The 72089-nt window shown below is 35.4% G+C and overlaps 1 protein-coding gene, 1 long non-coding RNA gene and 1 pseudogene across 4 annotated transcripts; 1 reads left to right on the plus strand and 2 right to left on the minus strand.

Annotated features, from left to right (window-relative positions):
• Positions 1 to 12082: 12082 nt before the first annotated feature.
• LOC113705854 (uncharacterized) lies at positions 12083 to 14087 on the minus strand (annotated as a pseudogene).
• Positions 14088 to 34540: 20453 nt separating this feature from the next.
• Positions 34541 to 52088, minus strand: LOC140013821 (uncharacterized). Its single transcript, XR_011820636.1, has 2 exons — positions 50997 to 52088; positions 34541 to 39898 (listed from the first exon to the last, which is right to left on the minus strand). It is a non-coding gene; the product is annotated as an uncharacterized lncRNA (long non-coding RNA).
• Positions 52089 to 61639: 9551 nt separating this feature from the next.
• LOC113706928 (exocyst complex component EXO70A1) lies at positions 61640 to 66781 on the plus strand. 3 transcript variants are annotated; one of them, XR_011820450.1, is made up of 3 exons: positions 61640 to 61908; positions 62004 to 64723; positions 66427 to 66781. XR_011820450.1 is itself a non-coding variant. In XM_027229002.2 (2 exons), exon 2 carries the CDS (start codon positions 62303 to 62305, stop codon positions 64334 to 64336), a length of 2034 nt encoding a protein of 677 aa, XP_027084803.1. In that variant the 5' UTR covers positions 61640 to 61908; positions 62004 to 62302; the 3' UTR covers positions 64337 to 64964. The 3 variants fall into 3 exon arrangements, 1 of the variants encoding a protein (XP_027084803.1); XR_011820449.1 differs by lacking the exon at positions 66427 to 66781 and adding an exon at positions 65081 to 65171; XM_027229002.2 differs by lacking the exon at positions 66427 to 66781 and having other exon boundaries at positions 62004 to 64964.
• Positions 66782 to 72089: the final 5308 nt, after the last annotated feature.

A 72089-nucleotide genomic window follows, 5' to 3' on the forward strand; every position in this document is an offset into this window, starting at 1 on the left:
TGAATTACGAATGTTATAGGCCCTAAATCTTTCCCGTAGTATCTATGGATCATAGATAGGTACGTCAGGTAGGAATTTCGATTGTAGATAGTTTACGATTGTAGATGTGAATTGTCTTATTTCGGATTCTTGTGCCCGAGTACTCCAAAGTTGAGGCGGCGTTAAGTACTTGAAAATTGCATTTTGGGAACATGAACAGGGTTTGTCTGGCTAGAGTGAGCACAAGAGGTCAATGGATATCTAGTTTGGATAGTAAGTGACGTGAGAGACCGGACGGGGTTATTCAACTGAAACTAGGACGATATCGCCTTTTCTTTTGATTTGTCCTTATATTATTATTACATGACGTTAGTTGGTGTATTTGTGCATATGATTATCTGTCTAATTTGATATGCCTTTGTGTATTTAATCATCTGTCTTCTTGATATATGGTGTGTTATGTGCGTATATGTTTATTTGTGTATTTGGTATGCTGGAATTTGTTACTTTAGTCAATTTACTGTGTTTAATCACTCAATTACCTTTTTGGGGGGAAAAGAAAAGAAAAGAGAGAGGGAAAACATATATATGGACGGGAGATGTAGTCGTGGACGTGGACGTAGCCGTGGGAATAAACGAGCTCAAGAGCCAAGAGAGGAAAGGGAAACAACAGCTGCACAAGAGCAAGGACCGAGGGTTGAAGCCGGGAATCAAATGATGACGGCAATTCAACAAATGACAAACATTTAGCAAGGTTGGTGGACCAACAAGGTCAAATACCTGTGAATCAACCTCCGAACCCTGAAATAGAAGAAGATCGGGCTCTTGAGAGGTTTCAGAAGTTTGCTCCTCCGAAATTCCTTGGAGGGTCTGATCCGGATGTAACCGAACAGTGGCTGGAGGCCATGATCAACATCTTTGCAGCTTTGAACTATACCGAACAAAGGCAAGTGAACTTTGCGGTATTTCAATTTGAAGGACCGGTCCTAACATGGTGGAACGTGATTAAGGCAAAGTGGGAAAGAGAACAAACTGTATGGATATGGGCTAACTTCCTAAGGGAATTTAATGAAAAGTATCTCCCATCTTTAGTCCAAGAAAGAAGGGAGGATGAGTTTATTGGACTACGCCAGAGAACCCAAAGTGTGGCCGAATATGAAACGAAATTCACCAAACTATCCAAGTTTGCTTCCGAATTAGTGGCCACGGAACCGAGAAGGGTAAAACGATTTATACAGGGATTGAATCTAGAAATTCAAGAAGCACTAGCGGCGGTTCAAGTGAATACGTTTACGGAGGCCCTTAAGAAAGCCCAACGAATCGAGAATGCAAAAGCATAGATAAAATCCTCCCAAAATAGAAAAAGGGGTACACCTGGTAATGTGACTGAGGAACCAAGTGAATCGATAGTCCCTTCCAAAGTGCAGAAAGTGAACTTTTTGTCCCACCCACCATGGATAATAGGGGCGTTAAATGAAAGATCTACAAAAGGAAGTCAAGTAGGCCATGGGGAGATTTTTCAAAAAAGCCAACAAGTGGCTTCTTCCTTGACTTGTGGCTACTGTGGAAAGGCCAATCACACTGAGAGTGATTGTTGGAGGAAAGGGCGGAAATGTTTGATTTGCAGGAGTGGTGACCACCAGGTTAGCAACTGTCCGAGGAAACAGTCACGTGAAAGTAGTACCCAGCAACTGGAGGGCGCAAAATCAAAACAAGTGAATGAAAGAGGGAACCGAACAAAAGTACCGACAAGGGTATATGCTTTAAACAACCAACAAACTCCTGAGCCATCTGAAGGTAAAAATTTCGAGGACGAAATTTCTTAAGGGGGAGAGAGTGTGAGGACCCAAAAATTTTCACATTTTCTCAGTATTATTTTATTTTTTTGACTATATTTTATACTTTCCTTGAAAATATTAAATTTTCTATGTATTTTTACAAGTAAGTACAAATTTAAAATCATCTTCCTAATATGAGTTAGTGTACGTTAATTTGAAGTGTATTATTGACGTGGGACCCGCTAGTGCGGTAAATGTGATATATTTTTGACAACTTGTTGGAGTTTGGCTAAGTGATATTATTTTACAAGGTACTAAGAGATAATTAGAAACTGCCTATATGGATTAGCATTAGAGAGACAAAGATATAAGTTTAAGCAAGCAAGGTGCCAAGTGTCACAAACCCATTGGATGTTGGATTTGACCAAGACCTTCTTAACTTTCCTAAAATCAATTTTGACTCAATTTTCTCTCATTTTTCTTGTGTCTTGGCTGAACCTCTTGAGGAGGAAAACAAGAGAGAGCTCTTCAATTTCTAGCTTCCAAAATTGCTCAAATATTGAGTTTCAACCAACCAAATCACAAACCACACCATACAAGTGATCATTAGGGAAGGTTAAAGGTGTTGGTGGAGTTGTTTTGGAGGAAAAAAGATTAAACTCCTACCTTTCTTGTGGTTTTAAGGTATTTTGCCTAGAACATCCTCTTTACTTCAATTAATTGCTTATTAGTGATTTTTAGTTGCTTTAGATGTTGTTTTGTGGAAGATTAACACTTGAATGCATGAATTCCAGCTTCGATGATAACCTGCCCTGCTTCTGTCCAATTCTATTTCACCTTGTTCGAGGCTGAACTAGCCTTATCACAAAACATAAAAGTTGTAGAGAATGATGTTTTATAGTAGCCTACAGAATTTCAGCTCAATCGAAGTAACGTGCCCTATGAAAAGACCGAAGTACCCCTGCTGCCCTGTTTCTGTCCGAAAATGAAAATCAGCCTCTGTAAGTGGTTAGTTTGACCCGGAATATTACTGAATTGGTCGATGATGTCTTCTAAAGAATTATAGCCTTGTATCTTAGATTTCAAATGGCTTTGGAATTACATGAATTGGAGTTGTGTGTGCTGAGATATGAGTGAATAAAGCAGGACTGCTAATTGATTTCTGCAGTGAATTTTGAACTGGAAAATCTTGAGTTGTTTTGGTAAATTTGACCTAGTTAGGGTGAGAAATGGACTGAGTGGTTTCCAAAAACGTTGTAGGTCTTTGTCTTATCTTTTCAACGCCTCCAAGAACGCCTTAAACGGACTTTGGTAGCCTGCGATATGGCCAATTAAAGGTAGTACAGTTAATTAGCCGATTAGTTGGAACTTGGTTCTGGGAATTGGAAATTTGGCTAGGTTACACTGGAATTTGGACTAAGTGGTCTTCATCAAAATTGTAGCCCTCTGTCTTAGCTTCGAAACGGTATAAATTACATCCCAATCCGTTAAGCATAGCTTCGGATGTGTCCATTACGCAAAATCCGTCAAATCTGTCTTTTGTTAAACTTCATTTCCGCACATGTTGTTAGCTTGATTTTTGTACTTATATGACTTCGAGCCTATTGAATGGCTATTGAAATGAGATGATATTGTGTGTGACTTTGGGATTGATTGAGGAAAACAATGAAGTCATAAATGGCTGGAAAAATAGGTAAATACAAAGGGCGTGCTGCCCAAATTTTTGCTCGAGGGCTAAGTTTCTATTTGAATTTGTATATTTTTGTTTGGCAAATACTATGACCGTTTTCCATCTTAAAACATGATCCTTCTTCAATTGGAAACTCCAATTGTTTACTTACGCTTACCAAATAAAATGGAGTGGTTTAGGATTTTCTTGGGTATTTTGTCCTTCCTTTTTCTTGAATTTCATTAAGACATTTAGTCTATAATATCTACTTGAATATGAGATGATTTTGAACCATATAAACGATCCCGAAAATAGTATTTCTTAGCCTATCTAGTTGGATTCCGACTTGTCTTTGGTTCAAGTGTTTCCATTAGAAAATTTTATAACCCTTTTGAGTTGGGTTTTACGTTTCGACTATGAAACTCTAGTTATTTTTGTCCACGGGTCCAAATGTCCTCGTTTCACTTTAAAGTCTTTTATACGTTCTACTCATTAATTGTCGAGTTCTTTGATTTCACCTAATTGTTTGTGTTAGATGAGCTGTAATATTCTTTTTTATTTAATTTTAGGTTTTCTTGGTGACTAAAGATAATATCCGGAAGGATATTTTGCACGTTGTTTTGCATATATAGGTGAGTGTTCCTTGTTTGTTATATTTCCTTGACTTATTGGCTTGTTATTATTGATTGATAATGTGTTAAGTGCTTTCAATGATTGTTAAAACGAGTTTTCTAGGCGAGTGTGTACTTTATCGTACTCGACCTAAATAAATGTGAAATTTTCAATGATTAAATGCTAGTTGTGCATGAATGTAAGCCGTTTGGTTGAATTGGGCCATGCCCTTCGTTACCGATCGACTCGAGCAAGAAGCGGACTCGGTCGGGCGATATGGTGACCCTGGGTGTGAACGTTGGTATACTCGAGTATTACCTTGTCGGTTGGTGGAGCCTGGCCAACGTCCAGGAGGGGGTGAATGAAATGAAACGAACGAACGAACGAGGATTTTCCTTACAAAAATGCATTTTCAAACAATTGGAGGAATAAGAGGAAACGTCAGGAGAACGAATGAACGAACGAAAGCATGGCTCCCTGTGAGCCCGTATCATTTTAATGAATGTGTTATTATCGCTTTCCATTGTAAATGTTTCTTGAATTATTGATACTCTATGTTTAATGTATTGGATTGATTGTTTGGTTCTGTGTTCGGAACCTCACTGAGCTTTTAGCTCATCCATTTAGTTTTGTTTTCCTTAACTGGGAAGGCGAGCCAGGACGGGAGTTTTGGATAGACTAGCCTAGACTAGTTTTTTGGTTTTCTTTTGTAATGGTTCTCGCCCTAGTACTTGGCACGGGTTAGATGTATGAAGAATTGAGAACCTTTGTATATTCGATGTATGTACTCTAATGTACATAAGTTTTGCGTTAAGTTTTGGATTGTCGTTATATTTTTTTTCCTGTGATTTATTTCGATTTTAATTGAGGATTGAAGTGAACGACTGAGTCCCGGTGAGAGTTGGGCAGACGGTCCGCCGAACCCTCTGGTTCGTCTTAGGGGGTGGTGGGGCTGTCACAAATTTTATCAGAAGAAACCATTTTCAAATTCTATCCACAAACAGCTCATTTTTTAGCATCAAGATACAAGTCCTGTCCTGTCTCCTGGAGAGAAATGAAACAGGAATCGAATGGTGTGACTCACTCAAGTGGAACCAGAACGTGAAATTGGTATCAATGGAAAGTTGGGAATGTCTAGTTTCCAATGCCGCAAACGGCACTTGATTTCGACATCGGAGTAAAGAGTTATGGCTGATACAAAATGACTGCCTAGGCAATACGGGATTCATTTTCCAGTTTTGCTAACTTTGGAAATCAACTCATTTGACCAACCAAACCTCAATATTTTTCAATGAAATTTTATACACCATCTATACAACATATAAACATCATATACAAGCCATTAAACCCTTAAAATTCTGCAGAAAAGGGTACGATCAAAGCAGGGGCAAAATCGAAACTTTTTACTCCATGCACTCCTTGAAGTTTCTACTAGTTATACACCATTAATCTACCATTTTGAGCACTAAACCAACATTAAATCCATCATCAATCATCACATCAGCCATCAAGACAAGGGTGGGAGTTCATAGAGCCCACCCATTTCATTTTGCACCATAAACAAGCTAACCCACAAGCATGCAAGAGTTTATACGCGCAATTGAACCTCCATAAAACATGATTTCGGTAGTTGATCATTACCTACTAGTGTGGTGAACCAAGTCAGAATTTTTTGGCCTTCCTTAGCACAAGAAAAACCGTATATTTTAGCTCCTTTTTGCAGCTTGATGTGGTGTCCAAGAGTGGATCTAAGTGTGTATGAAATTTGGTAGGATTTGGATAAAGATTGGTGAGGTTTCTGTGAGAAGAAATTTTGAAACTTGGAGGTTGAGAGAGAGAGAGAGCTGGCCGGCTGTTTGGAGCTCAAGAGAGAGAGAGAGAGTGATCAGATTTTAGCTTCCAAGAGAAGCTTCATTTGTGTGGCCCATAATTGTGCAAAAGTCAACTCTCACTAGTGCGCGTATGCGCGCGATTCGGGCTCGATTCCTCTTGCGTTTGTTTCGCTAGTACACTAAATCTCTAATGCACTTGTGTTCATATAAATATTATTCACTCTTAATTGTCCCAAAATAAGGGTCTAAAGTTCCTAAATTTAAATCGCGCGTGTGAAAACGCGTATCTCCAATTTAAGCGCAATAACGCAAAACTTTCGAGAAATTCTTATAACGACAATACTAATAACTATCACTTGAGTATTTAAACATTAAAATACCTAATTTAGGTCCATTGTGCATGTCTCCAATATTCCAAACTTATTGTACTCTCAATCGGTCAAGATTTCCAAAGACGTGTTCACTATTTTCACTAAACGAGCTTCCGGAAATTAATTTTTGAAACAAGTCATTTTAAAAATATAATGAAACTATATTTCCATGTAATTTGGTCTCAAGAGCTTAGAAAATAATATTCGGAGTAAAAGACCAAATAAATAATTAAATAAGTTAGAAATAGGAGATTAAATAAGTAAATTTTGCGAGTCCTCACAACCTCCCCTCCTTAAAAGAATTTCGTTCTCGAAATTCATACCTTCTGTAATCTCAGACAACTCTGAACCATGTAGTGTGTTCATGTCATGCGTTCTTTCAGATGCCACTGGTCGGTTTCTCCTTCCATTGATTTGTCGAGGGACAGTTTCATTTCCTTGTTGAGCAGTAGTTTCTCGTGGATACCTCCTTGGACAGTCATGAACTTTATGGTTGGTACTCCCACATCCCATACACTTTCGCCCCTTTAGCCAATAGTTTTCTTCAGTGTGATTCGTCCTTCCACAATATCCACAAGTCGGACGAGGTGTTGTGACCTGACTTGCTTGCGAGGTTTTCTTTGATTGTGTCTGTCCTATTGAGGTCCCTCGCGACATAGTTCTTTTTGGTTCCTTTATCATGAGTGGTGCAGGAAGTAACAGTCCTACTCCATCCACTTCTTTTCTAACTTTGAGTGGTGGTCCATTTTCTCCCAGTGTACTGTCAGATGCATCTCTTTTCCTTGCTTGAAAAGCTCTCAGTTGAGATTTTGTACTTTCTACCCTTTGCGCTTTTTCGAGAGCGTCACTAAATGTTTCAACCTGTGCTACGGCAAGGGCATCTTGGATTTCCAAATCTAATCCTTGGATAAACCGCTTTATTCTCTTCCGTTCAGTAGCCACCAATTTTGGGGCATATGTAGATAATTTCGTAAAGCGTGTTTCATACTCAACTACACTTAAAGTTCCTTGACGAAGCTTTATAAAATCATCTTCTCTCTTTTCTTGGACAAGTGGAGGAAGAAATTTCTCATTAAATTCACGTACAAAGTTTATCCAAGTCCTTAGGGTTTGATCCCTTTCCCACTTGTTTCTTATAATATTCCACCAGACTCGGGCTGCTCCTTCAAGTTGAAATACAGCAAAGGTGACTTGTCTCTCCTCTGTGTAATCCAAAGCATCGAATATATTTCTTATATTCTCTAACAAATTCTCAGCCACCTCTGAATCAGGTCCTCCAGCAAACTTAGGCGGGGAAAATTTCTGAAACCGCTCTAAAGCTCAATCCTCCCCTATTTCTTGGTTTCCACGTTGGTTTCCTTGTCCAATATCTTGACCTTGTTGAGCTACTAAGAGCTCTAGGATATCCGTCATGCGAGTTAAAACTTGTCCCATTGGGTCATTTCCTCTCCCAACACTTAGCTCGACATTTTGGTCAATATCAGATCCATTATCTATTCTTTCATTTCGGGGTTGTCTAGGTTGACGTCCCTTTCGTTGTCCTCTAGTTTTTATGTTCACAGCTAATTTATACACATATGTATAAATCTCACACTAAGCTATAGTCGAACTACACACATATGCCAGTAACAACCTTTAAAGGAAAAGAAATCACATATACAAATATAGTGGATACTTAGCACGTAAGCACATAAGCAATACAAGTTGATTTCATGGGAGCATGTAATTCACGGATATCGAGTAGTCATGTAGATAGGAAATCATGTGAGCAAATTGTCAAATAATCAGGTAGTCATGTGAGTTGGTAAACGGTTCACGGTTAACGGTTAACGGTTAACGATTAACGGTTCACGGTTGACGGTTAACGGTTGAGTAGTGACGATTAATTGACAGACATTTGTCATATTAATAGGCCATCATTGGCCGTTATCCCATTTTTACCATGTGAGAGTCGAGGAGATTCACTCCAACGACGTATGCAACCTTAGCATACCAAGTCATGTTATTCGAGCATTTCCAAGCACGAGTTATTCATCTCAAAAGAGAACGAGTGCGATAAAATACACACTCGACTCCATTTTTCAAAATCGAGTAGGCTAAGCAAACAATCTAGCAAGGTAAGCATGTATCGAGTTCATATGGTCATTTGATATGGTTAATCATTTAACCAATTCATGTCGATATGCAACGCAAGAATACATTATTTAAATAGGCATGAGTATGGTAAATACTTAACACATAGTACTTAACACTTAATAATCATGAAATAAGCATGTCCTAGACTTATTCAATTACGTATTTCTATATGGAACACTCACCTAGTCAAAACAAGCGAATAGTTCTCAAACAAGCGTTTTAGGTGTCCGCTCCGAGTTCCTCTTGGAGATTCCCTCGAATGCCTGAGCAAACAATAATCAAGTACCACTCAATATCACTACGAATCTCTAATTATCGAGGAAGATTGTACGCTAGTGCAATCTAAGGAAATCTTATGAAAATGAACCTCAATTACTCGTAAATCGAGGTTCAAGAGGAGTTTCTTAAAGTACATGAGCAATCGAGTTTTCATTTTGAAAATCAAGTATAAAATGTTCAAGTAATATCGAGGGAATAAGGAGTATTTGAAAACTCCCATCCCTTGGAATTCAAAAAATTTTCAGGTTTTATACGATATTTTGAAAAATCGTATCTCACATTCTACATGTCAAAAATTGGAAACCTCTTTGAAAGTACGAAAAGTTCTTAGAAGACACTTTTTCACGAATGTAAGTGAAAGGCACTCAAATTTTGGCTCAAAGTTGGTAACTTGAATTACCAAGACAGATTTAAGTTGGTTTTTGGCCAACTTCGGAAATTCGGTAAAATTCACTTGTTTTGAAATAACCTTTGAAATTTGGAAATAAATTAGTGTTACAATCCAATAGTATAACAAAACAAGAGGAACGAGAAACGGAGTTTCGAACACCAAGATATAATAGCTCCAAGTTGCTGAAAAAGTTAAGACTGTTGGGCTATTTTCCAGGTTTGAAGACTAGATTCGAAGTATCATTTGGTCATCGAGTTGGCATTAGAAATACATCAAACTTGGTACACTAAATCTTCCATGTGTGAACAACATTTCTACCAAGTTTCATACAAAAACTCTTACGGTAAGGCAGTCATTAAAACAACCAAAGTTTATGGAGAGTTTCAAGGCTAAACTACCTTCTCACTTTTCTTTTGTTTACAAACTTTTTGTACCACGAAATCAGTTCCAAATCTCTCCATTATTGAAATCAAGAGTTCATAAACATCCACTGAGAAATTTAAAGACCATTGACATCCAAATTTTCGAAATAAAACTCTCCAAATCAGATTTGACCATTTGGCTATGAGAAAACGAAAAGTTTTCCAAATTCGATGAGCGAATTTTGTGACATCATTTGCATATCAAAATGGTCTTAGAATATTATCAAATTTTGCACAATTAAACCTCCATATGAGGATTACTCTTCTATCAAATTTTATTTGAAAATTCGTACGGGAAGGTAGTTAACTAAACCATCAAATTTCAAGAAATTTCCCAAGGTAAAACTGTCTTCTAGCTCTTCTTTCCTTTTTAAACATTTTGTCCAAAGCAACCAACCCAAATCTGGTTTATTTGTGAAACAAAGCCCAAGGAACATCTAATATAAAGTTTGGTAGATGTTGGACATTAAAGTTTCCAAAACAACAAGTCCCGAATCAAGCTAGGCTATTTAACTAGTCAAAAGAGGATTTTTACTCTCTGCATCAGTTTCGAAATATGGCCACAACTCACTCAATTCAACTTGGAATTGAGCATGGTCGGTGGCGTTGGAAAAAAAATTCATAAAGCTGAATTTTATCAGAAGAAATGATTTTCAAATTGTATCCACAAACAGCTCGTTTTTGAGCATCAAGATACAAGTCCTGTCCTGTCTCCTGGAGAGAAACGAAACAGGATAGTGATTTTCAATCGAATGGTGTGACTCATTCAAGTGGAACCAGAACGTGAAATTGGTACCAATGGAAAGCTTGGAATGTCTAGTTTCCAATGCCGCAAACAGTACTTGATTTCGACATCGGAGTAATGAGTTATGGCTGATACAAAATGACTGCCTGGGCAATACGGGATTCATTTTCCAGTTTTGCTAACTTTGGAAATCAACTCATTTGACCAACCAAACCTCAATATTTTTCAATGAAATTTTATACACCATCTATACAACATATAAACATCATATACAAGCCATTAAACCCTTAAAATTCTGCAGAAAAGGGTACGATCAAAGCAGGGGCAAAATCGAAACTTTTTACTCCATGCACTCCTTGAAGTTTCTACTAGTTATACACCATTAATCTACCATTTTGAGCACTAAACCAACATTAAATCCATCATCAATCATCACATCAGCCATCAAGACAAGGGTGGAAGTTCATAGAGCCCACCCATTTCATTTTGCACCATAAACAAGCTAACCCACAAGCATGCAAGAGTTTATACGCGCAATTGAACCTCCATAAAACATGATTTCGGTAGTTGATCATTACCTACTAGTGTGGTGAACCAAGTCAGAATTTTTTGGCCTTCCTTAGCACAAGAAAAACCGTATATTTTAGCTCCTTTTTGCAGCTCGATGTGGTGTCCAAGAGTGGATCTAAGTGTGTATGAAATTTGGTAGGATTTGGATAAAGATTGGTGAGGTTTCTGTGAGAAGAAATTTTGAAACTTGGAGGTTGAGAGAGAGAGAGAGAGCTGGCCGGCTGTTTGGAGCTCAAGAGAGAGAGAGGGAGTGATCAGATTTTAGCTTCCAAGAGAAGCTTCATTTGTGTGGCCCATAATTGTGCAAAAGTCAACTCTCACTAGTGCGCGTATGCGCGCGATTCGGGCTCGATTCCTCTTGCGTTTGTTTCGCTAGTGCACTAAATCTCTAATGCACTTGTATTCATATAAATATTATTCACTCTTAATTGTCCCAAAATAAGGGTCTAAAGTTCCTAAATTTAAATCGCGCGTGTGAAAACGCGTATCTCCAATTTAAGCGCGATAACGCGAAACTTCCGAGAAATTCTTATAGCGACAATACTAATAACTATCACTTGAGTATTTAAACATTAAAATACCTAATTTAGGTCCATTGTGCATGTCTCCAATATTTCAAACTTATTGTACTCTCAATCGGTCAAGATTTCCAAAGACGTGTTCACTATTTTCACTAAACGAGCTTCCGGAAATTAATTTTTGAAACAAGTCATTTTAAAAATATAATGAAACTATATTTCCATGTAATTTGATCTCAAGAGCTTAGAAAATAATATTCGGAGTAAAAGACCAAATAAATAATTAAATAAGTTAGAAATAGGAGATTAAATAAGTAAATTTTGTGAGTCGTCACAAAAACACATGTATTTGTACAGAAACAAATGGCGAGGCAGGGGCGTTTTTGGAAGTACACAATAGAATTCCTACGGGAAGCAAAGACAAAACCCATTTCACATCCAAATTCGGGGAAACCTGTGAAATTAGGGGTTTTCCAAGACTGAACCCATTTTGCATCCAAACAGCGGAAGAAATTAGGGGTTTTCCACCGATGCAAATTGCCCGCAATGGAGGGAAATTTTTGCACATGAAACTTGAGAAAGAACTTAAGAGTTGAACAGACTAAAAAATACATAACAATAAACTCAACCATAAGGTCATCAGCCCAAGTTTCTACCGGACTTGCATTTCTATGAGTATATCTGCCAAACAAACATCCAACATAAGATTGACATACATGATTGCATAAAAGCTTATTAATACCTTCAACCAGCTGGAAACCAACTCATTTTACTGGCTAATAAGCTTTTCAAATGATACTTGGACTCACAAAGATTAGAAAAAAGATCAAGAATCCATGAACTCATAGTATTATCACTTTTCTTCCAAGAAATTAATAGTACAACATAAACTAGTAAACAAAGGGGATAAATTTGTACCTAACTTTATTTGTGTATCCAGTGTACATCTGTCCAAAGGTTTTCACTATCATGAGTTCCTCTAGTTTTGCCTTTTGCCTGTAATAGAATATGCAGACTGCAGCCATAAACAATGCATGCACTCAAGGGTGCTCGCATTGCAGCAAAGTAAGTAACGAACGAAAGCATCGTGGACGCATAAATTGGATGGCGGACAAACCGATATTGCCCAAACAGCACAATAGCAGTCGGCACAACTACCTTCTCTGAATACTTTGCCAAATACAACGTGGAGTGGTGCTGCATAAACAATGTCAACATTATCAAAATCCAAATGCCCAAATTACTCCAGCCACCAGGAACAAGATGTAATTCTGGCCCCTCAAATGCTGCAAACCAATGGCCAACCATCACTCCAACACAGAACAAGAGTTTTTGCCACTTGGGCAGGGTAATATCCCACGCGGGGTCATGCTCTTTGGGATAATAATCACCATACAACCGCTTTCGGACACTCAAATTGAAGAAAAAGAAGTAGTGGTAAACAAAGAAAAACACAATAGACCATCCTTCGAGAAAACCATTGAAATGTGTTGGGGGTACTAAAGTGAGCCAAGTAAATGCTGCAGTAACAATTGAAAGCTGCTGAAAAGCATTGGCATTGCCGTGTAAATGCCGGTAAAAGCAGTAAAGACCGTAAATTGCAAGACTAATAGCTACCATCCAAGGCCAAAACAACCAACTCCAGCTAAAATACATCCAGAAGAAAGGGTTGAATAGCACATTGATCGTCCACTTTGAGGCTGCAACTGCAATGGAGAAAGCCAAAGACCATTTGCATACCTCGAATGGGGTTAAATTTAAAAGGGTCGATTTTAGTGACCCGAAAGAAACGTTTCTAAGGGCTATTATGACTGGGTTCGGAGAGCCTGGGCTTGTTTTTACATTAGAATAGGGAAAATCGCCAATTTTTTGGAAAACCCTAATTTCACAGGTTTTCCCCAATTTGGATACGAAATGGGTTCTGTGTTTGCTTCCCGTAGAAATTCTATTGTGTACTTCCAAAAAAGCCCCTGCCTCGTCGTTTGTTTCTATACAGATACATGTGTTTTGGGTGGCGACACCGTATAGATCCTCAATTGGCACAAGAATTTTAGTTAAGGGACTTAATTCGTACGATAAAATGTTGAGGGACCAAATCGACTTTAGTAAAATAGTTTGAGGACTAAATTGGTGATTTTCCCCGACCTTAAACATATCTTCAAGGTCCGGTTTAACAAGTGCTGAAACTTCCAAATTTCATAACTCTTGAACTAGTTGCAGTAACTTCATTTTCTAGTCATTCTTGCATCCCAGATTCTTGTGTCGTCACTTTGTTTCATATGCCAATAGTTTTTAGCTATAGATTTCATCCATAGAGTACGGCATAACGTCCAAAATTTCCAATTCATTTAGGTCATAAGTCCTCTAGAAAATTCTAGATTTTAGAAGTGTAAAAAAATTCTAGTTTTTGGAGTGTCACTCTTGCTAATCTTGAGCCGTAACTTTGCTAGTTGTTTGAATTGTTGATTACCAGTTTAATTCTAGTTATTTTCAGCCTCAAATACATCTTCAAAGTTCCAGTTTATTTCATGTCAATTTCCAGATTTCTAATCATTTTGTGAATTAGTTTGCCGAGTCACTTTCACTAGTTGTTTAAGTTGATAAATTCCAGCTTACTTCCAATGGATTCCAGCCGTGTTTCTTGTTCCAAAAGTCAAGCTTCTTCATCCAATTTTCTAGATTCGTGCCTTTTATTGGTGCCACTAATATCACTCTCTAGTTAACTACACTCAATGAGCTTGATAGGGAGCTCGATTGAACACTTGAAAACGAGATTCTTACCCATTCAAGGAAGACAATCGAGATGCTATTTGAGAGCATTGGTGAGATCACTAGAGTGCAAGTATGAGTGTTAAGTGCATACACGTGAGGCAGTGAAGTGAGGCCAAATTTTTGTTACTAACTTTTTTTTTCACACGTTTCACTCCAAGATGTCTAATCGACATTGGAGAAGCTTAGATGAAGTTTTAGATGCCATGAGGGTAGAATTTGATCAGGTTTTAGATGACATTTTTAGACCTCTTCATAGATGACTTGATCGAATAGAGAAGAGGGATCCCAAGAGGAGGGGTTCCTACAATCTACCTCTTTAAAGTCAACATATTCCAAAAGAAAGGAGGAGGTTCATTTGTGATACACCGAATGTTAGGAGATTGTTTTTAAAAGAAGATACTGAATTTTATTTCTTTGGATTTGATTTAAAACCTTAATTTGTTTTAAAGGGACTAGAAACCCTAAATTCTAATCAAAAACCCTAGTTTACTTGTGACTAGCCGGTTTTCTTAAATCTCTCATAGTTTAATCGAAACCCTAATTGTAATCAATGGAATTGCAAAATTCCTCACATTTTTCTTAAAATTCCTTTTATTTGACATTTATTCCATTCTAATAGCTTTACTACTCATTCACACCCTCAGTAATTGCAATCAACCATAGAATCAAGGGTTTTCCCTTTAAGTTCTTAGTTCGGGTGAATTAGGGCTTTTTGCGTATTTTGACCGTGTGATCACTTGGTGAGATGGGTGCACTAAATTCGGTGATTAAGGGTGAATTTAGAGGATGTTAAGTGTGTGAATAGAGGTGATAATAATAAGTTAGTGAATTAGAAAATAAAACTCCAGTATACGCGATTTAAGGAAAAATCGACTCGAACCGACGGGTATCGTTAGCTACCGATTGGCTACCGATTGAACACACCATTTGACCACCATTTTATCAAGTTAATCTCATTGTTATTGGAGCCTAAATATCAGCCCTAAATCTGATCAAGGTGGCCAAAATTTTTAACTTCAAGAACCAAGAGAAAATAAAAAATTGAGATGGAAATTGGTGGTGACAAGTGGCATCAATCCATTCATCTTTGACCCAAATTAGGACTAAGCCTTATAACCTTCTTGGACTTCATTTTCCCTTCATTTTTTATTCCTCTTGGCCGAACCTAGGAGAGGAAAAAAGGGAGAAGAGAACTTCAATTCCATCTTGGGTTTTGCTTGATTTAGTGAGAAAACAAGAAAACTAAACCGATTAACTTGCAAATTGAGAGTTTGGGAAGCTTAGGGAGCTAAATTTCACAAGAAGAGATGAAGGATAACTCTTGCAAGCCCTTTTATTGAGGTATTATGGCTGACCATCCTTTCTTTTTTCCTTACTCTTGTTTGAGTTATGTAGTAACTTGAATTCATGCTTGGTGATACCTAATCTAAGTGATTTTGATGATTGTAGTGATGAATTTTGAGTTAGGGTTTTGAATGGTTCACTTGTAATTCTTGTTGTTTGGATGGTATGGTGTAAGTAGGCTTGTATAGGAGGTAGTAGTAGTGGTTTTAAGCTAGAAATGTGAAGTTGCACCTTAAATTCATTGAATTCCAAATTTGAAGCTCTTCACTGCCCTGTTCTGACCGGTTCTATTTGTCCATGATGGAGGCCGAATTAGGCTTAGCACAAAACATGAAAGTTGTAGGCAATGATGTTTTATAGCTGTCTATAAAATTCAGCTCAATCCGAGCATTATATCACGTGAAAAGGCAAAAATACCCCGACTGCCATAGGTAGAGCTCTGTGGACAGTTTTGACATTTCACCAATCTGACCGCATTTTTTCACCCTGATCCATACTGAATTAACATTTGAGCAAAACACGAAAGTTGTAGCGCTATGTTTTAGCTTTCTCACGCCCCTAAAAATGCCTCAATTGGACTTTGGTAGCTTGAGTTATTGTCATTTGAATATAGTGCGGTTAACTAGCCTGTTGGTGAGATTCTAGTTTTGTAATTTGAAAATTTGATTCGAATATACTACAAACTGGACTGAGTAGTCTTCTTCAAAGTTGTAGCCATTTATCTTAGCTTTGAAAAGGCATAAATTGCACCCCAATCTAATAAGCGTAGCTTCGGTTGTGTCTGATACGCTAAGCGACATCAAATCTGTCTTTTGTTTTATGACTGAAACTTCATTTCCGGACATTTTCCTAGCTTGATTTTGTACTTGTACGACATTGAGCCTATTAAACGGCTATTGAAATGAAATTATTTTGTGTGTGACTTTGGGACTGATTGAGAAAAAGAATGAAGCCATAAATTGCTGGAAAATAGGTAAACACAAGGGGCATGCCACCCAAATTTTCACTAGAGGTATAAACCGGTCTTTGGAGTTCTGGTTCGGTAATCTACAAATTTGACTTGGATACACTAAAAACTGGGTTGAAGTGTCTTCATAAAAGTTGTAACCCTTTGTCTAAGGTTCAATACACTACCTAGTACATTTTGATCCGATAGCCACAGCTTCAGTTATGGTTAACCCATTTTGTACCATTTTCATTTCCGCGCACGCGCGCATGCATTCCTTTGCCGTTTTGCCGCTTTGATCGTTTTAGTCCTTATTTCCATTTGTGATGATCGATTCACTGATAGTTGAGTATAATCTTCTGTCACAGGCAGTGATGAACCGGACGGAGTCGGTGGACCCGTATAAAGTGCCTTGATTTACAAGCTAACTCTTTTGAGTGAGTAATTAGGTTGTTTACTGATGTGAAATTGTCAAAGTGCTTTGTATATGTTAAATGAGTACTTAGGCGAGGGTGTACTTTATCTCACTCGACCTAAGCCCATCCTTTGTTTTGATTTCATATGTCAGAATATATGCCTTATGTTGAGTATCATCCTTTTGCTGTGTGCTGATGGGGGTGATTACATGACTTGAGTTAAACCCCTTTTTGCTGCGTGTTGTTGGAGTAAGTATTTTGTTGTGTACTTTGTTGAAAGATATCATCTATTGAGAGATTGGATATCTCAAAACTTGGTTCCAACCCAGTTCCAAGGGTAGACGAACTATTCGAGGCAGCCGGGCTTGGTCGAAGTTAGTTCCATGCTAACTTTGGGATTTTGTTCTTTGTTAAAGCTTTGATTAAAGCTAAATGATTTTGTTTCGCTAAAGCTGCTGTGTGCTGTTGACTGGCCAGCGGGGGTTGATAAGGTGAATGAGAAAAATAAGTGGAGTCTACGGACCATGAGTACTTTGGTTAACGGAGTGTCAACAGGCGTTCAAACTCGGGGAATTGAACTGGCTTTGGAACCACCCGTATCCTACCATTGTGATCTTACCTTTCTGTTATTGATGTGAAATATCCTGATTTACTTGTTTATTTGGATGTGAGTTTACATTTTTACCCCTGATTATTCACTAAGCATATAGCTTACCCTATTTTCCTTAGTAGGGGCCGACGCGGGGATGTGAGGACTCGCAAAATTATCTATTTTAAATCCCTATTATTAGCTTATTTAAATATTTAATTGTCTGTTACCCCGAATATTTCATTTCAATCTTTTTAGACCCAATTACATGGAGCTATGGCTTACGTGTATTTTTAAAATGACTTATTACAAAAATTTAACTTTTGAAAGCTCGTTTAGAGTGAATAGTGAATGCACGTTTGGAGACAATAATCAATTCGATGATACAATAAACTTGGAAAATTGGTGACTTGTACATTAGTCTTAAAATAGGTATTTTTATACTTAAATATTCAAGTATTAGTTAGTGATACTATCGTTATAAGAATTTCTTGGAGATTTCACTTTACCGCGCACAAATCGGAGGTACGCGTTTTCACACGCGCGATTTAATTGAGGGACTTTAGACCTTTATTTTTAGACCATTAAGAGTGAATAATAATAGTGATAAGGGAAGTGCATTAGAGGTTTAGTGTACAAGTGAAACAAACCCGAGAGGAAACGGACACGAAACGGGCGCGTACGCGCACTATTGAGAGTTGACTTTTGTGCCACATTAATGCCACAACTACCAAGTTTCTCCAAGAAGCTTCACCATCAGCAAACCCTCATCTCTCTCATCTCTTACCTCTCATTTTTGTCCAGCCACCAAGAAGAAACAAAGGGACGGAAAAACTTCATCTTCTAGCTTCCATTTCACTCCCAAAACCTTCACAAATCTTCACACAACTTCCACTTCACTTGGAGAGCAACTTCAGCTGAGGGAAAGGCATCGTCTTGCTGGTTTTTCTTGGGTCTTGGAGGTGTAAAATTTCTGGTTTCATCTCAAAAACTAGGAGGTAATCATCTAATCTTCTAGTCTTGGTTTTAGTGGATGGATCTTTGATATGAAGCTTGTAGCTTCATGTGGGTGTTGTTATTTAGATGAAAAATGTTAGAGTGGGCTCTATGAAATCCCACAATGGGCTTGATGACCTGATGTGATGTTATTGGGTGTTGTTTATGTTGAATTAGTGGTTAAACAAGTGGTTATAAGTTGTATTGTGGAAGAAAACTCAAGGGAAATGAGACGAGTAAAAGTGATGATTCTGCCCCTGTTTTGCCGTGACCCTTAGTGCACTTTTTTGTAGTTCTAATGACTTGTTTATGATGTATACTGTAGACACCAAATTTTTAACTTATTTTATTTTATTTTTTATTTTTAGTATTATCTATTTTATTTTATTAATCTCATAATTTTGTTTTAAGGCACCTTTTAGCATTTTATAGCATTTTAGATTATTATTATTTATTTTTATTTTATTTTATTCATTTTGATCATTTAGTTGTTTAATTATATTTTAAGGTTTTTTTTAGTGTTAAGAGTTGCCGGAAAATGGTCACAAAAATATGCCTTATCTCTGTTAGATTTTATGCAAGTTTATTATTTATTTAATTAAAAAAAAAAGAAAAGAAGAGAGAAAACCAAGCTCATGCACCCGGAGCTGCACAGGATCCTAGCCATTTTCTCCGTATCACATTGCAAGCACATACATGCACACGAGTACAGGAAAATTTGCAGCGGCAATATGGATTCCATTTACACCCCTTGGCTCGCATTTTTTCTTTTCCGTTAGAGCCCCTCAGTACAACAGACAAATCATCCTCTAATTCTGATCCCAAATCCATCATCCAAAGGCTCCGGATAATGACCAGAAATGCAGAAAAACCAGCACCATTAGATGTAGGTTTAGGTGTCTTTAGAGATATAAAAAGGAAGGAAGCTGACGGCTAGAAAGGAAGAAGGGCTAGTTGGCGGCTGTAGAAAAAAAAAATAGAAGGCTACGGGGGTTGACGGCTGGACCAAAAAAGAAAAAAATGGAGCGCGACAGCTGGCGACTCCATTTTTCATTTAAAAAACCCTTTTTAAACTATATTTTGGGTCAAATCGTCGCATTTTCAAGTCCCATTTAGACCCATGTTTTTTCATTTTCTTTTTCAAAGCAAAAATTCATTTTCCAATCAAAAATTGAATCAAAAGCCATTTTCCTAAACTCGTTCTTTTATTTTTTTCTTTATTTAAAAAATGGGGCGCGACAGTTGGCGACTCCACTGGGGACTTAGAGGGTCCGAGCATCCGATTTAGTCGATCTTTTCTACTTTTAACCTTCATATATATCACATTTGGAGTAGTAGGTTGCATTCTTCTTTTCTTTTTTTCTCTTTTTTTTCTCTTTATTAGGGTTTTTGCATCTATCACGCGTACAATCGCTTCTCGCGCACTATGTATGTAATGAATGGATGATTTATTTGTATCGCGCTTGCATTATTGGGTGGGGAGTAGTCACCCTAGAACCTTCGACCGCATATAATGGTACAATCCCTCCCCTCAATAAGAAAGCACCTCATACGTGCATGCATAGTCTTACCCCATTTTTTTCTTTTTCGTGGGCGTTTCCCACACCTCCTTGTAGGATTAGGATCGATTGCCTTGGGTAGGCGGATGGTGTGCTCTGCGCCCATAGCGCTACCTAAGGGATCACTCGATCCACCGACCGAAGGCCCTGGGAGTGATGACCCTTCGCCTTTAGGTCTGAAGACTTGGGAGCCGAAGCGTTATCGAGTCTAGATGCATTAGTGAATCAAACCTCATGCATCCATATTAGAATTGCCTAGGGTAGAGTCGACCTTACTCTATTAAGGACACTAGGCACGAGGGGAGGGATCCTACCCCTCTTTCCTTATTTATCTTTGTTGCTTTTTATATTATCTAATTGTCCAACGTGTTATGTGATTATGTGTTGAACTCACGTTTCCTTGTCTCTTGTCTTTTGCATTCACAAATGTTAGGAAATAAGAAGTTTGGCATGATCCTCTTTTAGGACCTATCCTTATAGATAGGCTATTGCACGTTTAAAAATTTTGGTATATTGCATTCGTAAATTAATAATGGCATATCATTTTAGACCTACCCTGGCATATAAAGGGTCCCTTTAGGTCATGATATCAGTTAAATTGTAAATTTATCGCTTTAATAAACAGCATCATGCATAAACCCTAGAAAGGGAATGCCATTTAGGGGATCCCGTGTTAGGAATAAACCACCTCGTGTCTCGGATATTTAATCCAAGTAGACTTGCACGTTTACATTTTGTACCATCCGAAGGGGTAGTGCACGAGGTAAGGTAGGATCCGATCATTTTCAAGAGCGATCTTTGGAATATGAGCGTCTAATAATCACCTTTTGACCATTTTATCAGAATTGGTAAAAATCCCTTGCTTAAAGGACATTAATTTGAAGAAATTCACAAATAATTCCTCACTATTGAGACGATAAATAAATTGAGGCCAAAATTTGATTTTAGAAGGCTCATAGACTAATGCATCGCAATAAATGTTTGGAACTACCAGTGGATAGATCAATTTTTGAATAAACCATCAATTTCATTCAATCCATTGGACCATTTTATTCATCAACTTCATCCAGTCCACTTTATCAATTTGTTCATTTTTAGGGCAATCTAGTCGATTTTGAATTCATTTGACTAATTTACTCATTTTTGGGCAATCTAGTCGATTTTGGATAAATCACCAATTTCATTCAATTCATTTGATTAGTTTACCCATTCTTAGGACAATCTTATCGATTTTGAATAAACCATCAAGTTCATCCAATCCATTTTGTCAATTCAAATTTAGGACAATCTAATCATTTTTGAATAAATCATTAACTCCATTTCATTCATTTGGCCAATTCACTCATTTTTAGGGCAATTGAGCCGATTTTGAATAAATCAAGTTTCATTCAATCTATTTGACCAATTTACCCTTTTTAGGGTGATCCGATTAATTTTGGATAAATCAAATTTCATTCAATTCATTTGACCAGTTTACCTATTTTTAGGGCAATTCGGTCGTTTTGAATAAATCATCAATTTATCCAATCCATTTGACCCGCTTTTTCCCCTTTAGGGTTTAAGTCTAAGGTTCACTGAATAAAAGTAATCGAGACATTGCAACCTCTTTTACACATCATTTTATGATCAAAGCAGGCAATCCATTCGGATTTCGTCCTCATTTTTTAAGACAAATGTCTCTTCTCACTCCAATTGGCCAATTTTTTCAAATCATTTTTTCACTCAATCAGTTGATCGGATTCATCAGGTATTGTATGATGCCTACCCTAGAGGATTGCATTTTCATGCTAGGCCTACCCTTGGCATAAAAGGGTTCCCCCCATAGGACATGCATACCGATTCTGCAATTTTGCTTACTAACTCTAGATTTTTTTTCCTTTCATTTTTTCCCCTCTCCCTGCATTCATAAAAATGTTTCAATAAGGTGAAAATATTTTTTCTATATCTGATAACAATTTTTGATCCGGAAAGTGTGAAAAGTATTACTTGACTCTTGGGCAGACCCTGCGATGAAAACATGAAGGATCTATTTGGAAGCGTTAGGATAAAGCCTCTAAGAGATTTCATAATTGTTTTTCAAAGGAAAATTCTGTATATTTGACTTGTTAATACATTTTCGGTCCAAAAGAAAAGGAGACAAAAAGTGTATATATGTGGAGCTCTTTAGAAGTTTTTCTCTTCTCATTTGTATTATAATTGAACGAGAAATTTTGTTTTAAACTTTTTCAGCAATAAAGTTTTGGATAATTATTGTATTCATGTACATTTCATTCTTTTGCTCATCGGAGATTTCATGATGAATTTTGGGAAATAAAGCTAAATTGAGATTTCCTCAACCTCCCGCCTGAAATTTCACGAGTGTATGCTTTCTAAAGTCCTTACGTACACTCAATTAGTGATCTAAACTGTACAATAAGAGTGCCTGGAATTAAAAAGAAGCCGCTCAAACTGATAGGTCACTCAAAAGTCCCAATCAAATACCTTTTCTTCTTCACAAAAGCACCCCAAAATAAAATCAGTCCAGTGACTGATAAAATGCAAATTGGGGCAATCTTTGCTTGAAAAATGTCCACTGTGCCTAATTATATTCAATTCACATCCAAGTGAAAGCAAAATGTGCATTATCCTTGTTTATTTTGAAAATTTGGAATGATACTTCGAGCGTTCGTTTCTCTACCCATACAGATTTTTATCATTTGCTTTTCCATTTGAGCCTTTCAAAGAATAATTTCGTTTAAAATAAGAGCCTTAATGATCACTACATTACATTGGAAAATTTTTAAATATCAAAAGGAAATGGATTTTCAATGAGCAATTCGTTACTTTGGTTGTCATGAAGCGTAAGAATGATGTTTTGGCCATCATTTCTACAACCTAAACACTGTTTTACCCTTGCATCCTCATTTGAGCTAAAATCGGTGATTCTTTTCAAAGCACCTATGATCGCACCCCACATTGGGGAAGCAGATTGGAGAATTTTCCCAAAAAGGAGAAAAAGCAAAATGCTAAAATTAAAAGAAAGAGAGAACCCCGAATGGAAAAATTTATTCTACCTGAGCTTCAATTTTGGGAAAAAGAGAAAAGAAAAGAGAGAAAGAGAAAAGAAAGAAAAGTTGTCCGGCGGATCCTCTATGTTTCGCGGATATGGATGAACGGAAGTCATCCTAGTTGATTCAGATGCATGCAAAAAATTTCGCATTAATGAAAATTTTCCTTTCAGAGTTAATGTAAGGAACGGATTGGAAGTCAGTCCCTCTTCTTTTCCAATCAAACATTCTATCCCTAGTTATCCCTTTTGAACCTTCAGAATAAATTATTTCGTTTGGCAACCCCTGAGCATCGCAAACCCCACACTGGGGCAAGTTTGAGTTGAAAAAGAAAGAAAAGTCCCAAGAGGTGAAAAGTGATAAAGCAACAAAATAATAAAAAAGAAGAAAAAAAAAAGAACCTCGGTTGAGCAAAAACTAGGGCAAAATTTTGAAAATTTCAAAGGAGTGGCAGAAGGCCAAAGAAGAAAAATCAATCGAAGAAAAGAGAACAAAATGAAAGAAGAAGACCCTCAATTGAGAATAAACTGGGGTGAGTTCTGATTTAACCCTAAAATAGGGTTGATATAATAATGCGATCTCAGATCATTTGAACCACTTTTAAGAAATCTGCTTTCAAGCCTTAGCTTTTCTAAGCATCCCACCAGACCCCATTACAAAAGCCGAAAGTCCTGACTTTTGTTCCTTTGCAATATCTCTGTCAAGAAAATTTCTAATTGGCAAGTGATGCTTGTATTCTGATGCCAGAATTTTTTTTAAATGTATTTTTGAATTGATTAGCTGTGAAGTTGATAGTACTCATCTTCTAAAAATCCGCCAGGGCACCTTTGAAAATAAAAAGAAAAAAGAAGAAGCGAGCAAAAAATAAATGCAAAAGAAATGAAAAAAGATTTGATAGTGAAGTCCCCGTTAAGTGATGATGAAAGTCACCAAATTTACGATCTGTGAGTTCAAAATAGGGGCAATTTTGAAAAAATGTGATCTTCGGTGCAACGTCCTTGGAAGTCTTATTCTTTAACTATCGTTTTCAAGCCACATTACAAGCTCATAAAGTCCATCGTTGACTTATCCTTCATGACAACTAAAGTAAGGATTATGCTCATAAGGAACCCATCAATCATTTGTAATCATAAGGGTATAACCAGTTTTCGCATGTTTAGCTATCGTTTCTACCCCTCTGTTGCAAGCATACAAAACCTATGTGTTGACTAAGTTTTCTTAAGAAATAAGGGTGACAAACTCTTTGCTTTCACTAAGATGTGATGTTGAAGGAATTACATACAATTTTGGCACAAGAATAAGACAAATCCCGACCTCTCATTTTCCTTACCCACCTCAAAATCAGAAATAACACCCACTCGGTTGGTCCTGAAAGATTGAGCTAACAGGAAATGGTGACCCATTACCCAAAGCATCGGTGCTAAAGTGAGGAAGAAATCTTTTGTAATTTGGCATTATTTTGAGAAATTCATCATGAAATTTTCTGTATGAGTTTAAGCAAGACGTTCAATTTTCTTCACATTATATAGGAAGCACAGTTTCTTACTTTGTTCAAATAAATAGAGAGGCATCCAAACCAAATTTTGCAATCAAATAAGCCCACATTGGAAAAAAAAAAATTTTTAGTCCATTTGAGAATTTCGTCAAAGAGTCAAGCAAGACTTTCAAATCAATCACACTGCTCTTTCCATTAGTAGTAGTTGCAATATTTTAAAATAAAATGCATGTTGTACTTTGGCGAGCCCCCTGTGCAGGTATCCATGGCTGAAATCAATGAAGAAACGTAAGCCAGAATCTTACGAATCAAGGCCTCAAGGAGGAGCAACCATGCCGTAATGCAAATCAATTGATCGGTTGCACAATAATTGGTGGAAACTGAGGCCAATTATTTTTGAAAAAATTGTCAAAAATCAAACTTGAATTTAATTTCTTGTTCCTTGACAAATTTCAATTTCTTGTTGATGAAATTTCAGCGCCCGCCGCGCACCCTTCCATTTCCCATTTTTGACAACCACATTTAATTCACTGATTTCTCCACCGTTAGCATCGAGTCTATCTCACTAACGTGTGTGTTTCTTTTCTTCTACCACCGTTAGCATTAAGTTTATCTCACTAACGTGTGTGTTTTAATTCTCAAGGCAGGTTTGGGTTTAATCCCACTGACCCGTTATTAAGGCAGGCTCGGATGCTATCCCACTGACCGATTATCAAGGCAGGTTTGGGTTTAATCCCACTGACCAATTCATCACACTGGGGCAAATCTTTGGATAATTTTTTTTTTCGAACAAGTCTTATACAGTTTCTTCATACATACCAGCATTTCTTTTATTCTGCCACTAGCTGTTGGGTCAGTCCCACTAGTGCGCCTTTCATTTTACACTACCACTAGCCGTTGGGTCAGTCCCACTAGTGAGCCTTCAATTTTACACTACCACTAGCCGTTGGGTCAGTCCCACTAGTGAGCCTTTCATTTACATTGTCACTAGCCGTTGGGTCAGTCCCACTAGTGCGCATTTCATTTTGCACCACCACTAGCCGTTGGGTCAGTCCCACTAGTGAGCATTTCATTTTGCACCGCCACTAACCGTTGGGTCAGTCCCACTAGTGAGCCTTTCATTTACTCAGCCACTAGCCGTGGGTCAGTCCCACTAGTGAGCATTTTATTTTACACTGCCACTAGCCGTTGGGTCAGTCCCACTAGTTAGCAGTTCATTTACTCAGCCACTAGCCGTGGGTCAGTCCCACTAGTGAGCATTTCATTTACTCAGCCACTAGCCGTAGGTCAGTCCCACTAGTGAGCATTTTATTTTGTATCGCCACTAGCCGTTGGGTCAGTCCCACTAGTGAGCATTTCATTTTCATTGCCGCTAAACATGGGTCAATCTCACAAGCGTGCATCTCATTTCACTGCCGCTGAACATGGGTCAGTCCCACCAGTGAGCACTTCATTTGCTTTGCCACTAAACATGGGTCAGTCCCACTAGTGGGCATTCCATTTTAAATTTTATTCGGGTCAGTCCCATGATTTTAAATTTTAGTCGGGTCAGTCCCATGATTTTAAATTTTATTCGGGTCAGTCCCATGTTTAAATTTCTTGTTCGGGTCAGTCCCATGATTTAAATTTTTATTCGGGTCAGTCCCATAATTTAAAGTTTGTTCGGGTCAGTCCCATGATTAATTTCTCGTTCGGGCCAGTCCCATGATTAATTTCTTGTTGGGGTCAGTTCCCTTTTAAATTTCTTGTTCAGATCAGTCCTATTTTAAAATTTCCTGTTTTGGTCAGTCTCATTTTGAATTCTTTGTTGGGGTCAGTCCCGTTTTAAATTTTGTTGGGATCAGTCCCATTTTAAGTTTTGATTCGGGTCAGTCCCGTTTTAAATTTCTCGTCAGGGTTGGTCTCATTAAAAGTGGTCAGTCCACATTTCAAGAGCATCAGTCGCCAAACAACCACAGGTGATGTATTTGGTGTCTACTTCTTTGTCTCAAGTTTTTCCAAAACTCAAACAAAGAGGGGCAAACTGTAGACACCAAATTTTTAACTTATTTTATTTTATTTTTTATTTTTAGTATTATCTATTTTATTTTATTAATCTCATAATTTTTGTTTTAAGGCACCTTTTAGCATTTTATAGCATTTTAGATTGTTATTATTTATTTTTATTTTATTTTATTCATTTTGATCATTTAGTTATTTAATTATATTTTAAGGTTTTTTTTAGTGTTAAGAGTTGCCGGAAAATGGTCACAAAAATATGCCTTATCTCTGTTAGATTTTATGCAAGTTTATTATTTATTTAATTTAAAAAAAAAGAAAAGAAGAGAGAAAACCAAGCTCATGCGCCCGGAGCTGCACAGGATCCTAGCCATTTTCTCCGTATCACATTGCAAGCACATACATGCACACGAGTACAGGAAAATTTGCAGCGGCAATATGGATTCCATTTACACCCCTTGGCTCGCATTTTTTCTTTTCCGTTAGAGCCCCTCAGTACAACAGACAAATCATCCTCTAATTCTGATCTCAAATCCATCATCCAAAGGCTCCGGATAATGACCAGAAATGCAGAAAAACCAGCACCATTAGATGTAGGTTTAGGTGTCTTTAGAGATATAAAAAGGAAGGAAGCTGACGGCTAGAAAGGAAGAGGGGCTAGTTGGCGGCTGTAGAAAAAAAAAAACAGAAGGCTACGGGGGTTGACAGCTGGACAAAAAAGAAAAAAATGGGCGCGACAGCTGGCAACTCAATAGTTCGCATTGTGTGAATTTTGCCGAATTTTCAAAGTTTGCCAAAAACCAACCTGAATCTGTCTTGGGAGTCCAAGTCAGCCACTTTAAGCCAAAATTTGAGTGTCTTCCATTTTGAATCTTAGAAAAGTGTCTTCTAGGAATTTTTCGTACTTTGGAAGTAGTTTCCAATGGTACTAAGTTTTCTAATTTTGGACTTACAGAGTGCAAGATATGATTTTTCTAAATTTGACACACAAAGCTGAAATTTGCCAATTTCTTAGAAAATGAAATTTTGGAAACTTGACTTCTTTTGTCAATATCGATTGAACGTTTTGAACTCAATTTCATGGATGATGTTAGACTCTCTTCGGACTTTAAAACTTCACTCTTGAACCTCAAGTTAAGCGAATTGAAACTCTCTTTTAGGACTTTGATTTAGTCTAGATGAGTGTACATCCCTTCTTGGTAAATGCATGATTGTGAGTGAAGTTGATTACTGTTTGCTCAGGCACTCAAGGAGACCTTCAAAAGGAACTCGGAACGGACGCCTAAACACTTGTTTGAGTACTTACTCACTTGTTTTGACTAGGTGAGTGTTCCATATAGGAGTATGTAATTTGAATAAGTCTATGACATACTTATTCCATGATCATTAAGTGTTAAGTGCTACATGTTAAGTATTTACCACACTCATGCATAATTAAGTAAGGTATACTTGAATTACTCGACATGAGATACTTGAATTGCATATTTACGTAAAGTGTTTAAATGATTAATTATGCTATGGCTGCATAAGTCGGCTGGAGTGAATCTCCTCGACTCTTAAGTGGTAAAAGTGGAAAATGACCAATGACGACCTATTAAAATGGCAAATATCTTCCAATTAACCGTAATTACAAACCATTAACCGTTAACCGTTAACCGTAATTACTTACCGTTTACCAATCTACTTGATTACCTGCTTACTTGATTACTTGACTACTTAATTACTTGATTACCATAAATTACATGTTCATATGAAATTACCGCATATTGCTTACGTGTTTACGTGTTAAATGTTACTGATAATTGCTCATATGAAATTGTCCACCATTTTAAGGCGAGTGTGTCCTTTATCTCACTCGACCTACTAAAATGATAAATTTTTACCGTTCACCAATTTATTGATTACTTGTGCATGTTGTAAGCTCTAAGCTGAACTGGGCCCTCCCCTTAGTTACTGACCTACTCGAGCTAGGACTGGGCTTGGTTGGGTAGGTTGGAACCCTGGGACACCGTTTCGGTATACTCGAGTATTACCACTGGATGGATAAGGCGATGGCCAAACAGTACCGAGGGGATCGAAAGTTATAAGGTGAAGTTGACCGAAATGGTTCACTGGACCACCGTATCCTTCAATGTGTATTTATTTTGCATAATGATAACTGTCCCATGCTAAGGTGCCAATGTGTAACTTTATATATACATGTGGTATGCTCCAATTACTTGATTTATTAGAACTGCTAGAGTGTCTTGGAACCTCACTGGGTTGTGTAACTCATTCCACGTTTTTGTTTCCCTTAACAGGGTTCGAAACCAAGAGTGCTCGTGAATAGTGTTAGATTGTTTTCTTTTGGAAACTTTAAGTTGTATTAAAGCGGATGGCTATAGTACATATTCCGTTGGATTGTATTTAAACTTGAAAACTAACTAATTGTAAGTGTGAAATATTTTGGAGTACTTTAATTATATATTGAAGACATTTGAAGTATTCCTAGTTTTGACTGATGGATTGTACCGAGTCCCGGCGAGAGTTGGGTAGGCATTCTGCCGATACCCTTGGGTTCGCCCTTGGGAGAAGTGGGGGCATCATAGGGGAAAGCTCGGGAAGGTGTATAGACTTTTGGTTATAGAATAGTTGAATTGTACTTGTTATAAGTTGACTAGTGAAATGTATATATTTGTTGTGGTGGTTATAGTTAGTAACTTCTCTAGGGTTTACTTCTTGGTATTAGTGGTGTGTATGGCTTAATGTAATAGTCTATACAACTTTTAAAGATGTAATAGTTTAAATAGAACTTTCTTTTGGTGTGAACCCTATTTTCTCATTTTAGAGTATCGAGTCCTGGCGCGAGTTAGGCAGGCGATCCGCTAAACCCTTTGGTACGCCTTTGGGTACGGTGGGGTCGTCACATCATTAGACCACATCCAATCCTAAGCATGCAGTTGAAGAAGGATTTGATCAAGTATGGAGGTCTTATGTGAAGAAGCTAGTTGACTGCAATCCTCAAGGATCATCTAAGGACCTTACCATATCATTCGTTGAGAAGGATACCATTGTTTTGCATCCAAGCTTTGATCATGAACTAGTTGTGTCTGAAATTCCATCAATACTAATTACTAGTCAAGAGCTAGTTCGAGAGACATTGTGTGAGATGCAAAATGAGATTGTGAGCTATGAGGTTAGATTTGAGGAGAACATGAAAGAAAAAGAGAGCGAACTAGAGCTAGAATTGAGTGAGAGTGAGTCAATCATTGTAAAATAGAGCTCACTTGAGATTGAGAGATTTGTTGTACAAGATGAGGAAAAACAAGAGTGGTTAGGAATAGTCAAAAGTGAGGAGAAAAGACTTGTTTTCTACTAATGCTCTTCATGTCTCTTTGCCTAGTGTTTTTGTTGAGTTAAAACAGGTTCAAAGGGTGGTGACAAGTCGCACATATAAGCCTCAACAAGTGGTGATCGATGCTACCCAAGGTATAAACGATTTGAGCTCCTGGCGAAGGAAATGCGATTTGGAACGTGCATATTGGTTCATGATCAAGTTGAGTAGAAGGCATGTTTCTTGGTGCGTGTTCATCAAGACATTCTCCGATGTGCTCTATTGTAAGCAATGCTTCGATTTGAGGACAAATCTCCTTCAAGAGGGTGGGACTGATGTGAGCATGGAGTCTCAAATGTCAAGTTACTTGCTCATTAAAGGGGCTACTTGAAGTTGTTTGGAAGAAAGAGATTAATGACTAAATTTTCCAGTTCAAGTTTCATTAATTTTGTTTCTAGTTATGGCTGAATATAGCTTAGTCCATAGTTAATCATTATTTGGGCCGAATTAGTAGTTAATAAAATGGTCCAACTCTTAAGCTTGGAACCATTTCTTTAGTTAGGGTTATGGGCCGAGTTTCAAGGTCCATTAGTTGTGTTAGGAAATTATGGTGTAAGACATAAAACATCGTTTCTCTCTTAAATAATCAGATTACAAGCATATGATAGTTTGAGAACATCGTTCTTGAGAGATTTCTCTCTTTAGCTCTAGGACCTTCCATCGAACATCTAGAATCGTCTAGAGTTCATATTTGGCTTATCAATCAAGAATTCCATCCTTGATTGTGGCGCCTTCTAACAATTCCAAGGGTTCGCTAGTTCATTTGATTGTGGGTCAAGAAGATTTGCAATCACGGGAATTAGAGAGGTCCAGAGTAGGAAATGCCATCCAATACATCCTTGATATTCACCATCGATTTGGGGTTCATAGTCGCGAATTTCATTATCAATGGGATTCATATCATCGCATTCCTTCCAAAATTGCCCTAGTTTTGGGATCAAAGACCTTAGACTCCATTTCAACTTTTACCATCATCACTAAAGGGATTTTAGCATTGAATTTTTCATTTTTCTCTCTCTCTCTCTCTTTTGCATTTTCTTTTCTTTTTCTCTTTTTTTGTTTTCTTTTTTCTTTTTATTTTCTTTGTTTTCCAATACCAAATTCCGAATATCAATGGTAGAATCAAAATCCCCTAACTTTTAGAAGATAGGCACACTTTTGTTTTGTTTTTGAATACTTCATATATCTTTCAAATAATTTAGCATCTTTACTATTATTGAAAATTCTCAAATATCCTACCCTAGTGTGGGGTGCGATCATAAGTGCTTCTGAATGAACCACCAATTTAATCTCAAATAAGGATGCAAAGGATAAATAGTATTTAAATAGTAGAAAAAATGGCCAATACATCATTCTCACGTTACATGACAACCAAAATAAAGAATGGCTCATTAAGGGAATTTATTCCCTTTTGACATTTGAAAATTTCCCCAATCTAGGATTGTGATTAGCAAGGGACTCATTTGAAACAAAATTGTACTTTTAATCATTCAAATGGGAGAACAAATGATAAAATCTGTATAGATAGAGAAATAAACGCTTAAAGCATCATTTCAAATTCTAAAAATAAATAAGGGTAATAAACATTTCTGCTTTCAACTAGATGTAGATTGAATCTGATTAGAAATATCGGACCTTTCAAAAATAAAAATTGCCTCACTTTGAAGTGTGTCAATCTGGGTGACTGATTCTGGAGGCATGATGGAGTTAGGCAAAATGTGAATAGCAAAAATTAAAGAGAAAAGCTCCCATACTTGATCTCTTAAGACATACTAATAAGGTCGAGTAATTCATTCGGGGATTTTGGATTTCAAGCACTCTCATTGAATAGTCTGGGCTGCAAATCTAGTGCACCCAAAGATTTAGAAAGCTGATGCATACTTGTGAATTTCATGTAAGAAAGGGCAAAACTGAGGGTTTTGAACTTTAGTCTTGGTTCTTAAGATCCATCATGATGTCTCCATATGAGCGAAAAAGAAATGGAGTGAACATATATATATATATATAGATAGAATTGCAAAACAAGAATAGTCCAAATGAAAAACTTTAATATTACAAATGTTTAGAACAAAAATTTTGTTCAATTAGAATAGAAATAAGAAAAGAAAATCTCTAAGGAACTCCTTTTCACACGCTCACTCACTCTCTCTCTCTTTTTGGTTTTAGGATAAAAGGCATTACAAATAATAAATAAAGAATTTTTTTGATAAATAACTATATCACAAAATCTCTTTGATGTTCTAAACTAGCACTTCCAGATGAATTCTCCTATTTCATATTGCAGGATCTACCCAAGAATCAAATAATACTTCTAATTTTCAAAATTTATCAAACCAAATTATTTTCAAATATAGGAAAAACATTTCAACCTTATTGAAACATCTTTTAGGAATGCAGGGGAGGCGGAAAATGAAAAGAAAAATACCCAGAATTAGTAAGTAAAACTGCAACCAGTATACATGTCCTATGAGAGAGCTCTTTTATGCCAAGGGTTGGTTTAAAAGGAAAAATGCAATCCTCTAGGACAGGCACCACACAATACCTGATGGATCCAATCAATTTATTAATATTTGATCGAAAAACAACCTAAAAATTTGGCTAATTGGTGACATTTGACCTAACAGGATAAGGACAAAATTCAAATGGATTGATTGCTTTGGTTGGCACATAAAGAGATGCCAAAAGTCAATTGAGTATGAAAGGGCCTACTCTTGGAAGGATTGCAATGTCTCGACTAGTTTATTTAGTGAAGCATGAATTGAAACCGTAAAAGAGAATAAACTAGTCAAATGGATTGGATGGAATTGATAGCTTACTCAAACATTGATTGGATTGCCTGCCCATGTGTAGTGATTAGCCTTTATTTTACCTATGTTTAGTTAGGTTTTAGGGCAAATTTTTTGTGTGTTTTAAGTTAAAATAGAAGAATTCAGTTCCTTTATAAGTTACAATTCATATAAGTAGTGCTTTTTAACCAAAACATGCAAAAGTATTGGTTAGTATGCAAATTTGTATTATTTTTGTAGGTTTTGGTATCTTATGAATAGATTCAAGTCAAAAAGAGTGGGACAGTTTTGATACATCTTAGTATTTTAGATATATTTTGAGCTACGAGTATTGAATTGAGATGATTCTAAAATAAAGCATCGACCATATAGGGGTATTTTGGTCATTTTTCAGCATACGGAGATCCAAATGAGATGGTTCTTACAAATTAGAAAGCTAACTCAAAGAGCTAAAACTTTCATGTTTGTGCAAGAGCTAATTCGACTTCTATCATCAAGAAAAGTGCAATTGGAATTGGTTCAAAAACAAAGTAAAGTTGAGAATTGAGCAGAAAGTGCAAAACTAAGTATAAAGAAGATCCGCCAGGTGAATCTTTGAGTATGTCCCAGATCTAGCCTCGCGGATCCCTGAGACAAAACTACAACTTGATTCTGTAACTTGAACTCGTTTCACACTGCCTTTTGGATCAATTTTTCTGATAGAATCTGGCTGGAACCAACTAAACATAAGTTGAAAAAATGAAGAACAAATATATGACCACATTATGAGCACATTTTCTCATCCAAAAATACCTATAAATACCCCTTGATGAAACATCTTGTAGAATCTTGTAGCATTCTCTAGCATCTCGTAGTAAGAAGTAGATTAGAGTAGAAGTAGAGATAGAAGTAGTTTAACTCTAGTTTCATAATAAGAGTTTCTTTCTTAGTTTAAAAGCTTTTAAAGGAAGGTGAAAACACTCTTGTATCGAACTTATTTGAGAGATCAACTTGTGAAGGAATTCAAGGACTCAAACTTCAAGATATTGAATAATAATTTTTCTTCCTAAACTTTGTCTCTTATTCTTATTTGTCATGTTTTGTTATAAGTTTGTTTCATTCTTAGATGTTCTTAATATGATATCTAACTAAGGTTTTTTATATCTTAAGGTGAAGATGAACTTGTTATGATTTTGATTTAAAATAGTTAAGGGATGATTATGTTTTTTCATGCTTTGTTAGATTGAGAACTTGTGCTTATATTTTATAGTTGTTTGGTCATCAACTATGAATGATTTGATAATTGTTTAGCAATGAAAGTTGCCTTCTAATAGATCTAAGTTCTTAAGCATTAGCCTTATTCTCATGAAAGTAGCGAATAATGGTTGATCGGATTCATACAATAACTTCATTGAACTTATTTAACTTGTTTCTTATCTTTTCTCTATAAACATAGGTGAAGGATGATTCAATAAATTAAGAAATTGGTGAAAGCAATTTCTAGAGGAATTAGCCAAGGTGGTTTCTCTTAAGAATGTTCATTAGCGAAAGCAAAGACATTCATTCGGAAGTTAAAGCATAAGCATAATCACTTTAACTAACTTCTAATCTTAACATAACAAGGGATCCTAATCCCTAGGATCCACTCACTTAATTTTTAAATAATTCTATGCTAACTTGTCTTTACTTTTATTTATTTTCTTGCAACATACCGCTTAGATGGTTGGTTTTAGCACCTAATGGCCGGTTTTACATTTATTGTTTATATCCTATGGCCGGTTGTACCACCTAAACTAACATCTTCCATGGCCGATTTTACATCCAATTAATTTGTGACGGCCCTACCTCCCTCTAAGGTGAACCAAAGGATCCGACGAACCGCCTGCCCAACTCTTGTCGGGGCTCACTCACGTATTACTTCAAGAGCAAGTAAAGATGGGCCAATCAAACTTAACATATATACAATCATTAACACAGATATACGATCCTCAATGTTAAGTACAAAAGTTCAGGATCCAACCAACTACTAATACTATCACTATTACACAACAAAAGTTCTAGTCAAAAGTTTAGTCTTTCTCTAATCACTCGTCCTTGCTCTCAAATCTTATAAGGAAAACAAATGTAACGGAAGAGAAGAATGAGCTAAAACTCAGTGAGGTTCCCATACATATAATCAAGCAATTGAAACAAGGACATTAGTCATTTAATAACAATCAATCGAGAAAACATTCACAATATAAAAGCAATGAGAACACACTCATTAAAAGGATACATGCTCACGTGGAGTTATTCGTTCAATCATTCATTCATTCAGCTCGTTATTCTCCCTCATTCAATCATTCATTTCTTCCCTTATAACTTTAACATTTCAATTCATTCATTTCATTTCCCGCCACTAGCCAATTCATTGGCTAGTTCTCCACCAACCTTCGTGGTCACACTCGAGTATACTAAACATTAACTCAGGGTCACTAGTCATCCAATCGAGTTCATTTCTGGATCGAGTCGACTGGCAACGAAGGGCAATGGCCCAATTCAGCCAATGAGGTACCATACAGCCCACATAGCTTACATTCACGCACAAGTAATACTCAATCAGTTAAACATTTGAAAATTCACTTTCACTTAGGTCAAGTACGATAAAGTATATACTCGACCATTGAAATCCATTTAACAGTCATTGGAAGGCATTTAACACTCAATCAAATATTCACAACAAGTACACAGTCATTTAATACGCAAACATGCAAGAAACACTCACCCTAAACAAGTCACGTTTTATCAAAATTCAGTTCAAGGCCGGCACATTGGCCACTCTCAAAATCTGAAGTCAAATATTGTCCACAAAGAGCCAATCATACACGAGTGCAAGTTGCATAACTTATATTTCTATATCAAAGGAAAAAGGCATGAAAACTATAGTAAGTCATATAGGTAAGGTGCACGCATAATTTGTAAAAGAAAATGATTAAAAAACGGTTAAGTTCAAAGCCAATATGTGCAACTAAAAACCATGTTTTGAATACTTGTTTAGAATGTTAGAAATCAGGTTTAGAACACTGGAGAAGTACATGTTAAGTCGGCAACGAGAAACAATGAAGATGGCAACTTTGCCATCCTTTAGTATTTTGATCACAACTGAAGCTACACTTATCGGATTAAGGTAAATTTTATGGCGTTTCGATGCTAAGACATAGACTTACATTTCCTATGAAGACATCAACACCCAGTTCTCCCATTTTTAGGGTCAGAAATGGACGGTCAGAAGCACATGAAAAACAGGTCAGGAAAATTAGAGTTTTTGCGCAGTCAAGAGTGCTCTGGCCAAATCATAAGCTAAAGTGATCCAATTGATCTGAAATTTTGTAGGTAGAAATTTAACTCAAATCCCTATAACTTTCATGTTTTGTCCAAAAGTTGATTCAATCTGAAATATGGAGAAATCCGCAGCCCAAGTTGATTCCAAAAACAGGGCAGAACTGAAATTATACTTCTTAAGCTGAAATTTGCATATAACCATCACTAATTGCGATTGAAAGTTAGAAATTCCACCTTAACACTAAACTAGATTCTACTAATCATATAAATGCCAAAGCAAAGATGAAATAACTTATATAAAATCTAGAAAATATCAATAAAACTGAAATTTATCATCCCAACCTTAAAATCGTAAGAATCTCCATAAAATCAATCAAAATCAAGTTATCTAACAACATTTAAAGAACAAAAGGAGTTTCTAATGATTATACCTTTCAACACCTTGAAAACAAGCAAGGCAAACTCTTTTCTTCTCAAAACACTCCACCCTTAGCTTGCTATCACCTTAGATGCGAAGTTAATCGGGGTAGATTTTGGTAATTGAAAGAAATCTCTCAAGATTTGGTGAAGGAAATCAAAGAAAAATGGAGTTTTCTCTCTTGGTCTTGCTCCTCCTGAGGTTCGGCCAACTATAAGAAAGAATGAAGGGTTTTTGTGCTCCAAATGAAGTGATAAGAATGAAGACTTAAATGCTCCAAGACTATATGAAAACGCGACACATGGCACTACTTTGACTAATGCTTATCTCTTGATCTTTCTTCTTAGTTTCTAATCACTCATCTATGTGGTGTTCCTCTAGGTCACTCGTAACAATTCTAGGCATATATTCCTTGGTATATAACATCTATTCATATCTACTAAATTTAATACATACTTACTAGTGAGCCACACTACCAAAATGCACTATAACTAAACATGCACCACAATATAAAAGCAAACAATTAAAATTTAACTCAACCATAAAAATACCTTAGAAATTAAAGTATTTAAACTAGAGTAAGTCAAAATATTATTTAACGCACACAAAACGAGAAAAAAATTAAATTTTTTTTTCAAAATCTCACAATCTCTACCCCTTAAAAGAATTTCGTTCTCGAAATTCTAACCTTCATAAGATTTTGGAATGGGTTGTTGATCCAAAGAGTATACTCTAGCTGATGCCCTGGATCTATTTCCTCTTTCTTGGTTCGGTCTAGTAGTAATCTGATCCCTTTACTGCACATTCAACCATCTTTGTTGCTTCTTCAGACAATTGTGAAGTCGATGATTAGCACTTCCACATCTCAAGCATTTCTTTCGCTTTACCCAACATGCATCCTCAGTATGATTTGTTTTCCCACAGTAACCACAAGCTAATCAAGGAGCTTCTATTGAATTCTTTAGAGAGACTTCCTCTTGTCGTCCTCTTCCTACTTGACTTTCTCTTGTCAAACTTCCCTCATATTGTCCTTGGATCCATGGTGGGTAAGGTGGAAGGTTTACTCTTCTAACTTTGGAAGGTGGTACGGTGTCCTTAAGTTCTTCAGGCTCACTACTCGGCGCACTTCTTTTCGTGCTTGGAATACTTTTACTTGCCCCCTTGCAATTTCAACCCTTTGGGCTTTCTCAAGAACTTCTGTGAATGTAGTGATTTGAGCCGCCGCAAGAGATTCGTGGATTTCAACATTTAATCCCTGTACAAACTGCCTTACTCTTCTTTGCTCCGTAGTTACTAATTCAGGAGCAAATTTAGATAATTTAGTGAATTGGGTTTCATATTCTGAAACACTCAAGGCTCCCTGACGTAATCTAATAAAATCGTCCTCCCTTTTCTCTTGGACTAAGGGCGGAAGGTATTTCTCATTAAATTTTCGTATGAAATTTATCCAAGTCAGCGCTAATTGTTCCCTCTCCCACTTAGCCCTAATCACGTTCCACCAAGTACGAGCTGGCCCTTCAAATTGAAATATCGCAAAAGTCACCTGTCTCTCCTCTGGATAATTTAGCACGGCAAAAATATTAATTATTTGTTCTAACCAACTCTCGGCTGCCTCCGGATTAGATCCTCCAAGAAATTTAGAAGAAGAAAACTTCTGAAAACACTCTAAGGCCCTATTCTCTCCTCCTTCAGGTTCCCTGGATTGGTTAACAGGTGTTTGACCTTGTTGTTCCACTAAACGCGCCAAAATATCGGTTATTCATTGTATAGCCGTCGCTACCTAATCCTTGCTTCGGCCAGTGGTTCATGTTGCTGTTTAGCTGCCGCTTCTCTTTTTTCTCTTGGTTCTTAAGGTTGCCTAGCCCCACGTCCACGATTCACCCCTCATCCTCAATTTCTTCGTCCCTCCATACCTTTTTTTTAAAAAAAATAAACTACATACATGTATGAACAAAAATAGATCGGCTATATATATAGAATAAGAAAAAAACAGCATAGGTCAAAAATGAGAAAACACCCTTAGAATATATAACACAACAAATTCACAAGTTAAATCACAAAAATATTGTACATATCATCCTAGCAAAACCAAGTTCACAAAACATGTCTAGTTCACTATACATATCAGTCCGCTACACGGCAAACACATACATACAAGCAGAACAAAACAAGAGACAATGGTTTCCTAATTTCTCCAATGGTAGATTTTAAACCCCAAGTTCATCCATCAAAGAAAGTTCAAAAGATCCCTACTTAAGCAATCGCTCCAAGAATTATATCTAGTTCCTTACAAATGCAAAGTCAAAGTCAAAGTCAGTCCCATAGGTATCAACTAGTATCGTTGTTCAAGAAACTGACATATTACACTTCAAATCAATCTCGTACAACTCTCTTCTCTTCTCGCCAATCCAATCATCAAATCTTACTATCCATTAGGAACATAGATGCTTAATATTGCACTTAAACTTCACAATGTCCCACAGTTCGGTATCCTAAACTTTAAGCCTAGGATACACTACAGAGATCTGAATCCTAAACTCTGATACCACCTGTGACGACCCCACCTCCCCTTAAGGCGAACCAAAAAGTTCGGCGGACCGCTTGTCCAACTCTCACCAGGGCTCACTCACGTATCACTTCAAGAGCAAGTAAAGATGGTCCAATCAAACTTAACATATGTACAATCATTAACACAGATATACAATCCTCAAGGTTAAGTACAAAAGTTCAGGATCCAACCAACTACTAATACTTTCACTATTAAACAACAAAACTTCTAGTCAAAAGTTTAGTTTTCGTCTAATCACTCGTCCTTGCTCTCAAACCCTGTAAGAAAAACAAATGTAACGGAATAGAGGGATGAGCTAAAGCTCAGTGAGATTCTCATACACATAATCAAGCAATTGAAACAAGGACATTAGTCAATTAATAACAATCAATCGAGTAAACATTCACAATATAAAAACAAATTGAACACACTCATTAAAAGAATACATGCTCATGTGAAGCCATTCGTTCAATTATTCATTCATTCAGCCCGTCATTCTCCCTCATTCAATCATTCATTTCTTCCCTTATAACTTCAAAATTTCAATTCATTCATTTCATTTCCCGCCATTAGCCAATTCACTGGCTAATTCTCCACCAACCTTCATGGTCACACTCGAATATACTAAACATTATTCCAGGGTTACCAGTCACTCGATCGAGTTCATTTCTGGCTCGAGTCGACTGGCAACGAAGGGCAATGGCCCAATTCAGCCAATGTGGTACCATACAACCCACATAGCTTACATTCACGCACAAGTAATGCTCAATCAGTTAATCATTTGAAAATTCACTTTCACTTAGGTCAAGTGCGATAAAGTGCGATAAAGTACATACTCGATCATTGGAAATCCATTTAACAGTCATTGGAAGGCATTTAACACTCAATCAAATATTCACAACAAGTACACAGTTATTTAATACACAAACATGAAAGAAACACTCACCCTAAACAAGTCATGTTTTATCAAAATTCAGTTCAGGGCCAGCACCTTGGCCACTCTCAAAATCTGCAATCAAATATTGTCCACAAAGAGCCAATCATACACGAGTGCAAGCTGTATAACTTATATTTCTATATCAAAGGAAAAATGCATGAAAAGTATAGTAAGTCATATAGGCAAGGTGCACGCATAATTTGTAAAAGAAAATGATCAAAAACGGTTAAGTTCAAAGCTAATATGTGCAACTAAAAACCATGTTTTGAATACTTTTTTAGAATGTTAGAAATCAGGTTTAGAACACAGGAGAAGTACATGTTAAGTCGGACCAAGGAAACGGAAAACAAGAGAAAGGCAACGAGAAACAATGAAGATGGCAGCTTTGCCATCCTTTAGTGTTTTGATCACAACTGAAACTACACTTATCAGATTAAGGCAAATTTTATGGCGTTTCGAAGCTAAAAGATAGAACTACATTGCCTATGAATACATTGACACCCAGTTCTCGCATTTTTAGGGTAAAAAATGGACAGTCAGAAGCACATGAAAAACAGGTTAGGAAAATTAGAGTTTTTGCGCAGTCAGGAGTGCTCTGGCCAAATCATAAGCTAAAATGATTCAATTGATCTAAAATTTTGTAGGTAGAAAGTAACTCAAATCCCTATAACTTTCATGTTTTGTCCAAAAGCTGATTCAGTCTAAAACATGGAGAGATTTGCAGCCCAAGTTGATTCCAAAAACAGGGCAGAACTGAAATTATATTTCTTAAGCTAAAATTTGCATATAACCATCACTAATTGTGATTAAAAGCTAGAAATTCCACCTTAACACTAAACTAACTTCTACTAATCATATAAATGCCAAAACAAGATGAAATAACTTATATAAAATCTGAAAAATATCAATAAAACTGAAATTTATCATCCCAACCCTAAAATCGCAAGAATCTCCATAAAATCAATCAAAATCAAGTAATCTAACAACATTTAAAGAACAAAAGGAGCTTCTAATGATTATACCTTCCAACACCTTGAAAACAAGCAAGGCAAACTCTTTTCTTCTCAAAACACTCCATCCTTAGCTTGCTATCACCTTAGATGCGAAGTTAACCGGGTAGATTTTGGTAATTGGAATAAATCTCTCAAGATTTGGTGAAGGAAATCAAAGGAGAAAATGGAGTTTTCTCTCTTGGTCTTGCTCCTCTTGAGGTTCGGCCAACTAGTAAGAAAGAATGAAGGGTTTTTGTGCTCCAAATGAAGTGATAAGAATGAAGACTTAAGTGCTCCACGACTAAATGAAAACGCGACACGTGGCACTGCTTTGACTAATGCTTATCTCTTGATCTTTCTTCTTAGTTTCTAATCACTCATCTATGTGGTGTTCCTCTAGGTCACTCTTAACAATTCTAGGCATATATTCCTTGGTATATAACATCCGTTCATGTCCACTAAATTTAATACACACTTACTAGTGAGCCACACTACCAAAATGCACTATAACTAAACACGCACCACAACATAAAAGTAAACAATTAAAATTTAATTCAACCATAAAAATACCTTAGAAATTAAAGGATTTAAACTGGAGTAAGTCAAAATATTTTTTAACGCATGCAAAACGAGAAAAAAATTTAAATTTTTTTTTTCAAAATCTCACATAATTTTCTTTGTTTTCTTTACTTCTTTAAATTTTGATTGTTTAGATAATAAAGCAAGTGATTAAACTAAAGTGATTGCCAAATTCTAAATCCTTGCGGGATCAACACTTATTATCCTAATACTCACTAAACAAACCGCACACCTGCGAAAATAGAGTAATAAGGTTTTAAAATTTGTAATGTAGTAAAATACCTACCGTGGACTTAGTTGCAACATTAGAGTTAAAGTAAATTTCATTAATCTAGAATTTATCTTTATTATGCTAATCTTATATTTTCTATTTCTAATTGTTCATTTTGATTATTTCTAGGTACTAAATGTGACGACCCTACCTCCCCCTAAGGCTAACCAAAGGGTTCGGCGGACCGCCTGCCCAACTCTCGCCGGGACTCACTACAATTCTCAAATAAAAAAAAAGATCAATTCCAATGATTACATCTAAAATGCCAAAATAATAATATGACTATAATATATCATTGCACAAGTACATCCAAGGGTACAATTCTTAAGTCAACTACATCGAATTCCAAATCTCACAATTCCCAAAGATCAGTTATAAAATACCAAACTATAGAAAAGACTAGCCTTCACTAGTATCTTCCAATCGCTCCCTTCACGTCACTATCCTGTTAAGGAATAACAAATGGAATGGGATGAACTAACGCTCAGTGAGACCAAGAAAAACATGCAAACACATAGTTCAAGTAGCAATAGAACTTATGCAAGAAATAAAGCTATAACATTCAAGCAATTCACAATTTAAACTAGACACACTCAATAAGGATATGGGAGCTCTCGCCGGCTGGAGTTACACGGTTGGCCAATGGGTTGGGGTGCCCCCCCCAGAAGTATAAGTGGTCGGTGAGACATCGCTCCAACCGATTTAGAATTGTTTATAGTTCTGAGTTGACATGAGAGGTACCTCCCACCCAAATTGGTGTGGTACATGCTATCACTTAGAGGACTGGGTCGATGAGACATTGCTCCAATCGATTTAAAATTGTTTATGGTTCTGAGTCGGCATGAGAGGTACCTCTCACCCGAATTGGTGTAGTACATACATCCATTCAGAATTTTTTATGGTTCTAAGTCGACATGAGAGGTACCCCCTACCCGAATTGGTGTGGTACATACTATCGTTCAGAGAACCGCTTATAGCACTGAGATGGTATGAGAGGCACCTTTCACCCGAACAGGGTGTGGTACATGCATCCACTCAGAGCTCACAAGTTAAATATATTCATGTATAATTTCCAAACATATGTATTCATGTAACAAGTATCACGTAATTAAAAGAGAGAGAGGACGAGGGTGGCCTCGGCGAGTTTACGTATCATATATAACACTTGTACAATTAACATTTTAATCACATAAGCATTTAACATGTACTTGACACTCACCACAAGTCAAGGGCAAGTTAAGAGTAAAGTAAGTTGTCAGACGAGCTCTTCGGTGTTTTCGTGACCACCTGAGACATGTACAATCATAATTACCTAGATGCTCGAGTAAGGTTATAAAGAAAGACATTTTCTCGCTATTCACTCTCCAAGTCATAAATTCGAGCTAAATTAAAGAAGCTTTTCTAGCTAAATCATTAAAATAATGCTCAAGAGAGCTCGAAGGTGGTTATTGATTCAAGTCATGATAAGAAATCTCAAATCCAAAAGATAGCACCGTTTTCACTTTCGGCTCAAAAATCGAGGAAAAGGAGTAAATGGTTCTCATTCTCCAAAACTTTGAATTTCATGTTCAAACTTTGGAAGGTAAAGAGTATTCACATTTTTCTAAACTAATGAAGTCAAACATATCCAAAACTCCACTCATTTCATAGAAGAAATATCAAAGCTAAGGTTCCAAGGTTCAAGTATAAAATAAGGTGTCATTAACCAAGAAAGTGGAACAACCAAAAAAACGCATTAGAATAGGTTTAACCTTCGGAAACCAATATTTGAAATAAAGGTTTAAAGTTCTAGTGGAACCATGTATTCCACCATGAAATTATACCTAAAACCGTCCAACAATTGCAAAGGAGGAGGGGAAGTTCTTAAAAGTTCATTTTCTAAGAAATCAAGAATTTCAGCTTTGCGAGACAACTTGGTAAAATCAGATCTTGAGTTTCGTATGTCCAAAATGGAAAACTTTATACCGTTGGAAACTAGATCCAAAGTAAAAATTCCTAGAAGACACTTTTACATGGTTCCAAACAGAAGGCATTCATTTTTCAGCTCAAAATTGCTGATTTAAACAAGCAAGACAGAACCAGTCTTGTTTTTCGGCGATATTTGAAAATTCGGTAAAATTCATAGAAAATGAATTAGCCTTTGAAATTCATAAAACAATAAGTGTTTCAAACAAGATTTCAAACACAACAAACAGAACTAAATTCAGAGTTTTGAACAACAAGATATAACAGTTCAAAGTCGGTCGATTTTCATTACGTGAACAGTGAATTTTCAGATTTGAAGAGCCATCTTTGGGGCATTATTTGGGTATCGAAATGGTATTGAAATTTCACCAAATTTGGCACACTTAAACTTCCATAAGTGGGCTACCCCTCTATCAAATTTCACGCAAAAACTCATGTGGGAAGGCAGTTAACAAAATGACTAAAATTCATGAAATTTTCAAAGCAAAACTGCCAACTCACTCTTTCTTTCATTCCAAAGGTTTTTGTCCAATGAAATCAATTCCAATTCACTCTAGTTTTGAAAACCAGGGTCCAAAAACATTTAATAGACATTTTATGGGTAATTGACATCAAAATTTTCGAAACAAAACATCCCAAAACAAACCTAACCATTCGGCTAGCAAGTAGGGAGAAACTTTCCAGTTTTCAGTTTTGTTGCACTTTCGAAATCAGACCACATCTCACTCAATACAGGTTCAAATTAGGAATGGTTTATGGTGCTGTAAACTAGGTTCAAAATGCTACATTTCATCAGAAAGAGTTGTTTCCAAAATCAGTTCACAAGTGAGAGAAAATCAAGTCACCAGATGCAGCTTCTTCATTCCTCTCGGACAGACAGTCACAACAGGACAGTCAATTTTGTTGAATCACTATGGTTCACTCAGTTCGAACTAGCAGGTGATTTTTATACCGTTAAAAATCTAAAAATGTCTAGTTTGGAATGCCGCAAACAGCACTCAATTTTGACTTTTGTACAGGGAGTTACGTTTGAACAAAGAACACTGTCCGAGAACCCCTGCTATACGTTTTTCCAGATTTGAATCTTCCAAAGTTCAAGTTTTGTGCAACCAAATAAAACGATTTTTGGAAGGTATACTCTACACACATAACACAACATATATCGCTCAATTTAACAACCAAATAACCAACAAAAGTTTGAAATACAAGCAAGATAATAGCAGGACTGTTTCAGCCAACTCTCTCCCTCTCCTCTTGGTTTCTCTCTTTCTTTTTCCTCTTCTAGTTTCTACCATTAAAACCCATCACAAATACTCTAAAACACACATAAACATCATGGCAGCCCTCATATAACCAAGGTGGGAGTTCATAGAGTCCACTTCAACCAACCAAATCCAACCAATAACAACAAGAAGGGAGCTACAAGCTTCAAAGCCAAGAAATGAAACAAGAAAACAAGAGTTGTGGTGGAAGATGTTTATACCTTCCAAGCAACTAAACCCTTGATGAAGTCAGATTTTTCCCACCAAAAACTCTCCAAGAACCACCACAAGATGTTGCCTTTCTTCAAGCTAAGATGAATCTCCAAGAACTAGAAGATTAGATGAAGTTTTGGAGCAAGATTGGAGCCAAAGAAATGGAGTTGTCTTCTTCCCTTTTTCCTCTTGAGGTACGGTGACTATGGAGAGAAAGAGGAGGGTTTGGTGAGTTGTAGCTTGTGGGGGAAGATTGGAAGAAACTAGCTTTATGTTGGGTGCAAAAAGTCAACTTTGAATAGTTGTCGCGCGCGGGTTTCGTACCACCGTTTTCTTTCGAGTTTAATATACTCATGCACTAATTCTCCAAGGTACTTCCTTTAACACTATAATTATTCACTTTTAGTAGTCTAGTATTAATTTCTCAAATCTCCACTTAGCCGTTCCGATGCGAAATACGCGAACTTTCTACTCGCACACGATAAAGCGAAATTTAAAGGCAATTCGCGCAACTAAAATATAATTAATTAACTCACATCTAATCCCTCAATTAACTTTTCTTAGTCTACTATTGACCATCCTTAATTCTCCAAAATTATTGCACTCTTGGATCAAATATTACCTCGAAAAAAAACGTGTACTTGTTATTCCTTACTAAACAAGCCTCCGAAAAATTAAATTTGTTAACGGGACATTTTAATAATATAAGCGAGATATTGTTTCATGAAAACGGATTCAAAATGGTTGAAATAAATTATTCGGAGAAAACGGGTGAATAAATAATCAAATAAACCAGTAAAATAAGATAAAAATAAGAAAATTTTCAGATCCTCATACTAAATTCTTCACAAAAGGCACAATTTACTTTTAAGAATTAAACACGGTGAGTAGAGGAAGAAGATGCGGCCAACAAGAGCAAAGTGAAGTGAAAAATATAGGCGAAATTTCAATCGAAATAGAAGGATAAAGGCCAAGAGCTTTGAGAGATTATGCCTTACCAAATGAATTGGGAGCACAAACTAGCATTGCAAAGCCGATAATTAACGCAAATAACTTTGAAATCATACCCTCACTCACCCAAATGGTTCAACAAAGTCAATTTTGAGGAAATGCAATGGAGGATCCTAACACTCATCTAGTTAATTTCATGGATTTACGTGGTACAATCAAAATAAATGGAATAAGTAATAAGACAATTAGGTTAAGGTTATTTCCTTTTTCACTTTATGACAAAGCAAAGGTATGGCTTAATTCTTATCCACCTAATACTTTCACATCTTGGAATGAGTTAACAAAAGCATTCTTAAATAAATATTTTCTACCCGAAAAAATGACTAAATTTAATATGGATACCACAGGTTTTACTCAAATAAAAGAGAGTCGTTATATGTAACTTGAGAAAGATTCAAGGATCTTCAAAGAAGACGTCCCCACCATGATCTCCCCGATTAGTTGGTTGTTCAAATTTTTTATAATGGACTTAATACCTAACCAAAATTAACATAGATGCCACCACTGGTAGAGTTTTAATGGAAAAATCAACTGAGGATGCTCAAGTTTTGATAGAGAAAATGGCTTCCAACAACTATCAATGGGCAAATGAAAGAGGTAACTCAAGAAGAGTGGCTGATATATATGAAATTGACACTCAACTTTTTAAGTCCTAAATTAGAAAACATGTTTAATTCTCGTATGGATAACATTGAGAGGTTGCTAAATAATCAAGGGGAAATGGTTCAAATTTTCATGTAAGTGTTGCTTACTGTTCAACATGTGGTGGTAATCATGATAGTGCTAATTATTTTCATATGGAACAAGTTCATAATGTTAACAACGACAATCAACCATCTCAAAATAATCGTTTTTGAAACACTTACAACCTTAGTTGAAAGAATCATCCAAATTTAGGGTGGAGAGACCAATCAAATTTACAAAAATCTATCAATCCACCTAGTTTTCCAACAAGGCCACTTGAGTCACGCTTTTCAACTTTGGAGGCAAATTTTGAAAAACATGTTCATGAAACAAAAGAAAGATTTGATAATGTTAAGACAAATATGAACAATATGATGACCATGATTAAGGATATGCATGGCCAATTAGGTAATATTACTAATTCCATTAATTTGAGACAATTGGGCAAATTTTCAAGTAAAATCGAGGTGAATACAAGAGAACTTGTGAATGCAATCACTCTTAAGAATGGTAAACAATTAGAGGACAATCACTTTTGTAAAAACGGAAAAAATGATGAAAATGGAGGTAAAAATGAACAAGAATGTAGTAAGGATCATCTTCCAAATGAATTTGATATGCCTTCTTCTCAGATTTCTCATAAGAATGTTACTAACTCAGTTCTTTTTCTCGATAGGTTGAAACAAAACAATAAGGAGAAGGAATTTGAGAAATGTGCTCAAATGTTTAAGCAAATTAGGATTAATATTCCATTTGTTGATGCTATCTTACAGTAAAGCTGCCACTCGCCACCAGTCGCCAGTGACATTTTTGGTAGCCAAAATTCACCAAAATATACTCCCTCACTCGATTTTTCGCATAGAATCCATTTTTAGGGTTACTTTTTCACAAAAAATGAATGAAATATGGTGAAAATTGGCAAAAAATAGTCTGGTTTCTCTCTCCTCCAAAATCACCACAGTAAAGCCTAACAAATCACAAAAATGCTCTAATACATTCTTTAGAAAATGGGAAGTCCGCAAAACCACTCAATTCACAAGAAACAGTCACGAATTCATAAGTTCATATGCAAATTTTGAAAACAAACTATGAAACCTATTTAATAAAATTTAAAGCTAAGTCAAGTAGAAAAAAGAAATGGAAGACCTTGATGGTGATGAATGTTGTTGTGGTGGTAGTTTTTTATCAATCTTGGATTGCTTATTTCTTTTTTTTCTTCTTTCTTCCCCCATTTTCCTATTCCCACCTCTCTTTTCTTTCAATCATGTTCTCTGCTTCTTTTTCTCGCACCCCATTTTTGAATGAAAAATAAATAATTATGGATTTTATAAAATGACTTTTGATTAATTTTGAGTAAAAAATGAGCTTTGATTTTTAGAAAATAAATAAAGAAGAAGGGCCTAAAATGGGACTTAAAGTGCGACGATTTTGGCCCAAAATAATAGTTTAAAAAGGGTTTTTAATTTAAAAAAAAAAAGAGTCACGACTTGGTATTGAGTTAAGGTATACCAAGTCACCTAAAATGAATTTTTAAAGAAAAAAATAGAGAAAACCCTTTTTAAAAGACTCCAAGTCTTCGAAAATCAGAAAAAAGTGTTTGGAAGTCACGTTTGAAGAAAGGGAAGGCAAGAATAAAATCCAATGCACCCTTTCAACCTAGCCTAGAGCTAGTTGCGTGATTTAGTCAAAAATTTTCTTATTTTAACCTAAAAATTTATCACATTTGGATGTTACTATATGGATGCAAAACCTAAACTTAAGAGGATATCGGGGGGTCGGAATATCTCTTCAAAACTTAATTGGTGCAAATCACATTTAATTGTGATGCCCAAGTTGACTCTTTGAAGAGGTCGCGAATATGCAAAAATATGAGATTCGAAGGAAAGAAAAGAAAATAATAATTATACAAATATACATGACCTAAAGGAATGCATCATAACGGGTGTGGGGGGCTAAAATTCGTGACTCAATCTTCCCTTTTATAGAGGGAATACGAGCGTGCTAAGGTTAAAAAAAGCTATACTCATCCATATCCCATATTTGAGGGGTTAATTCTCCTAATCAAGCAAATGATCTAATCTAGTCCTAATTTTCTTAAATGGAATGCAAGTCTACATGTCATGTTTCGCACATAAAGATAACGAATATACATATAGGGAAAATATGGGATAAGGGACATACATATAAGGGAAATGTCATGCAAAATGATAAAAACCCTAAAAAGTAGAAAATATGCATGAAAATGTAGTGATTGTCACACAAACATGATCTAGCGTATAGATGATCCCTAAGGGTCTAACGTTAGACTAGCCCATGTCTATAAGTTCTCACTAGTATTGGACTAGTGAAAAATTAAAAAAAAAAAAGGGGGCCACAACTAGCGTTGGACTAGTGTGGAATCAGAAAAAGAGGTCACAACTAGCGTTGGACTAGTGTGGTGATGTCATGCATTTATTATAATCAAATAAATTATATAAAACATGATAAAAACAAATAAACACATAAATCACATATAGCATATAGCACATAAGCATGATATCTAGATGCAAAAGCCCTAAAAAAGCGAGTAAACGCGTAAACACACAAGTGTGCAAAACGCACAAAGCAAATAAAGCAAATAAAGACATAACTATTATATTCGGGGGCCCCAACTATAATCTAAAGGGGGAAGGAACTACAATCTAAAGGGGGAAGGAATGAAATAAAATAAAATAATAACTTAACTATTACAATTTGACATTTAATCGCCTTTCAAATAATCAAAAATTAAATTAAAATAAATATACAAAATTAAAACAAATAAATACATAGATGAAATAAAAAAACATTCAAAAAACATGCAATTACACACATAAAGTCACATAGGGGTACATAGGATCAAGTAAAATCAAAATAAAGGAGTAAAGTGTACCTCCCTTGAATTGGTGACCTAATGAAATGACATTTCTCTTATTTACCCTTTAATACAAAGAAAATGATTAAGGTACCACTTTAATTAACAAATAATCATAAGAGATGGAAATAAACATGAAATTGAATCAATTAAAGTACTTAAATAAAAGTAAACAACCTATATTCAAGCAAATTAAAACAAGTGGGGACTTAATTGGAAGAATTAAAGAAGTTTGAGGAGTCAAATTATTATTATTATTGCAAATATTAAGGGTCTCAATTAAAATAAAATAAAATAAAATTAATGGCTTAAGATGAAACCTATCAAAACCAAATGCTAAAATTCACAAAAATAAATCAAAACCCTCTCACCAAACCCCAAACAAAAATATTACTCAAATCTAAACCATTTGTACAAAAATCCAAATAAAAAACTATAAATCTGTCAAAAAATTATTAAACCTCTTAATTTCATCCTAAAATTCACCAATAACCTGTCCAAAAATCACATTAAGACATACCAAAGAAAAATAACATTTTAAAGGGACAAAATCGATTAAATTTTCCAATTTTTTGGCCAAAATAGCATTATAGGGAACTTGAGGGGCTGAAGTGAAATTTTGGAAAATCTTTCATGCATAGGCTTCGAAGAAGCTCTTCTCCTTCGCTGGTTTCTGCTGCAAAATTGCAGCTCATCCCTACGCCAGTATTTTCATACAAAAATTCGAACCAAACCCATTATTTCGTCTACCAAAACCCACATAAATCTCAACTCATCATTGTTAACAGAAATCAAACATGATTGCCCCTTTCACGAAGATTTAACAATGCATCTGTACATGAAAAAGCAGCAAAGAAAAGAGTGAAACTTGCGGTAAACGTAGACATGCCATCCCAGTCAAACAGCAAGCAAACCAAGAACTACAAGCAAACTAAAACCCAGCAACCAAAGAGAGGAAAAGGATCTGTCGACACTGCTGCGACAAGCCAAGACTATGCAACTCAGGTCGAAGAGCAACAAAAAAATGGACATCAGCTCATGAATCGCAACATCAACTCCATAATTCCTCCATCAGTCTACTTCGACACAAACTCATCAAGTAAATATGGAAAATTCATCATAAAACTGAAAAGGCTGACTTCCAACAATCAAAATCATGCAATGGACATCAACAAAGGAGTCTCAACAGTCATCAGCTACCAAACATTGACACAACAAAACCACTCAAGATTCTTAGCATATGAACTTGGATTCTCGCAAAAAATGGTATTAAAGCAATAAAAGAAGAAGTTAAGGTTACCTTAGAACCTTTGCAGAGTAGAACGAACGGGAGAAGCACCCAAAAAACCACGCTGGTCTGGAAACGAACCCAGGAAACTCTTGTTGCAGAAATTTCAGCCTTGGCGAGCAGGCTAATTTGGGCCGCAATTTGAACTTCTTCCTGATGTTATTTCGAAAAGGTTGCTGAATGAAAGTTCTTATCCTCACTTCGTAGATATCCCAAATTCCTAAATTACCCAAAAAGAGGCCGATTCAGTTGAGAAATTCGCATCTAAATATGACGGGAAACCAGCCTGAACCCAGAAATTTTTCCAGCAGAAATTTTTTTTCCCTCGCTGATTTCCCTCCCACTTTTCTTTCTTTTGCCTTTCGTTTTCCTTTCTAATCTTCCTCGGGCTCTCTCGCTTTTCCCTTTCTTCCTCTCTTTCTCTCTTCCTTCCTCCCTTTCTCCCTTCTCTTCTCCTTTTTCCTTGCTTCCCCGAAACCCTCTTTTTTCCTTCCCGTAGCTTCTTTATCTCCCTCTTCTGATCTCCTCTCTTGCTCTCCGCTCCTTTCCTGTTTGCCCCCAAAGCTCATCTCCCTCTCTTTCTGGTTTTTTCTTTGTTTGATCTCCCCAGATCCTCTCTTGTTTTCTTTTCAGTTTTCTTTCCTTGTTTTCCTGCCCCTGATGCTCTCCTTTTTGGTTCCAGATTTTCTTCCTCCTCTCCAGCTCACTTCCCTTCCCCTCTTCCCTTTCTTTTGCCCGAAGCTTTTTCCTTGTCCCCTTTTTTTCAGCTCCAAAACCCTCTTTTTTCCCTCCTCTTTCTTTCTTTCTTTCCTCCTCCCCCGCGCAGCTCTTCCTTCCTGCCCGCAAACCCTCTTTTCTGGTTTTTCCTTTTCCTCTAGTTCCTTCTTTTTTTTCTCTTCCCCCGCGCAGCTCTTCCTTCCTTTCTTTCTTGGTTTCTTGCCCTTTTCCTTTTTCTTTTTTTTTTCTTTCTACCCGTAGCTTCCCTTTCGTTCCTTTGGTTTCTTTTTCCTAATTTCCAGATTTTTCCTATTCTAACAAGTGCTCTAGCCACCTAATCTAGCAAGTATTGTGGTGTCAAAAGAAAAATAGAGACACTTATCTATTGTCTACCTCATATACTTAGTTAGTTTGTGTGGCCTCCACCTATCTATTATGCATGTGCTCCATATATTTTCTTTTTTAATTTTTTGTTTTCCAAAACAAATTAGGATAAATAACAAATATTACATTCCCCTCTTTTTTGATTTATCTTGCAAAAATTTATTTTATTTTAAAAAAATTGAAAAGATAAAAAAGATTGGAATTTTTATAAGAATTTTCTTTTTTCGAAATTTAATGCAAAAATATTTTACAAAGAAAAATGATGAACCTAATTTACTAAAATAAATAAAAAAAATACTAACTATCATTTTGCAAACTTAATCTACTAAAATAAAATAAAATAAAATAAGAACAAGAATAAATAATAAAAAATAAAGCTAAAACTGAATTAAATAAATATTGAAATTTTTAGTGTCTACACTTTTCCTTCACTTTTCTTTTCTCCTTTTTTGTGCTGCAAATTAGTGTATGTTATGTGCTAGTGTATGTGCATTTGTGTGAGAATCCGAGAGGGAGAAGGAGAGGGAGTTGTGGGTGTTTAAGAAATAGAGAGGGGCTTTTATGTTTTATTTATGCTTTTATGCTTATTTTATTAGGTTGAACTATACTCCACTAATTATCGTTACTTAGTAACCAAGGGTCGTCACCTAAAAGTGTCAATTTTTACCTCAAAAAGTGGCAATAGTTATAAGTATGTGATTCTTAAGTAGTGAAAAGTTAAGTAACCAAGTTCCTTCATTTGGGAGATGTTGGAGTCCGCGTCAAACATCTGAGAATTAAGTACATTCCCTTGTTAAAATATGAAAAATGTTTAAGCATGGGAGAATTTGCGAAAATAAGGAGAAAAATAAAGATAAAAGAAACAAAAAAATATGCATTATAATAATAGCCTATGGATCCATATATGGTTATATGTTTGAAATTTTGTTTAATAGTTGAACCATTTGCGGGGAAATGCTTGTTAAATATTTTATATACCTAATTTAGTTAGCCAGAGTTGAAAGGGTCCATGGTATTAAAAACTAACCGAAAAAATGTCCTTTTGATTTTCAATATTGACACTTGACACTTGTTTAGAATGGTTGCTTCAATAATAATATCCTTGAATATAGCCATTATTTATATATAACGAGTTTTGTTCTTGTACTTGAGGACGAGCACAAACTAAGTGTGAGAGAGTTTGATATAGTATAATTTGTAGTACATTTATATGCATAAGTCACTAATTAAATATATTATTTGAGCTTTATTTTGAACGGAAGCTACTTAATTTTGCTCTTATATTGTTCTAATAAGTCAAGAGTTCAATTGGAGAGAAAACAGACCAAATATGTGGCATAAAGAAGTAATGGAAGAAGAAAACATAAAGAGTAAGAGGTCTGGCAAAATTGCAAAGTTTCAATATTTTGGCAATAGCCTGAACTATGAAAATTAGATTGAGATGATTGTTGATTCATTTTGAAGCTAAGAGAATGTTCTACAATTCTTATGTAGATATTAAAGTCTGGTTTTCACGTTTTTATATCCAAAACTCCAAATTATTGAAGTTTAGTTTTGTGGCGATACTCTTCTAACCAGTTTTCAGTTTTTTGAGCATATCTTAGCATCCAAACCTTCAAATGACATGTTTCTTGTGGTGTTGGAAAGCTAATTCAAAGAACTACAATTCCTTGTTTTTAGTAAGAGATGAATTGGACTTGTTAATAGAGATTTTTGGCTTCAAAGTGGATCCACGGGCAGATCCTAAGGGATCCATCCAAGGATCAGTTATAACTTGCACTAGTGTTGATTTCGATCTTCTCGCCAATGTTTTTCTAGTCCCAACTCTGGCACCGGAGTTTGGGCTAGAGTTGGTGCTAGCAGTCATTGGAAAAATGCGTGAAAACCCGTTTTTCAAGTCCAATAAGCCCAACCCTACTCCATTTGGAATACTACTTTAAGAAACTATAAATATGGGTTATCTAGGACATTTTAGGGCTGTAAAACATTCATCTAACTTAGTTATAACATCTTTTCATAGTTTATTCTTACGAGATCAAGATCAAATGGAGGTGAATCAAGAAGCGTGCAAGGAGAAGATTGGTGGAAGTAATTGAGAAGTTTTCTTACTCTTTTTTTTTATCTTTATAGCAACTCTTTGAATTCATGGTTTCAATTTCCTAATTATGTTGAACTAAACCTCTTCTAAGGATAGGGTTTTATGAAGGAGATTTGATTTATTCTTTCAATTAAATTATTTACTTTTGTTATGATTTATCTATTTTGTTCTTAATTACATGTTTATGCCTCATCACCATGAACATGATTTTTGGAATTGTATTGAATTGAAAAAGGAGATACAATCTTGCACTAGCTAGATAAAGATATTTAACCTAATCATGAGAGTAGGTTAAGATTTGTATGATGCGCTTGTATCACCAAAGTTCTCAAAGGTTTTAATGGAATACTTGCGATCTTGAGAGAGGCATAGGATTTAATTAGACATATTTTAGATGTATCGAGGGATAATCTAAAATACAATTGTGCAAATAATTGAAAATTTTAGTCAAAACTTTGGATAAAAACCTAAACTCTAAACTTTCACAACTATTGTTTTCTCACCCAATTTTTGTTCAATTAGATGAACTACTAGATCCTCATCAATAATCCAAATTCTCTGTGATTGAATTCTTTTGTATTAGAATAATTAAAGTAAGAAATCAACTCATCCTTGTGAGTTTGACCCTTGGAATGCACTAGGTGATTTTATACTATGACCCTGTATACTGGTTGGAATCTGTCGATCACTAGTAACTCGCCGAATACTTTTAAGTCAATTCTCTATGGATTCTGCACTTCTACTGCTATTTGGTAAATTGCAGCAGGGATAGCAAAGTTATAGTTTTTGTCCTTTTCTTAGCAATCTAAAGAACATCAATTTTCAACCAACCTTAATGTAGCTCAGGTTTCAACATTGTTTGTTTGGATAGAGTATTATTTGAAATATTACCTGAAATAATTACTATAGCACTTTTTGTGATATAATGTATGTGAGATAAAAATGTGATTGAAAATATAAAAAGGTGGGTTGGAAAATGTGTTTATAATGCAAGCGAAATATTATTTGAGATATTTTTGCTATTCAAACAGGTTTATTGTTATCTCAATTTGTGTTGCAGTATCCTTTTCTCTATTTTCAATAATCTCACTTTCTTCTTCAAATCCCCCCTTGCCTTTTGAGCATTTGCATCTTTTTGTTTGCTTTATATTCCCCGAGTCTTTTAGTAAATTCTCAAGACTTATTCTTTATCCAATTCTTGTCAATCAAATGAATACAAAATGTTTTTAAGATTTTTGAAAATTTACCCTTCATATTTGCTCTATGGAGAGTTGAAACTATATATACTTCCTGAAGCAAAATTCATAGTATTGCCATGCATCAAAAATTGAAATTTTCTGTTAACTTAATATTTAAGTGTTACAATCCCATTTGCAATCAAAACTTTTACAGGCACATATATTTGAGAGGAGCCTAGACAACTTACATGTTCACTTGCTTTGATGCTGGTCATTTGTCCATCAAATAAAGAAATTGCTGTTAGGACCAAACACATAAGTAATCACCACAAAATCAATAGGTAAGGATCAGAAAATTTTTTGGGCATGTAGCCATCCAAGTAATTAATTGCAAGTTTTGATCATTATAGCCAAAATACCAAACACATGAAGTTTATAATTCCATATTAGAAGACAGATTTATACGAAAAGGAAAAGGAAAAACGAAAGACAATGAGCTACTAGAATAACACACCATTCAAGATAGATTAATCTCCAATTAATTTGGTTGTTTATTCTAGAAAGAGAAGTTCTGTTTTGTAATTGGAAATATATTACTAAATTTTTCAATAATCAACCTAATTAAACACATTTGCAATATATTTGCTAACTCCTGAAGGAAAAATAGAGGACAATATTTCACTGAATAAATAGAATCATACCAAAACTTGAAACACTAGAAGATAGAGAGCAAACAGTGAGTAATTGCAGTGAAATGCATTACTTCGAGGTTGGTGTGGATAAAGAAAGTACATAATTCATCATGACTCCACTGCAAAACTATCTACACGTCTAGTTACCAGGCTACTGATAGGTGTTTATTTTACATGTGTTTAATGTATTTTTATTACTTAGTTTTCAATGTGTTTTTAGGTTTTAAGGATCAAAAGTAGCTCCTTTTAGCAACTACTACAAATTATTTTTAGCCAAAACTTGTATTTGAATGAATTAATGTGCAAATTATATGGCTTTTGTAAGTTCTTGGAAACTTGGATGATTGATTCAGATCAAGTGAAGTTGAAGCAACGTAATAGAAATGGATTTGGAGATGATTTCGAGATGAAGCTGATGCAAAGTGCGGAAATGTTGCAAACATGGACCAGACACACGGATTTAAGGACTAGGTCCATGGATCAATTTCAAAGTCTTTGAAGTTGATGTGCAGAGGAGGTCCACAGATTCCTAAGTTCATGGATCCATTTCAGAGAAGCAAGAAGTTGATTCGCGATCCAAATCCGCAGACCATACCTCGTGAATCCAGTCCGCGGATCCTCTCCTCTTTGCAGCTGTGCAAGTTGAACACCAACTTGCAACCTTTTTCCATTGCTTTTGACTACTTTTCCAAGGAATTTCTGCTGGTTTCTACAAAAAGGAATATCTGAGATTTGTAGAAGCAGCTTTTTACCATTTCAAGAATCACTTTAGCTAGATTTTTCTTGCATATAAACAACTTGTATTGGAGGATTAAAGGAGACTTTTGGGGGAGGAAAAAAGGCTAGGAGAAACTTGCAAACAAGGCTTGAGAGAGATAGTTTCAGTAGAAGAAATCCTTTTATACTTTGAAGATTAAAGAACAAGTATAAAAGGGAGTTTGAGGAGCTTTATTTCAACATATTGAATAAGATTTCTTCATCCTTTACACTTTACATTCTTATCTTCATTCATGCTTTGTTACCTGAGGTATACATCCTTAGACATGCTTATCTTCATTAATAGCAAAGCTATTTTCTCATAGGATGAAGATAAACTTATTTTTAAGATGATATGAAGTAACTTGTGGTTGATTTTTGCTATCTTATGAACTTGTTAGTCATTGAATTTATGCTTGTATTTGTAGTTGCTTGATCACCAACTATGAATAATTTAATCATTTGCTTGTGCATTTAAATTTGCCTTGCAAGTATAGATCAAGATTCATGAATCCTGAAACACATGTTCATGTTAGTAGGAGATATATTTAGGTAGATCTAACTAATAACCTTATAGATCTTTATAAGCTTGTATCAAGTTAACTCATCATGCAAATAGGCGGAGGTTTGGTGCGAGTATGTTTGGATAATTGTAAAAGCATTATTCAAATAAAATTAGAAATTATATCATTGGCAAGTCATGAGTGAATGGCTTAAATCAACCGAGTTATGTCTTAAATTTGAACAACAAGGGATTCGTAAATCCTAGGAAGTTTTTCTACTAAATTCTCCATTGTAATTTTATTGTTTTAACTAGTTTAATTTGTAATATAACTTTTACTTGAGTTCTTGGATGATTAGACAATAGAGTGAGCTTAGAAAACCTTAATAATTATAGGATTCCTTATGAGATCGATTTTGATTATCCACATACTCATTTTGATTTGTATATTTGCAGCAAAAAGGGTAATTAAATTTTCTTACTTGAAAGCCTAATTGCATGTCACCTATTCTAGCCATCCGCATACTAAATTTGGAAGAAAAAAATAGAATATTGGAAACTTTAACTCCAGGCAATTGAACAAATGCCATAGCTATAACTTAGCAAAATTCTAGATACCTATAAATATGGTAAAAAGGAAAATAACACATTTTAAACATCCAAAACCCGATGGCAATTGACACGAAACAACAAAGCTTTTAATTGAGGAGAACAATAAGCAAACATGAAGAACTTGAGGCTTAAAAAGAAAAAAAAAAACTATGATAAACGACAAGAAAAATGCATTTCTTAGATAAGAGAATTTAGAGCATTTGGGTATGTTAATCACATTTATAACCAGATTCTAACAATTCATATTCGACATGCTAACAGGTAGTCTTTCGAAATCATATACATTCAAATATATTCATACATATTAGATAACAAAAAGCAACAAGATAATTAGGCAAAGTTGCAGCAATTAGAGCAAAATTAGATATAACAATGTTCTTTAGGATATTTGAAATCAAGATAAAATGGCAAAAGCGGATTAGATTAGTACTTAAAAAATCTAGACTTTCTTGCAATTAGCATATGCAGACACACTAGCTATAATGAAAGTTATATTAAAATATACCATCATATCTATTATCCGGATTAAGTCCTCTACAAAAGAAAAGAGAAATACGTACAAAAGGTTTTCTAAAATCCATTAAGAAAATTGAAGAATTAGTTCGAATATCTCAAAGATTCGACATTCAGGAAAAGAGAAATTTATAAATAAATCGACCCAAAAAATTAGTAAATTGGGTAGGGGGTTTGCATTTTGCATTGGTTCTACAAACAGCCAAATCTTGAGAGTGGGATGCAGGTGTTGAGGCAAGGTACTTTGCAACTTGCTCTACTTTTTTTTTTTTTTTTTTTTTTGGGAAGGCAGAGAGAGCAAGAGGTGAGGAGCAAAGGTTTAGCTATGAGGCTTTGAGTTCGGAGATACTGGCACTGCATCTTTTTTAACGGGGTAGAGAAAGCTCTGGTGAGAAAACTAAGGCGGAGAAAGAAAGAGAGAGGTAGAGACTGAATCGGTGAAATTGTCGGTGTGGACAGGTACTGGACTGTAGCATGACTCCACTGAAATTCTAAAATTATCCCCTTTGACCTAGGCAAGATTTCATAGATATCCACCTCCTGTTGGTGCCTATGGGACACTAGGACGTTCTAATGACTAATTTTCTCACAACTAGTACTTCGAATTTTGCGGTAAACTTTTCACATCATATAGAAGACAAGACTTGGCCCCGGCGGGGTAGTTCGACCGGTGTGACTGTTTCTCTTTAGACATGTTCATCAGAATTCGAATCCCGCTACTAACATGCTCGAAGTGGGTTGGGACGTTCTCTTCTGGACCGCAAAGGATTAGTCTAATCGAAGGTTCGGACACCTTTGTATCGAAAAAAAAAAAAAAACAAGACTTTCTCTCTTCGTCAACACCACTATCATTCTTAATATTTGATAGCTTTTAGGTGATAATTATAATAAGAAATCATATCCTTGAGAGTTTCGGTAAATCCTATATCTAAGAGTGTTTTCAGTATTTTAAATTGTTTGTTTGCATTTGTGATCAACACCATCCTTTGACTTGGGGGACCAAAACGTGCTATGGTTTGACAACGCGACTTGTGGCACCCGTCGGAGTGAAGGCACCTCATGCTAACCTAGTACTGCACTGTATTTGGCGCTGCCAAGCTGCATAAGGAAATAAAGTTGTGCTTTTATTAACAACAATTGTTTTTGGTGTGGTGGTAAGTGATTGATCCTAACATCATTATATAAGTGAAAGGCTTTTGAAGAGGGGAATGAAATCTAAATCTCACGAAGGAAATGAGGCTTAAGGAGATTGGATTGCTTCAAGTCGTAGAGGGATCATTGTTCACAAGTTAGAAGAGGTGATTAGTGAAAGAAATTTCAATTTTAGAAAAACTTTTGGAAAGAACGTAGGTAGCAGAAAGGATTGTCAAATCATTGCACATTATGAGTTTTTTTTTCCCCTGCTGCTTCTACATTTAATTGATATTGTTAATTCAATTTTTATTGCAATTCTTGTTTGTACCTTAAATTAACATGTTAAAAACTTTAGCATCTTATTTTACCCTAAGTTGCATTAGGTTCAATATATACTGGGAAGATAAATTAAGACCTTTTCAACATTTTGTTAATATATATGAAATAGAAAGAACTTACTAAGATTTGTCTATAGCTTGTAAAGTATATTTGGTTTTAAACTATTATGTAAATAATTTTTAAACTTTATAACTAATTTTCATATAAGTCCAAAACGAAGAAATTAATATGAGGAAGTTGATTACAATAAAACCCATCTCTTATATAGCAACATTGATACCACCCTAAGCATAGAAAGAATTGACTATGCCCTATGGTATTTTGATAATGCAAAAAAATGAAATTATATGTCATGCCTATGTAGCGGAGTTACTAGTAAGAATTAGTGTATATACGACTATTGCAAAGAAGTAAAGTGTAATAATTTCTAAAATTCAAAGAACAGATTACATCATCCTAAAATTTTACCTAGCAGTAAAGTAGTTGTCCAAAAATAATTCTGATTCTTCAAATTTTACAAAGTCCTGAAACGTTTTCCATATTTTTATTATAGGGCAAAGTGTAATTTTACTTTTACGTTGTCATCTCTCTCCATACTTTTCCTACTTGGAGTAGTCAATTTTATGATTTTAATTTTAGGAATGATTTCATAAGCCTCTCTTGAGGTTTCTAATAATTTCACTGAGCTCTCCTGAGATTTGAAAAATTATACATACCTCCCTTGTCATTTAAAATGATAATTTTACCCTTAAATATTTTAATGAAATTCTCTTATTTGGTATGCTTATATTTATAATGAGTTTTAAAATAATTTTTTCATTCTTTCTCTTCTTATTCCTTTTCTTAAAATTTTTCGCCAATAAAACTATAGAACTACTGCTATTGCCTCTAGGTTTCTATTATAATAAAATGTCAAGCTAGTGATTTTTTTGACGAGTTAATTTTATATGTAATCCAATGTTTTTGTTGATCTTTGTTTTCTATTTTTTGGTATTAAAATTAACAATAAATAAAAAAGAAATGGTCCAAAAGTACTACTAAATTATGATAATCCTACTAATCCAAAAATTTATAAACTCTAAATGAATTATTTCAACATTTTCTTTTCTATCTTATAAATCTAAATCCATAATAAAATACCATCAAAAATACCATATCATAGTAATAAAATTATTATTGTAGTTGTTTATCAAATAGTAGATATGGACATGAAAAATTTGGCACATTTTTCTTATAATTATACTAAATAATCTTATAATTGTATTGGGAAATAAATTAACACTCATTCTACAAGGGCATTTTTAGATATTCATTTAAAAAATTATCCAAGTCAATATTATTTTAAAATTTTATTACCAAAATTATCAAATCAAGAAAGGTAAGTGTAATTTTTCAAACCTTAGAGGAGTTCAGTAAAATTGTCAAAACCAAAGTTACTAAAATTATCCCTTAATTTTAAATCTAACAGTTAAAAGAGCTCTAAATTCCTTCCCTAACTACTAAAGCCAACCCCAAGTGGTTGACTCTATTCATAATTTCATGTCAAGCTTGAAGGCTATAACAGTAAACTCTTGTACCCAACAAAAAGTGCCAGCAAACTGTTCACCGAAAATGTATGCAGCCGTAGATCAGCACATGGACCCCTAGAATCCAGATCAGACTAAAGAAAGAAAGTGAGAACCGAGAAAGCAAAGAGATCGCACAAAAGAACAAATCAAAAAGCATTTTACTGCCATCCACTTTGTCACTACCCGTTGGACTTGCTTCCACACCTCTCCCACAAAAAGCCACGCTTTATACTAGTTTTTAGTATTATTTTGTACATCCCACTTCGCCTCATTTATTAGGGTTCTCCCTCCTTTCTCTTTCTTCTCTCCATAATACTAAATCTTCCCCATTTCACATCCATCAAGTTGAAGCCACTGATTTTAGTAGGAGTACTGGTATATACCAAAGGGCCACCCTGTACTAGCCATCAAAAGCCCAAGCCAATAATTCAGTGAGTTTCTTAACTCCCAATACAGCTCATTCCTTCTCTGTATTTTAAACGTTCTTTTTTTTATATGTATGTATTAATTAATGTTGGTTGAACAGGTTGTTGTTAGTTGGAGTTTTGCTATTAGTCTTCTTTCTGGTGTTGGTTTGTTTAAGTTTGGTTTGAAGATATGGAAATTGATTTTTACAAAGCCCCAGATTGATTTTTTGTGCTAGAATCCTTGGATTATCTTGGCTGAAGATCAAGAAAAGAGCTTGAATAGCAGGATCCAACATTAGACCCAGAAAAAATATTCAGTCATTTTGTTTTACCCATTTTGTTGTTTACGGTCTGAAATCTTGTGGGTTTTGGATTTCACCAAGTGGGTTTGAGTTGATTGTCGTATTAAAAATCTGGGATGGGAGAGATGGTGGATAAAGGGATTGAACATTTGGTATCTGCAAGAAAATCACTGAAGCTCAGTTTAGACAAATCTAAAGCATTAGGTTTATCTCTTGAGAAAATTGGACCTAGATTAGATGAGATTAATCAGAGATTACCATCATTAGAAGCTGCCGTTAGACCAATTCGGGCACAGAAGGATGCTCTTGCTGCTGTTGGAGGTCATATAAATCGAGCTGTGGTCCCTGCCACTGCTGTTCTTAAGGTTTTTGATGCCATCCATGGCCTGGAAAAGTCCTTGTCTGATCCCCAATCAGATCTTCCTGGGTACCTTGGTGTCCTGAAGAGACTTGAGGAGGCATTGATGTTTTTGGGGGAAAACTGCGGCATGGCAATTCAGTGGTTGGCTGATATTGTGGAGTATTTAGAGGATCATAAGGTTGCAGATAGTAGGTTCATTTCGAATTTGAAGAAGGCACTGGAGCATCTTAGGGAGTTGCAGATGAATGAGGAAAGGGGTTGTCTTGATGGGGGGCTGCTTGAGGCTGCCTTGGACAGGTTAGAGATTGAATTTCGGCGGCTTTTGACAGAGAACAGTGTGCCGTTGCCTATGTCTTCATCTCCTTTGCCTGGAGAACAAGCCTGCATTGCACCATCTCCGCTGCCAGTTGCTGTCATTCAAAAATTGCAGGCTATCCTTGGTAGGTTAATTGCCAATAATAGACTTGATAAATGCATCTCTATTTATATTGAAGTCCGTAGCTCAAATGTTCGGGCAAGTTTGCAGGCACTTAATTTGGATTACCTTGAGATATCTGTCTCTGAGTTCAATGATGTGTTAAGTATAGAAGGCCACATAGCTCAATGGGGAAAGCATTTGGAGTTTGCTGTGAAGCACCTGTTCGAGGCTGAGTATAAACTTTGTAACGATGTGTTTGAAAGATTAGGTTTGGATGTTTGGATGAGCTGCTTTGCAAAAATTGCTGCCCAAGCAGGTATCCTTGCATTCCTTCAATTTGGGAAAACTGTTACAGAGAGTAAAAAAGATCCAATTAAGCTGTTAAAGCTGTTGGATATCTTTGCATCTTTGAACAAGTTAAGATTAGATTTTAACCGGCTCTTTGGTGGAGGAGCCTGTGCTGAAATCCAAAATCTGACAAGGGATCTCATCAGGAGGGTGATAGAAGGGGCTTGTGAAATCTTTTGGGAGCTTTCAGTTCAGGTTGAATTGCAGAGGCAAGTGCCACCTCCTCCAGATGGCAGTGTCCCAAAGCTGGTTATCTTTATTGCTGATTATTGCAACAAGTTGCTTGGAGATGACTACAAGTCAATTCTGACTCAAGTTCTGGTGATTGAAAGAAGTTGGAAGCATGAGAAATTCCAGGAGAGGCTTCTCATTGGGGAGTTGTTGAGTTTAATGAGATCTGTTGAGCTGAATCTGGATAAGTGGTCAAAAGCTTATGAGGACGCTGTTTTGTCAAGCATCTTCTTAATGAATAATCACTGGCATTTGTACAAGCACCTTAAAGGTACAAAGCTGGGGAGTCTACTGGGAGATTCTTGGTTAAGAGAACATGAACGAAATAAGGAGTACCATTCTGCTATATTTTTGAGTGAGAGCTGGGGAAAACTTCCTTCTTTGTTAAGCAGGGAAGGTCTCATTTTGTTTTCTGGTGGACGTGCTACTGCTCGTGACCTGGTCAAGAAAAGATTGAAAGCTTTCAATGAAGCCTTCGATGACATGTATAAGAAGCAGTCCAACTGGGTTATATTGGACAAAGATTTGCGAGAGAAGACGTGTCAAGTTATAGTTCAGGCAATTGTGCCTGTTTATCGTAGCTACATGCAGAACTATGGCCCTTTGGTTGAGCAAGATGCAAGTGCGAGCAAATATGCCAAGTACACTGCTCAATCTTTGGAGAAAATGCTCAATTCTCTGTTTCAGCCGAAGCCTGTGAAGTATGGGAGCTTCAAAGTTAGGCAATCTAGTGGGAAATTCAACAATGGGGTGACAGATCATTGTCATAGCACTTCTCCTGTGGCAAAATAAACTTCAATTATGAATTAGAGAGATTTCATGGTTTGCCTGAATAGAGTTCTCAAGTGTCGCCCTTCACAATTCTAGCCAGGCTTTTATGCTGTGTATATAAAAACGACTACCAATTGTATCCAGATTCCAGCTCGTGTAGAGGAGATTAGAGTGTGGATCTGGTCTGGCTGTTTTCCATACAGGATTACATAGTCGGATACAAATTGTGATAGGATGAATACTATGTTCTTCTCCAAGTGCTTTCCTACATGCTGGTGTTTTCCAGAATACCACATGCATGGATCACATGGCTCTCATTTCAGCTGGTTCCAGATTTTTGGAGGGCATTTATATTCGTAGCTGGTCCTTGTATCTTCACTTATTGATTCAGCTGCTAGGTTACTAGAGGTATGGCTCCCTGTACTCTAATAGCTGCCTGTACAATTGTTAGGTATAAGTTGCCCCCGAATCTGCCAATGGCAATTGAACTGTCATTGTCATAAATCTGGGAAAAAAGAAATATTAGATTCTCAAAAGATGTACTGTTCTTTCATTGACTCAAGTTGCTGCAAAACCTCACTCATATTGTAGGGCTCTATTGGAGAAATGGTCGGAATAAAACTATTAGTGCTTTTTTACTGCCTGCCAACTCTGATTGCTGATTGACATGTATTTCATCATCCTTTTGGAGCAGATTTAGTAGTCTATTGCAGTTATTTACTTGTTTTATTCTTTCCAATAACATGTAAGAATATGGATAAACAGGATGCAGTTCCTTGTCCTTGCTTTTATGAGGATGGTGAAGTTTAACTGTGGCTCCAAAAGGGCAAATAAAGAAAAGATTAATTTAAATCCATTTGGATGGACCTTTTTCGCTACTATGATTTTGATTCATCACCTGCTATAGAATGTTCTGTTGCAGTTTTCTTGCCAGATTAAAATGCTGCATCAGTAAGTACCTATCCTTTTTATTTGCTTTTCATTTTAGTTGTCCATTGGTTAATTTACGACTGTTGCCCCTTGGAGTTAATGTTTGCATTCTGAATACTTTTGTCTGTTTATTCAACTAGTGTCTTGTGACTAATAACCTTAATGTATTAACAGATTCTGTGGGCCTATTTGTTCTATCTCTTTGCAAAGCTGTATTTTGTTTTAAACACATCAGCAGTGACTAGGAAATGTTTGGATTCCTGTTTCTGCTGCTTATTTTGTGAAAACTAAGAACCAAAATTCCCTGGTTTCTGAGATAATGCATATGTTCATAGTGTTCTGGATAGACTTCTGTAAAGGAGTGGTTATCCAGGACAACTAAAACACAAGGGCTTGAGGTTGACAGTACCTGGGGTTACTGCTCACTCACGTCCAAAAATCTTTATACGGAAAAACTGAAAGGTAAGAGGTCAAAGTAGAAGAGTAGAGGGTCTTCCTTAATCCAACAGCAAAGTTCTGCAGTCATGTTACTGTGCTCAATTGCAGTAAAACAGTCCAACAAGCTTCTGCACAACCAAATGTTCTGGTTTCATCTTGGAAATTGATTATTTCATCTTGTGTAGTTGAGTTCTCAACAATAATGTGTATTGATGCTGATCATTTACCTGAGTTTTATCTAGCTAAGTATGATTACATGATAGGCTTTGGTCCTTGTCTCAAATATTTTCAATGTCAACCATCCAATATATACTTCTATAGTGATTATGTTGTATGATTGACTTGACCTCCAATTAGAAATGGCTTGATCAGCCTCCAACCAAATTACAGTGTAAGCTGTATTCGTGATGGGAAAGAAAAGATGGAAGTTGAAAAAGAGTGAAGCGACTCCTTTGCAGCAACTGAGTTCTTGCGGTTCTAGTGACACCATTGCTTTGTTTTTAAATAATTGAGTACCTAATATTCCGATTGTGTTGATTTTGTAGTTCTCATTTTGTTTTGATTAGATGTTGTGCACTTGGTGTTCAATCTGTAATTATATCCTATATGAGAGTTTTAGGGTGTAACATAACCTGCTCTTAGATGTCTGCCTTCTAATTTCTACAAGAAAGGAGAGGGATGAAGCCTAACTTACATCCGACCGTCGGTTAATGTTTTCAGCTTTCCTTTAATTCCATGCACAGGGTGCTTCAAGACGGTTTGTTTCCAGCAGCTGGGTAGTAATTGTGATCGATGAACTTACCTGCGGTGTTGAGCTTGATTTAGTTTGTTGAATGGCTGCTATTCAGAATACAATAATGGTCTCTCATGGTATTTACTTTTTGTTGAAATTAGTAAATGGATTTCTTTCATCCGGCAGGAAATTTTCTTCTAGGTCGCGGGGCGGAGCCACGATGCTGAGGGAGCGCAGTTCACCCCGCCCCCCCTTCCCAAATACCCCATGTATTTTGATGTCCCTATGCTCACATTGAGCAACTACTTTCTGCTGGATATCGTCCTCCGCCTTCAGCATCTATTCAATTACAAAATAAAAGTTAAGTCAGGACCATCAAACTATATAGATGTGTTCTTCCACTTTGGTCTTTAAACTTCAACTTTAGATGTTTTATTCCCTAAAATATGAAATTTATCTCACGAAATTGTCAAAGATAACGAAATAGCGGACAAGTGATACCCAAAATTGAAGGACTAAAGTGGGATGAATTTCATACTTTGGAAAGTAAAGTGTTTAAAATTAAAATTTAAATTAAAGTTGGATGAATGCAATACTTTACGTGCTTTACTATCCAAAAATGAAGTTTAAGGACTAAGATGAAAATGTGTCTATAGTTTTAAGGATCCAAAGTGGAATTTAGGCTTACAAAATTAAATTCTAAGGATGGGATGTACGATGTAGGGATAGGGAAAGGGAGGATTGAATCCAAAATCTTTAATTCATGGAATCTCAATCTTAACAACTAAGTTAAGGCGTGCCTAGCAAAATTGAATACTACTTCAATAAGAGTAAACTTTAGAAAGTTTAAAGGCAAAAACTCAGAATTAATTCAGATTTTTAATTTTGGCCAATATATTTTTAACAGCGCAGACTATTTCGATAAAGTGAGGTAGAATAACTTACATATAAAGTGTTCAAAATTGAAAAATGAAAATAAAGAAGTTAAAATTTGAAAAATTCCCCATAGTATTTCCAAGTTGTGATCTCCAAAACTGAATTGTGTAGAACAAATTTAATGAGCTATATAAGTTGCTTATTTTAGTGTTAATTTTTTAGCAAATAACTTAAAGAATATTGTGCAATGATTTGAAATGTTATTTTAAAGTTAGGAACTAGTTTATTTATAGCTGATAATTAGTTATGTTAGGATGATGGATTTCGAAGAATACATGTTATGATGATTTAAAGGGATAATTTCAGAAACCTCCTCTGAGATTTACGACAATATCATATGGCTAGCCTTTTGTTTTGAGTATTACTCCTTTATCATTACAAAATGATCACACTAGGCCAAACTTAAAGACTCAATTTACATACCAATTATTAAGACCTAACAAAATTAAAGAAAAAGGCAACAAAATAGAAGTCACAATTTTTTTCAAGGTTTTTCCTTTCTTCCTTGTTTTTTGTGCTTTAGTATAATAATCCTTAAAGCCACTTTGCGTCCTTGCATAATTTTCTTTTTTTGATAAGCAAATAATTCTTTCTTTAAAAAAAGGTCTACCGTAATACTTTATTTATTTACTTATCTATTACATTTTATTTTTTTTATTTTTATTTTTTAGCTGCTAGTTCATGATTATTTTGCTGGCAATAGAGCTGGCACCACTATTGATGATAGTGCTGGTTTTAAAACTTAAACCAAAGTCACTGTAGTAGTTTGTTTTCTGCTTCTCTCTTTTTTTTTAAGCAAAAGGGTAGTTTGGGTAATTCATTTGAAATTATTGCTATTTATAATGTTTTATGATCCAAACAACTAAAATAGAAGAGCTATGTGTAATATTCAAAACATGAGGAGTGCTAAGTCAACTTTTCATAAACTTCAAGAGACGTTTCTAAATCCCTAATTTGAAGCAAAATTATAATTCAAGATAGCCTATTATCCTTTTTTGTATACATTTTCAACTGACACTCATCAATAAGATCAAGTGTCAATTTTTTTTTCAAACGTTAAATCAATTATGAAAAGTGTCTCAATGCAAGTGCGCAATAGATGTAGAAATGTGCATTCATAAGTTATATATTATTTGAGTATACTAATGAATGCATGTTAGGTACATGCTAGAAAAATACTTCTTTTATATGTTATACTGTAAGAATTTGAAATAGTAGCATAAGTTTGAAAAGTTTCAAATTACAAATTTTTGGATGGGTAATGCTTTTAAGTAAAAAAGATTTAGTAGGTATTGAGTTTAGGTGTTTAATCTTTCTGGACAATTGACTAAGCACAAAGGAGGCGGGAATTATTTGCCATGCGCACTAATGTGGCCCACCACCCACAAATTCCGGCCGCCTAACAATATTTGTTTTCCTTAATAAGTGGTGTATACGATATGAATCTAAATTACAACTAGAAAGCTAGACTAGAGATTAGAGGATGACGAGATTGTGAATTGGCATAAACCATAGCAACGAGTCATGCAATTAAAGTTTACATTCTCCTTCCAAACCGTAATTTCTTACAAAATATGTTCTGTTTAATTTTACAATTTTTACCTATTCTCAAAAATTTGTGCAATTCATCAATTACAAGTTCGTAAAAAGAAGGATGTAAATTAGCTACAACTAGAATCGAGCAATAGCTTATATATATAACATAAATATTCTTTTTCAAAGATGAAAAAGGATTTTCCTTAATTGAGTAGGGGTGAGCAAATTCGGTTCATACCGAATTCACCAAATTCTAATATGGTATGAAATAAGTAATGAGATTATAAATTTGGTAATAACCGATTTCGCATTTAAATTCGGTAAAATGAAATAGGGTACCGCATTCGAATACCAAATTCGTATATAAAATTATATAATATATAGATAAATGCTATTTAGTATTAGTATATACTACTAATATATTATTATATTATATAGGTAAATGCTATTAAAAATAGTTAGTATATGGTATTATCATGGACTTATAATAATAATAATGGACAATATATTATTTTAGTATTTGTTAATTGTTATATGACTATAATAATACAAATATATAGTAATACATAACAATATAAGATAACTATAATACTTATTATTTTATACCTGAGTAACATGACTAGAATTAGATAATAATTAATACATATATGTATAATACTAAATATTAAATAATAAACATAATTAGTAATTAGAATTTAGATATTGGTAATTTGATACATCATTCATGTTTGAATTATTGAATATTTGAACGCATAACCTGTAACTTGCAAGTATTAGTGTGCTCTAAATTTACATTACATATTTAACATAAAAATTTATATTATCTATTCTCTAATCTTAAGGTTTTAAGTATAGACAAGACAACTAAACAGTGTAATTGAATGCATATGAATTGCAAATCAATGCATTAGAGTATTGACTTTCACAATAACATATGTAAGTAAATAAGTCTTATTTTTATTTGAAATAAATTATAAGTTTGTAACTAATATAACTTATCACTAATCATTGTAATTTGTAAGTTTGTAACTAATATTACTTATTATTAATCATTGTAAATTATAAATTCATAAATTATCACTAATCATTGTACAGTCTAAGGTTTATTCAAGTTTAAATTAGTCACTTTTTATGTGTTCCTTAAATCATAGACTAAGAATTCTAGGTATAAGTGATCAAATAAATGCCAATTAAACCACAAAATGATTAATCACTTTTTTTTTTAATAAATGAATTCGGTTAGACCGAATTCATTACCATTTCCGAATTTGAAATCGGTTACGAAATGAATTCGGTTATAGCCAATTCAAAATTGAAAACGGTTTAGATTTCTATAAGTCAAATAATCGAATTCACCGAATTCAGCTAACCGAATTACCGAATTGATACCGTTTGCTCACCCCTATAATTGAGAGTGCACAATTTCTTTTTCTACTACAGAGCTAAACAGGACATAATTCTTTGTACGTTTTCACAGTTTGTTAATTTCATTCCGTTAAATTAAAACTTCAAAAAGGTGATTGCCTTGTATTTTTGGAAATGTTTCTAATATCTCTATTGATCGCACTTCCCATAATATTTCTTTTTTTCTCCTTTCCCTGTATACAACACGGACGATCTTGATAGAATCTTCAGTCGTAGGTCATCATACTTTTACCTTCCTTATTCATCACCCTATTGATTCAATAAATTCAATGGTTGTGGAACGAGAGAACCACCCCACGCAAAAGCAAAAGAGAAAACCTAAGGCACAAGGCATTCGTGGGCAAAAAAAAAAAGGAAGCCATGGATCCTACAAACTCAGAGTATTTGGAGGCTACAGAAGAGTTGCTGCCCCCTAGGTAAATTCTTCGTCATTGCCTTCATAATTTGTGTTTTTATTTTCATAGTATCAGTACTGCTGTAGTTATTTTTCTTGGTAAATTGAACATGAAACTACCATCATCATGTTGTGGTATCTGTGCCAATAAGTATGTGAATTTTTGGTTCCTTTGCAGTTCAGCCTTGTCCATTAAAAACAATACTAGGGACAATTATACTATTGTACAGTAGATCATGCAATAATGTACGCAATTAAAATTTTTAACAAATTGACACACTGAATCAAGACCTTAAAGCGTAGCAGTACTCAGTGCTCTTTTTTTTTTTTTTTTTTTTTTTTTTTGTACTCATGAATATGTGAGTTCAGTTTTGTTACCATATTTTTTCTTGCAAAACAGTAAAAAGGGTACATTTTTACAATTGAGGTATTGTACAATGTACATTAGATCTTCTAACTTCTAACAAATTCGCAATTAAAAATTTTTTAAAAGAGAGACAAACCAGAACACAAGTAAAAAGATGAGCCTATGTTTATTTATTTATTTTTGTGGTGGATATTTTTATGGGCCTAAATTATTTGGTTTTTTACATTTTCTTGTTTTAATTTTTGTAATAGAGGATTGTCAAAACATTATGGTGGAAAATCCAAGTCTTTCCACGACTTGTCCAACGTCAAGAGTGTTAGAGATCTGCGAAAAAATGAGCATATAATCAATAAAAAAAGGCATCTGGAGAGGAAATTGCACAATATGAATAAGAAAAGGAGATTGACCACGACCACTTCGAATATGCATGAAGGAGAAGAAATGGAAGATCTTATGGACCCTCCAAAATATCAAGCCAGTTATGTGAAAAGAAGTTTTTCCCTTGAGGATCTTTAGTAATTGGAAATGAGTTTTTCCATGATGATGTTTAGTAGTACTGCTTAAAATGTGTTAAATTTATTATCATCCATTATTTTGATAGCAATAAATTATTATTTTCCTTACTGCTTAATATCTATATTTAGTGAGTGTGCCAAATACAAAGAATCCGGAATTTTATAGTTTGCTGGGTTGATAATAGATACTAGTAGTATTAATAAGGGCACACCTGATTTATGTACAATTTAGGAGTTATTCTTGTGCTGGAAATCCTAATGTATGTGATGGGTAATGGACAAAAAATAATAACAATCAGACAAATGAGAAATTCATAACTGCAATTCTACTTAATTTTTACCGAAACGCAATTGTAATAATATTTTGCTCAGAAAAGTTCTTTTTTGTTTTGAAAAAAAAAACAGTGATTTTTTCCTTTAAGGTAGGCTCCGTTTGGATTGTCAATTTTTGCAAAAATTGTTTTTGTCTTTCAAAAACAACCAGTATTGTAAGTCTAAAA

This window comes from Coffea arabica, chromosome 8c (genome assembly GCF_036785885.1).
Source record: "Coffea arabica cultivar ET-39 chromosome 8c, Coffea Arabica ET-39 HiFi, whole genome shotgun sequence".
Lineage (NCBI taxonomy): Eukaryota > Viridiplantae > Streptophyta > Magnoliopsida > Gentianales > Rubiaceae > Coffea > Coffea arabica.

Bases quoted from the DNA above. Each gene is read 5' to 3' on its own strand.
- LOC113706928 (XM_027229002.2), top strand. From the start codon at position 62,303: ATGGGAGAGATGGTGGATAAAGGGATTGAACATTTGGTATCTGCAAGA.